The following is a 72,089-nucleotide window of genomic DNA, read 5'->3' as shown; positions in this document are numbered from 1 at the left end:
TTTTTAATGTGGTGGCATCCTTAGTTATAGCAGAGACACAACACTCATTGTGAATATTGATAGCTTAAACTGTAGTGTGGTTTGGCTTATACTTTGGAAGTCTGCAAAACTTATATGACTTTTGTATTCCTGCCCACTGGGATGACGCACATATGAGAGGAATTCATAATTTTTTAAAATTAATTGAACAAATTCAAACTAATTTGATGGTGGTAGACTTGGTTAAATTAAAAATAATGGTATATGAAATTACTTTAAACACAAAGGACTAAAATCTGTAGCTCAGACATTAAAAATCAATTTAAATGTATAACTGAGTCTATATTACATATATTTATATATTATGCATATCTCAAAACTCAAAACTAAAGAGAAGAACAAATCAAAGGTAATTAATCATATGCTGAAGCAGAAGGCCATTCTAAGAGGTCATTTGTAAATCTCTTGTTATCCATGGTTTTTGTTCATTTTTTGTGTGTTTTACATTCTGTTGAAGTATAGCACAGGCATCAAAGAGTATAAATTATGAATGCACACACCAATTAATTTTCATAAAGTGAGCACATCTGTTTAATCAGTTTCCATATGAAGAAATAGAACATTTAGTTCTATCTAGCTTCTTCAGGCTCCCTTTTTATTACTACTCCACTTTTCTCCTAAGATAACACCTGTCAGATTTCTGTTTTAGAAGGCATGGAAAGACGAAAAACAAGGCCTTAAGTCTCCAATTTGATTAGTTCAGATTGGGAAGTTGAAATATGTGACCCCACCTAAAGAAGTACTGCTGTTAGATGAAATAATAAGCTTAACAGCAACAAAATTCAATCCAAAAAGGAAAATTGTCTGTCTTGGTCTTTAATTGGGAAGAAGACTTCCCTAAATTTGATGTCATAAATAGCTATCATCAAGGTTCAAAACTTATTTCCATGTTACCTGAGCCTCCATAGCAAGCTATAACCAAGAAATTTTTCTCAAAAGTTTTCAGGTGGTTTCCATCCTAGGGGAGACTGTAATTTCCAAATATGTCCTCAACAGTATGTATCCATCTCATATCCCTTTCAAACAAAGCCCCCTCCCTTGAACCTGGGTAGACCTCTGTAACTTTGTGTAATAAAGCATGACAAATTATCCTATGTGATCTTTGAGGAGAGATCATAAAAGGCAGTATACTCTACCTATCTTTCTCTCTTAAGGCAAGTGTCTTTGGAACTCTGAACTGCAACGTAAAAAATGTGAGTACTCTGAACCTTTCTTGGTTGAAAGGATGCAAACATACAGAGAGAGTGACATGAGAAGGCCCAGTTGTTTCATTCTCTAGATATTTGAGTCTTCTCTTGTAGACACCATGCATGACAGTGAGGGAGCTAAACTTTCAGATATGTCCGACTATTGAGCTGCTCAGGCAGATGGTAAAAGTAATACCTTTTTAAAGAAACATGAGCTCAGAGAAGGTGTCATGGCATTCCCATGAATCCTCAGATTCGTAAAGCCCAACACATTCTATGCAGGACTAACTAGAGAAACTATATATTCAGAGTCAAGGAGAATAACTTCATGGCAGATAGAGAATAAAATAAGTATTGCCTACAAGAAATTAGACTGGCAATTGACTTGTATGCAGCAATAGAGAGAGCAGAATAAAGGAGAATAATGTACTTAAAGTACTAAATAAACATATCACACCTATAATATATACACAGTAAGTTGAGACTAGATATGATATTTAGTATATAATATCCAACTTTACAGGTTAAAACAAAAAAGATTCAGAGCAACTTTTACAGTACTTAATTCATATATTTAAAAGAAGAAAATGACTAAAAATAACAACCTTGGATTATAGTTTAGATATTGCAAATAAAATAGAATAAAATATGCAAAATTATAAGAAATAAAATGATAAAGAGAAGAGCAGGAATTAAAGAATTAGTCAACAAGTAAGTAGTGAGGATCAACAAATTGAAAGTAACATCTTTGAATACTTGTAAAAATCTAGCAAACTCTCACAAGCATCATCAGGAAAAATCTCTGGAAAAAGGCACACATAAAGTTACGCAGAATGACAAGAGAAGATAACTACAGACACAGTTGGGAAGATAATGTGTAATACAAACAAGTGCTACAAAAGTGTATATTTTAAGATTCAATTTAAACAAAGGTTAATAACTAGCAAAGTTATATAATGTATTTTTTTAATTAAAATGATGAAGATAAAAAAAGAAATGATAAACTGTAAATTTTAGGCAGTGAAGGAAAAAGATGAAGAGAAGAACATTAAAATCAGTTCCCATATGAAGAAATAGAACATTATTTCTATGTTCTATTGAAATATTTGACGAATTTATAAATATTCATAGTATATTTATATATTATATGTATTCATTCTGCCTTATATATAAAATATTTCATAATTAGATTTTTAAAAGATATTTTTCTTAGAAGGTGATAGTAATTGGGATAGCTAAGTGAATATATCTAACTTTATGAATGTAACAGTTTCTCATGAATTCAGAATACATTATACTTATCTTTGTAATTAGACATCCAGCTTAAAGGTAGATGAAAATGTAACTGATAATATAATTATGATTAGATATGTAGCATTGGCAAAAATAACTTGTATCTTGAATATTTTACCTATGACTATTTTATCATTAAACTTATCTTCTCTATGAAAAAGAATATTTAATTAAAACAAAAATGGTTTCTGGTTAAGAAATAAGTCATATTTTGTTGGAATGCTTATATAACAAATATTCCATAAACAGCATTTTAATAAAATAGAAAATAACCTTATTTTAAAAATACTATTATTTCTTCAATTAGTTTGCTTGGGCAATTTCCTACACACTTTCAGTGGGCAATTTTTATTGTTCTTGCCTTATCTTTATGATCCAGAAATTTAAAAGGAGTTATGACACATTAAATAAATTGTTCAGGCCTTGAAATATTCAAATAATGGAAAATATGCCTTGGCAAAATACAGGCATGTTAGTCTTTGATTCTTTTAATGGTTTAGACTACTTTATGACTTTCTCTCAATAAAAACCATAAAATTAAAATGACCATGCAAGGGTATGAAGCGCCTCTGACCCAACATCATGAAGCTAATGGTATCAAAATTGTTTCCTGAATCTGCTAAAATACCTGGAGGCAACTATTTTACAATACATGGATAGAGAGGAGGCCTGGGAAATCCATTGTTGGGGAAACCAACAATGTCACAGAAGTATGTACTCAATACTGTTAAAAGAATGAAAAAAAAGGAAGAAAAGGAGAGCATTAAGAGGAAAAATATTCAACACGGAACACATAATTGCAAGCAAAACACAATGTATCAACTTTCCAAAAATCTCTACACAACATTTTTATATGTCTTATCCAATTCTTCACTCTACAGGTAAATCATAGTATTAAGAAAATGAAAAAGTTTTCTTCTATAAAAGTAAATGAAGTAATTAAACATTTTTATTAAACTTACAAATACATTGCCTATAGAATTTAAAAACTGTGTAAGTATATTCTTATGCAGTGAATATAAATGTACTTTTGGGAATGATTTTGAGATTTTTTTCCCATGGCATATGTATTAAATACATACAATCTACTAATAGGTGGTAGTGATTAATTTCTTCTTTTCCTCCGTGATTTTGTGACTTCAGTCTAAGGTTGTTGAGAATGAAAGATTCTGCTAGATATTAGAGAAGTAAAGAATTTTCCCCATTTATGAAAAAATTTAACCAAATGAAATTCCTAGATAACTATCTTAACAAACAAAAAACTCTTCATGATAACCTCCATGCTATTTTTAGGAATGTAATTTCTTACACTAAAAATGCTAGTGATAATTCTTTTATTTCAAATACATTTTTCTAGTTAAGATTATGTGTGCGTCCTCACATTTACTTAGCACCAATTCTAAATTCTGTTTTATGTCTGCCTTGAAAGAGTCCCCAGAACTTTTCTCCTGATACCTGGAAAGGTAGAGGAATTAGTGTTAACTGTTTCTCAGTCTTTCTTGAATGAAATGAAGGAAATTGTATTTTTAGCTAATGTAGTTGTAACAATTTATTTATAGTAACATGAGGTTAAAGAAAAACACATACAGCCATTAATTTAAATAATCCTTAGAAGGCATATATATATATAATAATGATTTATGAGAGTATACTAACTGAGGACACACCCAAATTCTGTTGATATGTAAAATAAATAGCCTGGTCTACTATACTATGAATTCCTGCCAGGTCGCAGTGTGAGTTAGAGCTGTTTTGACTATTACAGCAAATAGTAACATCTGGAAATGTGAAGGTCAAAGGTCATTTTACTCATGAAACTGCACAAGCATGATTCATAATAACCCGTATCTAACCTTCACATGAATTGAAGACTGCTGCTGACATTGCTGTATAAATAAATTTTAAAAATCCATTATTTCATTCTGTTGTGATTTTATTTTGATAACTTGTGTTACTTAAACAACTAGTACAGAATTCAATAATTCTTAATGCTTCATTCTTCTGTTTAAATTGAAAAGTGTTTTTGCTGAAATTAATTCCATCGTAAGTATGTTATAAAAATATTTGGCAGACAAGGTTTGCTAAAGTAAAAACTTTTCCATATAATTTTAAAGTTTACATGTTATTTTCTAGAACTTCCTTATTATGTTAATAATTGTGTTATATTTACATGTGAAAGCATGCATTACTTTAAATAATATTTTAAACAGAACTCCTGAATTTTCTTCTTCCCTTTCATTATTTCCCTCATATCTCACGACATACTTTTTGTGGGACTGAATGTTTTTGTTCTCCACCAACTGAAATGTGTATGTTAAAACCTAGTCTTGCTGTATTTACAAATGGGGCCTCTAAGGAAGTAATTGAGTAAAATGATTCCACAGGGTTAGTGTCCTTATAAGAAGAAACACCATAGAGCTCTCAGTTTCCCCACCTGCAACAAGCAGGCAAGAAGAGTTCATGTTAGCACATAGCAAGATGGCCAAGAGAAGAGGCCTCACCAGAAACTGAAAATGCTGGCATCCTAATCTTGAACCTTTAAATTCCAGAACTGTGAGAAAATAAATTTTGATTTTTTAAGTCACCCAGTCTGTTCTTTTTTGTTTGTTTGTTTTTTTTGGTTTTTTATGGCAACTCAAGCTGACTAATAACAGCAGTTTACTTGGGTTTTTCAGAAGGTGATGTGTGCAAGACTGTCCTCCCCACACAGTATTTCATTGAGTTAAAGCATGGAGTTGGAGGGTATACTGTTCACAGATATTGGGTATACTGTTCACAGATATTGGGTATACTGTTCACAGATATTGGGTAATTTGCCACTAGGTAATTAGAATTACCTAGTGACTATCAGGAAGTCTTAACTTTTAGTGGACCAATTTCTAAATATTATCTGTAACTGACTAAAATGTCATCTCTTAGAAGAAGCCAAATACAAAATATTTTAAGAGTTCCATATATAGGAGTGTTTTTGTATGTAATTAGGGCAGAGAAAATTTATCTTCCCCTTCCCTGTTTTGTGGATAAAATTGTCCCATTTTTTATTCAATTCAGATTGCTGGATATAATTTTAAATGTCCTCTGACTGAAATTCTGCTGCATTGACCCACAATCATAATCAGTCTAAAAAAATTTAAAGCATAAGGTGTGAATTCATTTTAAAAAGCAGAACTTCAAGAGAGCAGATGTTCCACAAGTATGTAAATTAGACATTATTAAGAAATCAATGTTTTACTGCTCTCAGCTCAGTTCCTTCGCCAGTATTGATGACTCTTAAACCAATAGATAAGGTTACTTCTATTTAACTCCTTGCAAATTACTCAAATGGGTGAATCTCTGATTGAGTATAAAGGCTTTTAAAAATCATGGTGTTATTTCAATTGAGTTGTTTCTTATTAGAGAGAAGAAATTTTTAACATTCAATGATAATAATTTCAATATAGAGAGGTAAGTGATTTGTTGCTAGATTGGGTTGGGTGAAGATTGGTTGGTTGCAATAGTTAGTCATAATTTCTGAAGAGAGTGTTAGCCAAGCCGGTGAAATAAAGACAGCCATTGGTCCTGGTGACATGAGGATGTTGTTCTTAGGGGAAGAAGGGAAAATAAACCAAGAATATCATTAAATTTTAGTTTTTAGAAATTTTTAAATTATAGTTCCATCACAATTAATATTTTATCTCCTATATTTGAAAAGTATTTTAATGTGTCTTTGTATTGAACTTTATAGCTATGAAGGCTTATGCTTTATGATTAGTTGTAGATCTTGTTTAATAAGTACCAGGTGCTTGTCAGTTAACATTTGTCAGTTTCCTATCATTATCTGTGTGCAAATGTTTCTAGTTAAATAAAATAGGAGAATTTGGGACTATGAAAGGGTGAGCCTATACCTGGGTCATAGCTGGTTGCGTTTGATATGCTAACATTGAATGTCTGGTTTCTTTAAATAATATATTAAAGCCAAAGGATTGAGAAAAAAATGACAGGTTTTGACCTTAAGTGGAGGCATTTGCAGATGAATTTTATTTTGTAAAATACAAAAAGAAAATGCAAAAAGACTGGTTTGACACAAGAAAATAAAATTGTACTACAATTACATTTGGGTCAACATGTTTTTGGTAACAAATGTAACTTTCATATCACTTTGGCTTTGTGTGTAATATTGTATGGAAAGCATTTTTAAAAACTACACATGTTACCTAGAGTGCTAATATTCCTGATCAAATATCTAAGGAAGTATACAGACATCTAACCAGGCAAATAATAGTATACTGGCATTGGGGAAAAATAAATCGTTCTCGGTAATTTTTATTAATTAATTTGTCTTAGGATTTTGGAGCTTGCTGGATGTGTGTGTGTGTGTGTGTGTGTGTGAGAGAGAGAGAGAGAGAGAGAGAGTTATGACAGCAGATTTCCAAAATTCAACTGGTAAAGATTGGTGAGAATTTATTGCCATGAATAAGTGCTCAAGTTTAGAATAACTGCATGAAGAAGTTTTAGACTTTTCTCTGGTATCTAACTCAGTTTTAAAAAGAGGCTTACCATTTGTATCTTGGGTTTTGTTTTGTTTTTTTTTTTTCGTTTTTATAAATGACTTTCTGCTGTTGCTTTTTTCCTCACCTTTGACTGCCTTTAAATAATCACTGAATCTTACTTTCAATATAATACACATTATTTAAGAACTTGGTATATTAGAAAGGATATCATCATTATGTCAGACTTTCTAGAAGACACAATTCTGCTTACTCCCTATTCCTTTTTTTTTTTTTTTTTTTCAGTTCCTGGCCAATGATCCAGACACACAACTCAACTTGCTTGTTTGATACCTTTATCCAATCTATCTCTAAAGTGAGTAAAACCACACTTCCTTTGCTTTAAAACTTTTATTCACCTTATATAGTCAATTGCTACATCTTATGGTACACAAATACAATTTTAATATTATCCAAGGTGTCATAGAAATACCTCCCATTTCAATTATTTCAAAAAGTGATGATGCTTCTATGCAGAATACATTGGAGAAGAGCAAGAATGTAAACTGTTGCATCAATTGAAGTGAGATGAGTTGCTACAAGTAAAGATAGACAGGAGAGGGACTTTTAAAATAATTTTGGAATTAAAATAATAAACAGTTCTTTGAGTACGATTACAATTGGGGGAGAGAAATTAAAGGCTAATAATGTTATCTAAATTATTGGCGTAGAAAACTGGAAAAAATAAGATGTATTATGGTGAGGAAGACTGAGAGAAAATTTTAGGGCATATTGTCTTTCTTCCAACATAGTGGACAAGCATGGACTTTGATAAACATGATATCTTTGCAGTAATTCTAGGTGTTTTCATTTTAATCACTCACCACTTTGCTATAAGCAAATGTGATCATCCTCAGAAGTTTCCTGTGATTACTGAAACTACCTGATACTTTGGAAGGATGCAGCAAACGTGAGCTAACAGTGACTTCTATAGCTTAATGTGTCTATTACTCACTGATTTTGTAAGCATCGAATTCCCTGTATCAAATCTCTTCCTGTTTCAAATAGCTATAATGAGTTCTGTTTTATAGACACAACCTTGACTAATCCTTTATCTCAGTTATTTAAAATAAATGCATTAGTTTGAAAGGAAATATGTCAAAAAGTTTCAATAATATCACCTGCTGAAATAGAGTGGGGAGAAGTGATTCTTGACAAAATAATCTTGGCAAATATTTTTATTTTCACAAATTTATATATTTAGAAGCAGTTAAAATTTTATAATCAGAAAAAATATGTATACTCTGAATTCTATATAATTATAATTAATATTGATTAATTAATTAGTACCTTACCTATTGCATGCCATGCACTGTTCTAGGTAGTGGGTATACAACTTTGTTCAAAGCAGAGAACTTGTGTTCATTTAGCTCACAATTGTATGTCAAGGAATAGAATGATAGGAAACTGTAAGGGAATTGAGAATGGACACATTTTAGGAAGAGCCTAAATTAGCTGAAATACTGATTGTGTTGAGCCAAGAATGGCAAGTGCAAAGGTCATTAGGTGGAAATTGCTTTGGCTTATTCACGAAACCTCAAGAAGATGAAGGCAAATGGTTTGGTGTGAGCAAGTGGGAGAGGAGCCAGATCTAAAACTAAAGGTGCTATTCTAAATGCAGTGATAAACCACTGGAGTGCTTGCATAGTTGTGCGCATAGATGTAGAGCAACATAATTTAACTCACATGCTAAAAGCATTCTTTGGAGAATAGTGTGTGCAGGGTTAGGATGCAGGAGTGAAACCAATTGCCCTATCAGGACAACCCTACCGGGAGTTCAGCTTAAAGATGTTGAAGGCTTGAAACAAAGGCATTGTAGTCGAAATGATAGAAAAAAGTAGAGTTCAGTATATTTTGAAGATAGAACCAAAATTATTAGTCCTGAGGAAAAGAGAAGAGTAAATAATTGATAGGGACAGGAGGCAGGGAAATTCTGGACAGAAGAGGGTGGGTCCCTGGTGAGAGCCCCACCCTCAAGCCTGGAAGCACAGCCCAAGGTGAGAACTTACATCCTTGTTTTCCTGCTCAAATGTTGCCTTTTCCAAAACCACCCACTGCCTACCCTGCCCCCCATTTTGTGCCCCAGCTGGCAGAGAGAGGGAAGCAGCTGGACATCGGAGACTATGGTTAGACATCAGAGAGAAGCAACTTGACTTCAGAGGGACAGCTTGATGGTGTAGCTTTGAAAAGGAGTCCAGCCAAGGACAGCCAGATTTAAGGGGAAGATTACCTTCCCACTCTGTCCCCTTTTCAGCTCCCTTTCACGCTGAGCGTCACTTTCAACAGCAATAAAATCCCCTGCATTTACCATCTTCAATTCATTTGTGCAAACTCATTCCTCCTGGATGCCAGACAGGAAGTTGAGTGCCATGAGTACTGGTGCAAAAGGCTGTCACACTGACCCTGCAGTGAGCTGTTAACACTTAAGCCATCCATGAATGACAAAGCTAAAAGGGCACTGATAACACTCCTCCTGGGGCTTCAGGGGTCATGGACTACCACTGCCCCAGATGCTGTCACAGGGCCCACATGGAATTTTGCTCCTGCTGGTGCCCAAAAGTACTTGCCCCAGCTCCTGCACCCACTCACCTGCATGCCCCCTCCCATGAGGGGTGGAACACAGAGGGTTCAACTGAGTAGAGCTCACTGCTGCCAGTGCCGAAGTGACTGGTTAGGTCCAGCACCCCTGTACTCCAGTTCCCACTTGCAAAAGGGCCAGGGAAGTATCTTGCTTCATAATGGTGACTAGATTTTGCATCTGAGTAACAAGTTAAATAATTGAATGTTGCTATACTACAAGTCTAGTAAGGACCTACATATGTCAACTTGTTAAATTTTCAAAACACTGAAAAATATTCTACTTAACTTTTTTATAATTAGAAACTGAGATTTAGGTACATAAAATAAGTAGTATGAGGTCACATAATTACTAAGTTAGTAGAGAAGAAAGTAAGTTCTCCCAAAGTTGTTTTGCAATCATAATCAGAATGTAACATTTGGCTATATTTTATTGACCAAATAAAATATCTCTGCTACCTCATTTTCTGCCAAATTGCTTAAAAAACATCAAATGGCTTATAATCCTTTATTGATGAGTGATGTTATAGATTTACTAATATACTTGAAAATAAATATTAATTTATTAACCTATACCAAAACTTTCACATAATCAGCTAGGGAGAAACTTCTAGTAAACACACATTAACTTTGCCAGCTCAGGAATTTCCCAATTTAAAATATTATAGAAAACTTTTATCAAGGGAATATCATTGGTATATTATTGAAAAAAATACTCACAAAAATTTATATGCTTTAAGACTTGGAGATGCATAAATTTGTATATATTTATAATAGCTAATACTTATTGTGTGCTTACTGTTTATATACAATGTTTGTTAGCCACTGTTTCTAGGTGCTATAGGTGTATTAATTCATTTAGTACTCATAATAGTCCTAAGAGTTGCATTACTAATGTAGGTAATTATAATTATTTTAATTTTAAAAATCAGAAAACCAAGGACTACAGAGATTACAGCATTTGTCTAAAGTTGCAACTAACAAGTGTCGGAGTTAAATCTGAAAATTCTGCTGCGGCTTTAGGGTCCTTGCTCTTATGCACTGTAAAATACAGTGTACTTACCTCTTGTTTTTTTTTTGCTGGCCTTATCAAGCTAAAAAGTAGTTTCTATTGTCATGAAATATGTCATTTTGTCATAACAACTACAATAATGTTTTAGCAATTATAATAGAAAATTAATGTGTATCTTTAATTCTGACCTGGAATTTTTAAAGGTATACATGGAAACTCATGTTTTGACATAGTAACATTTGTTTGTATTCTTCAGGAGATGATCAGATCCATGTTAATGTGAAAATAAGGCTAAGTATGTGAGATACATAATACACCAATGGGGTACCTAATTTTTAAAAAACTAACAATACAGTAATTTTTAAGAGTTATTTTAGTGCATTCACTGATATATTTTTATTTTGTATTGTTTCCCTCTTTTAGTACCTTAATTAGGCTCTACAGTTTCTGAAGGAAGTGGTTTATTATATGTAGTCGTGAATAAACCTGAAGTTACCCCTGACATTTATCTTGTTTCATTCTTTTTTTTTAATTCCAAAAAATGTGTGGAAATTGTGAGGAGCTTATATTGCCTGACCTTAAGATTATACATCTCCTAGATTGCATTTTTCTTGAGTATTCATTCTCATTTCTAAGATGGTGTACATTCCTATCATTGAACTCATAAACATTGAAATGAAAATATTCAAAATGTCAAGGATACGAAAATAAATGAGCTGTGATCTCCCAAGTTGATGAGTGGATATTCCTATATATTTTTACATGTACACAACATAAGTTTAAATGTCACAGCACAAGATTATACAATACAATAATTACATATGTTTTCTATGTGAATTAATAAAATTGGGAAAAAGGAAAATAGGTATTTTTTGATTATCAGCATAGCTTATCTTCCTTAGATATTTTTCTATTTTGAATTTACATTTTAAGTACAGTATTTTTTATCCATTAAGTAAAAAAAAAAACAAATAAATGAATACAATGACTTTTTAATATTTAGTAGAAAATTATGAGCATTAACAAAAATTTTGAGTCCTAAATGAATACCAAGCACAATTTTAGGTTTTAACTTACTCAATTTTTATAACAAATCTGTTGAATGTGTTATTGTTATTTGCCTAGAGAGAATAAGTAACTTGTGCAGTGTGCAGAAATGACATAATAGAGACTGACTACTGTGTCTAGTGTCCTTAAAAACTCACCATTTCCAAATAGCAACTACTCTTCCTTTTCTCTGTTTTTCCCAGTAATCAAAATTAATAATTAGATCTACTAGATACTGAGTGCCAGTTATGTGTCAAGCTATGTATTATCACATCCAATCCAGTCCTCTCCACAAGCAGAAAAAAAAATTATTATACTTAATTTACAAATGTGAAAACTGAGTCTTAGATAATTACTGGGGGTAAACCTGCAAAAGTAAAAAAATACTGTTGGAGCTTGTTTCAAATCCAGAAAATCTGATCATGTCCATATTTAAAAAACTCTCTTCACCGCCTTCCCAATAGTTATCTACATGCTGACATTTTATACTAGTGTAATAATAATGGATCTTATATTTTTTATTTGTATATTTAGTTTAGTATTATAAATATTTTCTTATAGATCGAGATAGAGTATGTAGTCATTTTATGATTTAATTATGGTCCATGGAGTTGATATGCTATAATCTTCCTAATTATTTTTTGATTTAGATAATTGGATAGATGAGATAAACAAAGTTCTTTTGTATTTAAAAATAGTTCTTTATCCTATTTAACTTACCCCAAACATTTGAAAGAATAAGCCATCATTTTTTACCCTGGATTGCTTTTGCAGCTTATTCTCTGCGTCTGCTAGTTGGTTTCATCCTTTTTATTGGCTTCTGCTTCCACCTGTAATATGTGATTTTCAATTCTCTTTCCAAGCTCTGGCCTTTCTCTTAAATGCCAGACTAGAGGTTTCTAAATGCTACTTTGATATCTTCATTTCATTGTTTCACTGGCATCACAAATCAACATTTTCAAAGTAATTTTTACTATCTATACAAGTTTTTTGCTTGTAGGCATTACCTTGAGTAGAGCAATTTTTTCTCCTTCCAGTAAGTGAACATAATACTTAGGTCATCTCTGAGTTCTCCCTGATTTCATCTGTAATTACTTATAATAAATTGTGGTATTTCTTTCTCTTGAATATTTCTTTATTCCGTCTGCTTTGCTTCAAGCTGACTAGTAACACTTAAATTCGTAATCTTACTCTACGTATTTATTGCAATAGCTTCCTAACAAGTTTGTCTCCAGTCTTTCTCTCTTCTAAATGCTGCCAATTTTCTTTATAAAAGACACATGTGATGTCACATATTATCTTAAAAATGTCAAGAGACCCCATTTATTCTACAATCATATATTTTATGATATGAGAAAAGATAATTACTCTTCTCACTCGGAAAAAAGCAATTTAATACAGTCCTTTTGTCAGGAAAAGCAAACCCAAATGGGAGAGGCTTAGGTCTAGTTGTATCAGACCATTTTTTGCATTACTATTGTAAACCAAAGACAAATTTCTCAGACCCCTGACTGACTGAATGGACCCCTCCTCTCAACCAAGGACGTTCCAAAATAAACCTGAAAAACTAATTCAGTCCATGATGAGAAGAGAACTGGGACATGCCTCATTATATTCTCCTCCCTTTGGAATTCAGGTACAACTGACCGACATCAGCATTAAAACAGAGATCTTAAGACTGACAAAACAGACTCTTTGTAGCAATAAGATACCAAATTCCAATTTGACTCTAGTACAGCATTACATGACAGAAGACAGGCCTTGAAAGAAATGCAAGTATTTTAACCCAAAATATATTACTTTGACATATTTTGAAATGGCCCTGCAAAGCTGTCTCTTGTGAGGTAAATTTACTTTCTGTAGAGAAACTTCTTCCCTTACTAGGTATTTTCAGGAGTGTCTAGCACCTTTTAAGATCTGGTAAGAAGATAGTTACCATCCAGTGTCTCTGAAGACTGCCACCTGGAGGCTTCATCTGCCTAACAAGAACCTTGGCTTCCACAGTCTCCCTTATCTTAACCTCAAGCATTATTTCTTTCTACTGACTTCAACTCTTTAGGCAAAACTTACCTTTTTCAATCAATTGCCAGTCAGGAAATCTTTGAATCCACCTATGACAGGGAATCCAACCCCCTTTTCTAGCTGTCACACCTTTCCTGACCAAACCAATGTATACCTTACATGTATTGACTGATGTCTGCCTGTAACTTCTGTCCCCTTAAAATGTAAAAAATCAAACTGTGACCCAACCACCTTGGGCACATGTTCTGAGGACCTTCTGAGGCTGTGTGATGGGCATGTCTTTAACCTTGGTAAAATAAAATTCTAAATTGATAGAGACCTGTCTCGGATACTTTTTGGTTTACAATATAAGTGAATACCTGCAACCCGGTAATTTATAAAGAAAAGAGATTTAATTGGCTCAGGGTTTTGCAGGCTGTACAAGCATGGCATCAACATCTCCTTGGCTTCTGGTGAGGGCCACAGGAAACTTACAATCATGGTGGAAGGCAAAGTGGGGGCAGGCACATCACATGGTGAGAGCAGGAAAAAAGACACGAGGGTGGGGAGGTCCCAGACATTTAAACAACCAGATCTCATGTGAACTAGTTGAGCAAGTACTCACTTATCACCAAGGGAATGGTGCTAAACTATTCATTAGGGATCCATCCCCACGATTCTACCACCTTCCACTGGGCCCCTCCTCCAATGTTGGTGATTACATTTCAGTATGAGATTGGGGGTAACAAATATTCAAACCATATCACTGATATTATAGTAAATTGGTTATATTAATTTTTATTATATCCTTAGCATTTGGGTTAACAAGGTTTGGGGACTCTGGAACCTGAAAAAATAAAAGAATCAAGAAAGTATAGAGTTAACTTATTAGAAATAGGGGCCTGATTGAAGAAGTATAATGCTGAGAAAGTAAAAAACAGGGAGACATATCCCGCTATGGAGATGATCAGTGCTACCTTACCTGTGATTCTTTTTATAATTTCTCTGCTATAAATTTTTAGCAGATAACATATAATGTGTTTAATGATGCCAAGGATATTTCTAGATATGTATAGTAAAGTCTCAGGACTGTTTCATACTAATTTGTAATAGTATGAAAGTCATGGCAGAAGGGAAAGCAAACGTCCTTTTTCACATGGCAGCAAGGAGAAGGGATGAGCAAAGAGGGAAAAGTTCCTTATAAAACTATCAGATCTTGTGAATTCTCACTCACTATCATGACTATAAGTTTCCTGAGGCCTCCCCATCCATTCTGAACTGTGAGTCAATGAAACCTCTTTCCTTTATAAATTACCCAGTCTTGGGTATGTCTTTATTAACAGTATGAGAGAGAACAGACTGATATACTACTCTCTCAATTTATCAGAATAAGCTCCTGTCCTAACATATGAAAAGTTAACCTCACCATTAGCCCTAAAACTCTGGCTAAAAATAGACATTAAGGGAGAATATCTTGCTGGTGTGGAAAAAATATGGATTTTTAAGTGATGGAGTAAATTCGGCACCTATGTGTCATGGTAAACTTACTTAGTTGTTCCAATACAGTTCTCAAACTTTCTGGCCTCAAGACTCTCTCATACTATTAGAAATTATTGAGGTCCCAAAGAGCTTTTGCTCATATGGGGATGCATATTTTGATAGTTATATTAAAATTAAAACCGATGAATATTTAACATATTCATACACCATGTCCTTTTAAATAGCAATTATAACCTATTACAATTTAATATAGGTATCTTTTTATGAAACATAATCATGTGTTACAAATCCACAAATATTTAATGAGAAAAGTAGTATTTTATATTTTTGCAAATCACTTTAATGTCCAGTTTAATATATTGCCATATCTACTTTGGTATATATTCTGTTGAAAAATGTCTAGCTTGAACTATGTTAAATAAATTCAACTTCACAAAGATATACAGTTTTCACATAATCATGGAAAATCTCCTTTGTTACTAAATCTTGACTCAGTCTTTATATTTTCTTCATGGTTAGTTGCAATGCAGAAACTGAAACCATATCAAGGAACATTCTTACTCTATTACTTTAAATCCATTGGTCTATCTTGTCCTTTGAATTGATTCTATACCCATGTATTATTTTGGAAAATGTTGATTCATTGAATTATGTACATATTCTAAATGTTGCCATAATTCATGATATAGTTGAAAACTCATATTAATATCACTATTGATATCATCAGAATAAATTAAATATTGAGTGCATATCAAGCTCATGGTGGTAGCTACAAGATTTCCAAATGTCTAATTCTTCTTGACATCTCCAGCCAGTGTTTTTAGTTGTGGGTTCTGCACTTACTGTTCAGGGGATTCTATGCTCTCTTCCAAATAAGGCTTTATATTTAATTACTTCTACTCTTTTCAAAATTTTATATAATTTATTGGTAAATATTGATCTTCCAGAAACTAGTCATACTTCAATCAATTTTCAGTCCTCACAAAAGGAAAAAGTACTCATAGATTTCCTAGGCTGTAGTCTGCATCCTATCCTTTCCGTGTGGACTTAAATCTCATTCTGGTTTTTTAGCTATTATTTTAGTGTGCTATGTGAGGCAAAGAGATTGGACATGAGTGACTAAACAGTCATCTTTAATTGGAATTTCAGTGCTTTATGGTTTAAAAAGAGAATAATGTTTTCTTCATCACTCATGTTCATTATTCCCCATCCATTTATTTCCTTACAGACAAAGATAATTAGAATCTCCAATGAAACTTCAAGTAGTCATTAAATGAGCACTTCAACAAAGCTTTAGAACTAGAAGTACATAAGTACAAAATTCAAATGTATGTCATGTGTTAAAATATGACCAAATTTTGAGATATGTATATTCTCAAGTTACTGTAAGTAGTACTGTATGTAAAAAATGAAATGCCAGCCTCTATGTGACATATTGCCTATGAATAATCATCCTGGTTCATTCTCAAAAAGGTGTATAGCATGAGAATTAAACTTTTATTAAAGTTACAAAAATGTTTAAAACTTTTTTAAAATATATGATTTAAGTAGAATTGCTTAGACTGTTAACAGAATGGCATAAATGAGTTGCATAAATAAAGAACTAGAATATTTTATATCAAATAAAGATACTGATGTTACATATGATCCTAATAGCATATTGCAATGGCATATATTCATTCACTTTTTATACATCAAGTTTATCCTCACTTATATATTTGCCTATAATAGAAAGGATAGCTGACTCTTTTCTTATTGTCCTCTCTAGGACAATAAGAAAACTAACTCTACATGTTGGAGATCTAGAGAGGAATTTGTGAGTTTTAAAACCAATGATAAAAAATGAAGAGATTGGAAAAGGTTAGAGAAACTTGTAATTTGCATAGAGTAAAAATCTAATAAATGATGTTGAGAAGTGAGCTGTGTGTAAACAAATAACTATTTGTTAAATTTCTGTTGCTGAAAGGCCTCTAAGTGTAAAGAAAAACGTTCAATGCATAGTGAGTCAAGGCTGCTTCGCATTCACATTTCAGATAGAACCAATGAAAATCATGTAGAAAGGTGGTTAGATGAGATGTTGGAAATATTGACAGTGAGCAAATATTTAAATCTGTTGAAAAAATCATTGCTTTCAACCTTCAGTTCCATATAATCTAGAGTCTCAGAAATTACCTCCAGATCCTTCTGAATGTATGAAAGGGAATTTTGAACACAAATGTTTGTTTTATGAATCACCACAATATGAAATTCAGTTGAGAAATGAAACCTTCACCATGCAATTTTCATGTTGATCAGTTTGTCAATAGTTCAGAAGGAAAGTTTCATTCAGCTGAAAGTGGAACAAAGAAAAACTGGGTTGGGGATTTTTACTTTTAGTTACTCTCCTGTCATTGTACCTGTTCAGTTCTACTCAAGAACAGAGAAAAGTGGACTATTGTTTTTTGTCTGCATTGACTTATAAGGTCTGATCTCTTCTGAGATATGGTACTGATTAAGAAAGGTTTTGAACCATTTGGAATGCATTACTAAATGCTGTTACGGAATACCTTTTCTTAAGAGCTTTAGGACCATGGTTCAAAACAGCTTTTCTTTGTATATCAGACAGGGGAATTAACAAAATCAAAGGTCCTAAACCCTTTGAAGCTGTATACAGAAGTTTGTGGGAGGGGGCCCTAGTGCATTATTATGTAGAGAGTGTACACAGCTTTCATCGGATTCTTAAAGGGGTATGAAAACTTTACAAAAGGACAACGGACATTTGATGAAAACAGTCTGTCCAATCCTATGATTGTATAACTATGCTTATATATTCAAGTTTACCAAAAATAAATAAACTAGTAAACAGGAAGGAAAAGCTTGACTACATAAGACTTTAAGAAAAAATAAATATTTAGAAATAAAGACATGTTTCCTTAAAGCACTTAACATTGTGGCAGGCTTTTGTGATTTAGAAAGGAATGTTATTTACTTCATTTAGTGCAAAATAAACATATAGAAAAGCATATTTGTTATTAATTTCTTTTAACATTTTTCAAAGTGTTTCAAAAAGTTAATTTTCACTAGTAACTGATGGTGGCCTAATATTAGGATATTTTTGACAGAGAAAGGGGCACCAATAAAACTAAAGAGAGGGTTTGCTATCATTTTGTATTATTTTGAGAAACTATATGTTGTTGTGAAGAAACCATTTTATTTAACATAAGAAAGCAGGGTCATTTAAAGAACTTATTTACTTTATTTTATTTTTAAATATATTTATTGACTTTGGTTTTTCAAACATTTAATTAGCTAGTACTCATCAAATATCTTAAAGTTTGTTTGGTAAAAATTAATCCATATTTTGTAGTTATGTGCCAAAGATCATTAAATTAAAACTATTTGAAACAAATTTTCCGAAAAGAATAAAATCAATTTTTGATTCACAGATTCATTTAAACTTTAGGATGTAGTTTCCTTACTTGGCTTAGGAGTTAATTATCATGAACTCCTAATGTGATTTATTTTGCATTATTCATATTGACCCAAAGAGCAAAGTTTTATGAACCCACAAGAAATAAAACACTACTTACAAGTAGCTAAAATCCATACTTAAAAAGACTTTTGTAGCTGAAATCCATATTACAGACTTTTGCAAATGTCAATCACGTTTATAAGACTGGAGGAAAAAGGTGCCATTGCTTTCTTCTTATTTTTTTTCTACATTTATTGATTATATTTAAGTTAGTCTCTATCATATGCAACTCTGTTAGCTTTATTCACCTTTTAGTAGAACTTTTCAAATAATAGTTTCATGGTCTTTGAAAGATACTCTTACATCAACATATTGTGGGACTGAGACAAGAAAACTGAAGAGTAGTAACAACCAGGGCTATAAAGATTCTTTCCCACATAATTGATTAACATCATCCCTGAAATGCAAGCAGGTCCTTGAAATTCAATAATTGAGTGTCCTTGTACTTCTCCAGATCTGACATATTACATCTTTGTTATTGACTACCCTGAATTTCCTTTAATTAACTTACAGTAGTTGCAACATGTGGAAGGTTTCCATTTGGGTTTACTAGCTTCATTAGAATGTCTTTACTGTCTAAAGTATACTAGTGGAGTTTGATGAGATAGAGTCCTCTCCTCCAGTAAATCTAACATGTCCTTAGATACTGTTTCACTTGGGTCATTTACAAGAACCACCACTATACTGTAATATAAACTAATGATCACAAAAAACATCAAGAGAACTATTCACTGAATGACTACTTGCTAATAAATATTAAATAATGTCAATTGATTCAACAAAAATTCACTTCAGATTACTTTTATTTGTTGTATTTTGTGCAGCTTCAGGATACTTAACCACGACAATAATAATTACTATTACCCCACCAAGATGCCAAAGTAGGTGTTTCAAGAATACAAAAATAAGTAATATGATCCTCAGCCTCAAGTAGATTATCTGCTAAATAACCTAAAACTCTGCATTAATTATATAGAGACCAATAAAAGCCATAACTAATTTGCAAGGTGATAGAAGGACTCCAGATATGGAAAGACACTCTATCAACCAAAAATAATGAAAATTTGTTTTCATAGTGTTAAACAATGATATCCACATCTACCCATATGTTTTTGACCATATAGAGCACATTTTATGAGATGTGGTTTCTCCTGTTTCTCTGGATTTATTTTCGACTACTTTTCCCATATGTTATGTTACAATAGTAAGTCTTTTCTTTGAGACTCACATAGGCCAATTTAGCTCCGATGTCAGGGCCTTTGCAAATGCTGTAACCTCTGCTGGAAAGTGTTCCATCTCCACTTCCACAACCAGTTTTAACATGTCTGGCTTCTCTTCATCATCAATGCCTTGATTCAAATATTATCTCTTTAGTGTGACTGAGCTGATCATACCATTTAAATTATTCTCTTTATCTGTCCTGTGTCTGAGTTTCTCTCAATCATATTACTCTCTTATGTTATGAACCATTACCCTGTTATTTTCTCACATTACATTCCAATAACTAAAATTATAACATACTTGATCATAGGTATTTATTTGTCTGTTGGCTGTATCTTCCTTGATTAGAATTTAAACCTCATGATAGTACAACCGTGCATGTCTTCTTAACTGCTCTAACCTCAATGCTTAAAACATAGCATCGGCACGTCGTAGACATTCAACAATGTTAATAAATTTTACTTAGATATGGTTGGGGAGGTCACTGAACAGAAGAAAGTTTTATTTGACTCACTTTATATTTTAAATTAAACACAGATCTAGTTTTGCTCTTATTTAAATATTCTTGATGAATTTCATTCTTTTTCAATGCAAAATATCAGCCTCATTTCCCTCATGATTTAAACCCTGAGTGAGATTTTCACAAACAGAATTTACCAGTTGATATGGTTTGGCTGCGTTCCATTCAAATCTCACCTTGAATTGTAATAATCCCCACATGTCAAGGGCGGGGCCAGGTGGTGATAACTGATAAAAGAACAGTATGGGCTCCGTGGCTCACGCCTGTAATCCCAGCACTTTGGGAAGCCGAGGTGGGCGGATCACGAGGTCAGGAGATCAAGACCATCCTGGCTAACACGGTGAAACCCCGTCTCCACTAAAAATACAAAAAAAAAATTAGCCGGGCGAGGTGGCGGGCGCCTGTAGTCCCAGCTACTCGGGAGGCTGAGGCAGGAGAATGGCGTGAACCCTGGGGGGCGGAGCCTGCAGTGAGCCGAGATCGTGCCACTGCACTCCAGCCTGGGTGAAAGAGCGAGACTCCGTCTCAAAAAAAAAAAAAAAAAAAAAAAGAACAGTATGGGGGTGGTTTCTCCCATACTATTATTGTGGTAGTGAGTGAATAAGTCTCACAAGATCAGATGATTTTATACATGGGAATTCCCGTGCACAAGCTCTCTTGCCTGCCGTCATGTGAGACATGACTGTGCTCCTTATTTGCCTTCTGTCGAGATTGTGAGGCCTCCCCAGCTATGTGGAACTGTGAGTCAATTAAACCTCTTTCCTTCATAAATTATATCCATTCTCAGGTATGTCTTTATTAGCAGCATCTGAACGGACTAATACACCCATGCATTTAGATCTTAAAGATATTGAAAGAATTTCAAGGGCTAGAGAACCAGCAAAAAGTGGAGGAAGAAAACTCTATTCAGCGGGCCTGGCTTGTGGACAGGGAGGACAAAGTATTTGAGAAATATCAAGTGGTTGAATTAGACTGGATCACAAGGTTTGTGTATCAAAACAACAGGAGATAAAACTGAAAAGGAGAGAGAAGATGAGAAGAATTAAAGGGATTCTTTTAGGCTAGCACTTTAAATTTTACAAAGATCACATTTGAATTGAGGGATATAAAACGATAGAATTTAGGAAAGGGGCATTTCATGTACAAGAAGCTTGTGAGCATGGCACAGAAGTAGGAAAACCTATGCACTGCTCTTAATTCAGTTTGAGCTCAAACATCAAAGGCACACAACTTTCAAACCCAGTATAATATAATAGGTGTCCTCATTCTTCTCCAAGCCCACCATGGAAACTTAGAAATCTAAGTCCTATGATTGCAGTCATTTCTCTCCTCATGACCCTTGGTATTTATATTTGTATTTTCTTATGGGACTCTTATTTAATAGTACAGTTTATTTTGTTTAATTTTAAATACGATTTTCTGTTTAGAAACATAATGTTTCTATAGAAAAAGGCTTTTCCTTTGTAATACAGTCTCTGACGATGCCTAGGATTAACGCTTACATTCTGTGGTTAGACAAACAAAATCTTTTCCTCATCCTCACCCTGTGCTCCCCACCATGCTCAGCTGTGATCTCACCATGGTACTTTATCCATGGTTATAGAAGAATGTTCCTCACAATTTTATTCAGGAATAAAGTTTCTGGTAATGCATTTTTATATGTTTAATTTTTTGTTGTTTTTAAAGTTTATTCTGCAATTCATAGTCTAAAATCTTCTTTCCACATGCTTATTACATTAAATCTATGATTAAATCTCTGCTCAAGAGATTTCATCTCCCTTAGGATTTTTTTTTCTACCACTGGGAAATTCTACGATTCCCACTGGGGCAATCTGACCCTTATTGAGATCTAATCTTTGCTAGTATACCTTAGTGACCTTGACTCAAATATCTATTATTTATTGGTCTCCAAACTTCTATTTCACAGTTTATGGCCAGTATGTACTAGACTGACGTTGGCATCTTAAACTTATTTTTCACCTTGACCACATTAGGAATGATGTATTTTTAAAATACAACCAGCAGAACACGTTCATTTTAGTGACATATAACACTGAGACAAGGTTGTACTTCAAAAACAAAACAAAACAAAGCCCTAGTAGACAAGTTAAAAGTTGGTTAAAATCGGCTGGGCGCAGTGTCTCACGCCTGTAATCCCAGCACTTTGGGAGGCCGAGGCAGGTGGATCACGAGGTCAGGAGATCGAGACTATCCTGGCTAACACGATGAAACCCCACCTCTACTAAAAAATACAAAAATTTAGCCGGGTGTGGTGGCGGGCGCCTGTAGTCCCAGCTACTCGGAGAGTCTGAGGCAGAAGAATGGTGTGAAGCCGGGAGGCGGAGCTTGCATGGACCGAGATCGTGCCACTGCACTCCAGCCTGGGCGACAGAGCGAGACTCTGTCTCAAAAAAATTTTTAAAAAGCTGGTTAAAATTAATGGGCTTTGGGTTTTATAAATGCTTAGTGACTGTCTGAAATACACAGGGCAAACAACTTAGTAACAACAAGGTATTTATCTTATAAAATATCATCTATCATTTGCATAGATTTTTAAAAGTTTTATAGTTAATTGACAATAATTGTATATCAACTATAGTCATCATGCTATGCAATAGAACACCGGAATTTATTTTCCTACCTAACTGAAACTTTATACCTTGACTAACATCTCTTTTTCCTCATCTAACCCCTGCCTCCATCCTCTGGTAACAACCATTCTACTCCCTATGAGCTTAGTTTTTTTCCATCCCACATATAAATGAGATCATATAGTATTTGTCTCTTTGTGACTGGCTTATTTTACATAACATAATGTCCTCCAGGTTTATTCATGTTATTGCAAATGACAGAGTTTTCTGTCTTTTAAAGGCTAAATATTATTCCAGTGTCTACTTACAGAACATTTTAAAAATCCATTCATCTGTTGATAAAGATTTAGGTTTAAGTCTGGCAAGGATTCATTAGGAAGCTTATTATCATAGAGAATAAAAGCCATGAAAAGAACTCACATCTCCAAATTCTGGCATTGGACTTTCACACTAGTTAGAAGCTAATAAACATTAAGGAGGTTCCTAGGGCAATCTTAACTAAGTCTCAATCTTGCTGACTACCCACACACACAGAAATGATCCCAATGCTCTCCCCAGACTGCTTAGCTAGGCAGTGGAAAAGACCTTCTCCCTAAGCTTAAGCTATCACTCAGCAGCAGGAGACTCTCGCCCTTCTAGCTATGACCACAGGACACTTGTACGTGACAGACAACTCCAAGCTGGGCAACTTGACAAGCATGCTGAACAAAGAAAGGGGAAAGAGCAAGCAGGAACAAGTGTTTCTAGTTGTAGACCCTCCTGGGGTACTACTGACACAATCCTGAGGCATCAGAAAGTTTCCTACAGCCCACAAATAGTTTCCATTTCTTTTAAAAACAAGTCACACAACAATCCTGCCACAAAGCAACATGACACTTGGAATCACATGGCCACCTCAACTGGAAAATCAAGCATTATCCATGACTGTTAGATGCCACCCAGTCCAAGACCCAATTTCTGCAGTGCCCTAGAGAACCACGATTTTCCCCTGACACCCACACATCATATCTTCTCATATCTTGACCATTGAGAATAATGTTGAAATGAACATGAGAGTGCAGACAGCTCTCCAACACACTGATTACAGTTCCTCTAGATATATATCCAGAAAGAGGATTATGGGATCATATAGTAACTCTATTTTTAGTTTTTTGAGGAAATTTCATACTGTTTTCCAAAATGACTGTACTAATTTACAATACCATCAAAATGGTATAAGGGTTCCCCTTCCTCCACATCTCTCACCAAGAGTTATTAACTTTCTTTTTTTTATAATAGCCAGTGTAACAGGTGTGAGATGATATCTCAGGTGGTTTTAATTTACATTTCCCCAATATTAGTAATGAGCATTTTTATATATATTTATTGGTCATTATTATGTCTTCATTTGAGAAATGGCTATTCAAGTCCTTTGCCAATATTAAAATCGCTTTTTTTTCTTGTTATTGAGTAGTAGGAGTTCCTTGTATATTTTGGATCTTAGTTTCTTATCAGAAGTATTGTTTGCAAATATTTCCCCAATCTCTTTATTTCTTTTCTTCGCTATACTGAAGATTTTTAGTACGATGAAATCCCATTTGGCTATTTTTGCCTTTGTTGCCTGTACTTTAGGACCTTATTCAAGAAATTACTGCCCAGGTCAGTGTCATGGGGTCTTTTCCCGTTTGCTTTCAATAGTTTTATGATTTCAGGTCTTAAATGTAAGCCTTTAACGTATTTTGAGTTGATTCTTGCATAATAGATGAAATAGCATTCATTTGTATCTTCTGAATGTAAATATCCAGTTTTTCCAACACAATTTATTGAATAGACAGTCCTTTACTCATTGTGTGCTCTTGGCCCATGTGTCAAAAAATCAACTGACTGTAAATCTGCCGACTTATTTCTGGGCTCTTTATCCAGTTCCATTGGTCTATGTGTCTGTCTTTATGCCAATACCATACTGTTTTGAAAGTTAGCATAAGGAAAGAAATACAAAGATCAGAGCAGAAATAAATAAAATAGAGACTAGAAAAATGAAAGATCAATGAAATTAAGAATTTATTCTCTAAAAAAGCTAAACAAAATTGACAAACCCTTACCTAGACTAAAAAAAGAGAGATAAGACTCAAAACTAGAAATGAAAAAGGAGACATCACAATTGAAAACATAAAATACAAGGGACCATAACAGACTACTATGAAAAATTATACATCAACAAATTGGACAAAATAGAATTAATGAATAAATTTCTAAAAACATAAACTACTGAGACTGAATCATAAAGAAATTAGAAATTAGAACAAACCCATAACAAATAAAGAGATAGAATCAGTAATTAAAATTATCTTATCAAGGAAAAGCCCCAAACCAGATGGCTTCATGGCTGAATTCTACCAAACAATTAAAGAACTAATACCAATCCTGAAAATCTTTCAAAAAATTAAAAAATAGAGAATCTTTCTAAGCTTATTTTATGAGATCAGCACTATTCTGATACTAATGCTAGACAAAGACACCACAAATAAAAGTACAGGCCAATGTCACTGGTGAATGTGGATGCAAAAATTATCAACATAATACTAGCAGACTAAATTCAGAGGTACACCAAAAGAATAATTCACCTCAACCAAATGGGATACAAGGGTTGGTTCAACACATGCAAATCAATAAATGTAATTCACCATGTTAAGAAAATAAAGGCAAAACCCATATGATCATCTCAGTAGATGCAGAAAAGCATATGACAAAATTCAATATCCTTTCATGATAAAACCCCAACAAATTAAGGCTGAGTGCAGTGGCTCACACCTGTAATCCCAGCACTTTGGGAGGCTGAGGCAGGCAGATCACCTGAGGTTGAGAGTTCAAGGCCAGCTTGGCCAACATGGTGAAACCCCGTCTCTACTAAAAATAAAAAAATTAGCTAAGTGTGGTGGCACACCTGTAATCCCAGCTACTTGGGAAGTGGAGTGGGGAGAATTGCTTGAACCTGGGAGGCAGAGGTTGCAGTGAGCCAAGATGGTGCCACTGCACTCCAGCCTGGGCAACAGGGCAACTCCATCTCAAAATAAATAAATAAGTAAATAAATACCGAACAAATTAGGTATAGAAGGAATGTTTCTCAACACAGTAAGGGCCATGTATGAAAAGCCCACAGCTAACATCATACTCAATGGTGAAAAATTAAAGGCATTTCCTCCAAGGTCTACATGCCCACAAGTCAAGGATGCCCACTCACAAGAGTTCTGTTCAACATAGTCCTGGGAATACTAGCCCAGGCAATCAGGCAAATAAACAAGCAAATAAATAAATAACAGTTATCCAGATGTGAAAAAATAAGTGAAATTGTCTCTGTTTGCTGATGACAAAATCTTAAATGTAGACAATCCTAGAGATTCCACCAAAAATCTGTTAGAACTGATAAGCAAATTTAGTAAAGTTGCAGCATAATAAATCAATGTACAAAAATAAAAAATCAGTAGTGTTTCTATGAACTGCTATGTGAACTACAGTACTCTGTGAACTACTTGTAAAATAAATTAGGCTAACAATCTCATTTATAATAGCATAAAAATACTTGAGTAAATTTAATCAAGGTGAAATTTAGACCTGTGAAAGATCTGTGTACTAAAAACTATATAACACTGAGGAAAGAAAATAAAGATGACACAAGAAGTGGAAAAATATCCTGTGTTCATGGATCGCAAGAATTGATATTGTTAAAATGTCCATACTACCCAAAGTGATGTAAAGATTCAAGGCAATCTCTGTCAAAATTCTTCCAGAAGTAGAAAAAAAATCCAAAAGTTTGTATGAAGCCACTAAAGACCCAGAACAGCCAAAATAATCTTGACCAAAGAACAAAACTGGAGGTATCACATTACCAGATTTCAAAATGTACTATAATGCTATAGAGACCAAAACAGCATGACATTGGCATTTGCATATATTTTAAGCTTATCTATTTTAACAAACAAATATATAGTTGGTTACAATTTTAATTTATTATTATATATGTGTGTACAAAAACAAAGCAAAATAAGCTCCCTTCATTATCTTAAGTATCAAAATGATTTTAGAGACAATGCAATATTTATATATTGCAACATACATAAAGTTCTCTTATATATTGCCACATATATAAAGTTCAAAAATAAATTTTGGAGATTCATTTCTAACATGATAGAATGAGAAAGTCAATAAATGCACTACCCCAAAGGCAACCATAAAGTTGGACAGAACTGTAAAATCAATAATTTCAATACTCTGGAAATTGACCAGTAACACTGAACAAGCTAAGAAGTTTTAATTCATCAAGACTATTGAGCTACAGGTAAGAAAGAATAGATTGAAGTGCATGGTGTTCTTACCTGGAGCTTTGTCCACCCCCTCCCCCGCTCTGGTAGCATGCCAGGTTTAACTAGACACACAGACTATGAAAACCAGAAGTATTTCTGCCACTGCTAGAATGGTCTTACTTGACTTACTATTAATTCTACTTTTACAAATCTACCTAAGATAAATGAAAACATATGTCCTCTTAAAGGTTTGTATGTGAATGCTCAAAGAAGCATTATTTGTAAGAGCTAAAAAATTGAACAATTTCAAATACAGTAAGTCTTTCCTTAACATCATCAACAGGTTATTGGAAACGGTGACTTTAAGTGAAATTATGTATAACAAAACCAATTTTACCACAGGCTAATCAATATAAAGAAGAGTGTTAATTTCCTGTGGCATAGCTCTGGTCACAAAAGCATCATGGTACTTCTAAATATAGATCAAAACCCTTCTCATATTAAATATTGAAATAAATGTGAGCTATATTTACATTTAAGAAAGATCGATAAAAACCAGTAAGATAATTATTAACCCAGTTATTCCACTTCAGGGTCATGGGTGGCTAAAACCTAATTCAGCTTAAGGCACAAGGTGGGAACCAGCCTTGGACAGGATGCCATCCCATCATAGGGCATACTGACACACGACCCCATACTTACGCTGGGACCATTTTGATCCACTAATAAGCCTAACATGCATATCTTTGGCATGTGGGAGACAACTGGAGTCCCTGGAAAATACTTATGCAGCCATGGGGAGAATGTGCAAATTCCACACTGACACTGGTTTTATGCAGGAATTGATGTTTTTTTTTTTTTTTTTCCATCAGTGTAATAACAATACAACATCAAATAAAATGAATGACGTTATGAAAGAAGCTGCTGTATCCTTTGACTGATGAATAAATAAACAAAATGTAGCATACGCATATAATTGAATACTATTCACCAGTAAAAACTAATTAAAACAAATAAATACATATGCTACAACATGTACATATATCGAAAACCACATGCCAAGTGAAATAAGCCAGACACAACAGACTATAGTACGATTCAGTTGGGGCCTAGGTAGGAATTATTTGCAAATGGGGTGGGGGAAAATTTTGAGGGTGATGGAAAAAAGTTCTAAAATGAGATTATGCTAGTGGTTAACCCTATAGGTTATAGTTTATAACCCTATAAACTATAAAAATATAAAATATAAAAATATAAAATATAAAAATATAAAAATATAAAAAACTATAAAAATTGTTGACTTACATACTTGCCATGGATACCTTTTAGAATATGTACATTATATCTAAAAAGCTGTACAAAATAAATTAAAATCAGAAAATAATCACTGTGCCAACTTAAAAAGTAGAATAATTACTAAAGAATCTTTATTCTTTAGTATTTAAATACATGGAATTATTAGAGATATATTTAATAAAGAAGAAAAAACAATAAATCATTCAATCTTGCAAAACAAATTGATGTCACATTATTCCTCATGTGAACCCCGAATATCTGAGACAGGTTTCAGTTAATTTAGCAAGTTTATTTTGCCAAAGTTAAGGACACATGCCCTTGACACAGCCTCAGGAGGTCCTGAGAATGTGTGCCCAAGGTGGCTGGGGCACGGCTGGGTTTTCTACATTTTAGGGAGACATGAGACATCAATCGATATGTGTAATGTGTACATTGGTTATGTCAGGGAAGGCGGGACAACTCAAAGCAGAGAGGCGGCTTCTAGGTCACAGGTAGATAGAAGAAGATTGCATTTTTTTGAGTCTCTGATTAGCCTTTTTAAAGGAGGCAATCAGATATGCATTTATCTCAGTAAGCAGAGAGAAGACTGAATAGAATGGAAGACAGGTTTTCCCTAAGCAGTTCCCAGCTTGATTTTTCCCTTTAGCTTAGTGATTTTGGGGCCCCAAGATTTATTTTCCTTTCACATTCATAATGAAACGTAGGTTACTTAGTTGACCTTTATTTTATGTTTTAAACTGAAAAAAAAAAGGGTTTAATTAGCTAGATTCACTTAACTGCAATAATTTTAAATGATTTAACATATTATTAGAAAAAATTTAAATATTTGGAATTCTTGTTAGTCATAAAATTATAATTATATAATTTGAATATTTTTTCTCTTCACTCATTTTAATAAATATTGCTTAAAAAACAAGTATAGTTATCTCAAAGATTGTGATGCAAAATTTAAGTCTGCCAAATATATCAAAATTTATTTCTCTGGTGTTAATGATATTGAATGTGGTTTAAGGGAAATGCTTTTTGACCAAAGAGTCGGAGACTACAGAACATTCTGACTTTGAATGACCTCCCTAGAACTCTGATTTCTGGGTTATTTAGAATACTGGTTGGGAGAGATGTTAGTGGTTCACGTCAAATAAGTTTAGGAATAATAGATTAGAGAAAGTTAAGCAGATACAGTCACTATGTTATTTGGATTGCAAATCTCCAAAGAGGAGATACAGTATATAAAATTTATGTAATTTAATTGATAATAAAATACTGGCTATTGATAATAACTGAAGATATGAATGATCTCCTATAACTTTTGGTTTAAGACATACTGAATTTTGTTATTTTTCTAAATCAGAAAACATGTTTTGTACCCTCTTGCACCACTATAATAAAAAATTCAAACTCAGTTATTACTGAGGATCTTTTCTTTCCTCTTCACAGTATCTTGGTTTATATGACAGACTACAGGAGGGTATGGCCTTTACACATGGGGATCATTATTTTTATTATTGATCTTTCTACTAACTTCAGCTATGTGAAGGCAGGGTCCTGAGATGGTCCTATGCTTTAAGCAGATTTAGAAATACTCCCTTTAGTGGCTAACCACTCTGACACTAGACTAACCAATGTAAAATATCATCAGAGGTATTTTCCATTTAAGATTCAGGACCCCATAATTGCATACATCCCGTAAAGGCCTTGGGATAGTCTCTAGAAAATTTTTCACCTGGTCATATGTTTTTAAAATTTTTGCAATGTTTTTTAAAATGCAGTTGATAGACTCCTACCTCTATTTTCTCAATGTTTCTTCAATCATATATTCTCTTGTGTTCAATGTCTTTGAATAACAGAGCTAATTTGGGGCGTATGATTAAGTTGGATTGAGTAGCAATATTTGTGGTTCACTGTCACATCAGTATAAAGTTATTTAGAACTGATGTAGGAATACTACTAATACCCACCGTGCTGACTCATCCTGTATTATTGTGACATAGAAGTGTCACAAAATTTATGTCAAGTGCAGCTCATATTCTTTTCCTGATTGGAGAAAAGACTACCTCCAAAGTACCTCATATTGTTGACTAATTCAGTATTTTGCAGTATTGTATATTTTTTTTGAAATGTGGCTTCTTTGTTGAATATTTTGAACACAGAGTGACTAGTAACTCTGTTACCCATGCAGTTTGGGTTTTCCGTTATTGTGTAAGTGTAATAAAATGTTCACTATAAAGTTATTCAAGCCTCCTAAGGTAAGTGAAATATCTTATGAAAACTCTAAAATACATGTCGCAGAATTAGAAAAGAAAGTCATTCACAAATGAGATGCAAAATTTGTATTTATAAAGTTGATAAAGCTTGAATACCCTATTTTAGCGATAATTAGAATGGCATTTAAGACAATTCCAATACATAATGTTAGAATTTGCAGATACCTGGTTTGAATGTATAAACTAAAGAGATTTTGCATGGCAAAAGGAACAGTCAGGAGAGTAAACACCACCCACAGAGTGGGAGGAAATCTTCACAACCTATACATCTGACAAAGGACTATTATCCAGAATCTACAACAAACTCAAACAAATTAGCAAGCAAAAAAGCAAACAATTCCAACAAAAAGTGGGCTAAGGACATGAATAGACAACTCTCAAAAGAAAATACACAAATGGTCAACAAACACGAAAAAGTTCTCAACATCAATAATGATTAGGGAAATGCAAATCAAAACCGTAATGCAATACCACCTTACTCCTACAAGAATGGCCATAATCAAACAATCAAAAAATAATAGAAGTTGGCATGGATGCAGTGAACAGGGAACACTTCTACATTGCTGGTGGGCATATAAACCAGTGCAACCACTATGCAGAACAGTGTGGAGATTCCTTAAAAAACTAACAGTAGATCTATCATTTGATCCAGCAATCCCACTACTGGGTAACTACCCAGAGGAAAAGAAATCATTACATGCAAAAGATACTTGCAGATGCATGTTTATAGCAGCACAATTCACCATTGCAAATATATATAAGATAAATATATATATTCCATATATATATTCGATACATATATATTCCATATATATTTGATACATATATATTCCATATATATGGAATATATATATATATATATATATATATATATATATGTGTGTGTGTGTGTGTGTGATGGAAAACTACTCAGCCATAAAGAGTAATAAATTAATGGCATTTGCAGCAACTGGATGAGATTGGAAACTATTATTCTAAGAAGCAACTCAGAAATGGAAAACCAAACTTTGTATGTTCTCACTCATAAGTGGGAGTTAAGCTATGAAGGTGCAAAGGCATAAGAATGACACATGGACTTTGAGGACAAGGGAGAAAGGGTGAGAGGGGGGTGAGGGATAAAAGACTACAAATTGAGTGCAGTGTGCACTGCTTGGTTAATGGGTGCTCCAAAATCTCACAAATCACCAAAATAACGTTCTCATGTAACCAAACACCACCTGTTCCCCAATTACCTATAGAAATAATAAAATTAAATTAAAAAAGAGTTGTAATAGATGGTTAGCATGGAGGCTCCAATATTTCATATTCTTCTCTTTCCCTGTCCTTTGCAATGTGACGTGGACTGTCTGCCAGTCAGCCTTTTGAAATTAGACTAGACTTGTGAGTGCTTTTGCAAATAGAATGCCAGTGTGCAGGTTCTGACTCTAGGCCTCAAGAGGCTTTATGTCCTTCTAGAACTATATCATCTCTGCCATTGCCAAGAGAATAAATCTGGGTATGAGAAGGCTACTGGAAGGTGAGAAACCACATAGAGAGGATATATGTCATTCCCATTAGAAGGCATTCCAGACCAGCTAGCATTCATCTGATCAGCCTAACTGAAAGCAGATCTGTCCTGTATCTGAGTTTCTCAGTAGATTGAGCCCAGTAGAAATCAGCGGAACCCACTCCAGATCAGCACAACCAACCAGCTAAGTCAGATTATTGAGAAACATTAAATGATGGTTGTTCTAGATAAATTAAGTTTGAAGTGAGATTATTATGCATGGTATTGTGACAATGAGTGCTTGAGAAAGAGGGACACATTATTTGTTCTTATTTTTATTAATAAAATAAGAGAAAATACAGATAAGAATTAATAAAATATGGGAAATATAAGAAATGAGCAGTAAAAGTAGTAGAAATTATTCTGATAATGTAGATAACGTAGAGGGCTGCAGAGGGGCCACCCAAGAAGTTATGTTCACATCCTAGTTCCTCAAACCTATACTGTTACCTTATCTGAAGGAAAAAAAAAGAGGGGTCTTTGCAGATATAATTAAGGATGTTGAGATAAAGAAATTATCGTGGATGATCCAGCTGGCTCTACATCCAATAACAAGTGCTGTTATAAGACACACAAATGAGAAGACTGACACAAAGAAGAAGGCAATATGGGGACAAAGGAAGAAATTGAGGTGATGTAGAAATGAGCTCAGGAAGCTTGCAACTGCCAAAAACCAGAAGACGCATGAAATAATTTCTTCCCTAAAGTCATTGTAGGGAGTGTAGGGAAGAAATTAAGGTTTACCAAAACGTTAATTTTAGAATACTGACCTTTAGAACTGTGAGAGAGTAAATTTCTGCTGTTTAAAGCCAGCAAGTTTACAGTAAGTTTGTTACAGCAGCCTTAGGAAATTACTACATATACCAAGCAGTAATTTCTAACAAAAATATTTTAAACCATATGGTGATAATTAACTGAGTAACTGACTTCAAATTGAAGTCAAATATGAACTAATAGGTTGTTTAGTAATCCATTTAATATTAAAAAGTGAATCACAAAACACAGTAAAAATTTAAATTCTTTCTGATTTCACATGAAAATTGATACACAGATTCTTTTTATTTTTATTTTTATTTTTTTTTGAGACAGAGTCTCAGTCTGTTGCCTAGGCTGGAGTGCAATGGTGCAATGGTGTGATCTCAGCTCATTGCAACCTCTGCCTCCTGGGTTCAAGCGATTCTCCTGTCTCAACCTCCAGAGTAGCTGGGATTACAGGCATCCGCTACCACGCTCTGCTAACTTTTGTATTTTTATTAGAGACGGGGTTTCACCATATTGGCCAGGCTGGTCTTGAACTCCTGACCTCAGGTAATCCACCCGCCTTGGCCTCCCAAAGTTCTGGGATTACAGGCATGAGCAACCGCGCCCACCTCACAGATTCTTAAAATTTATAAGTTACTATGGCACATATATCGACAGTAAATAGGTTAATTAATATAATCAAGGTAAAAACTATGTTGAATTAGCCACTGCCCAAATTATCTTGAAATGCCTGAATATGTTACAACTTGATGGCAGTTTCCCACATGTGACAATATAGTTATATCCACAAATTCAATAAGCCACAGATTGAAAATACTTAAAAAATTAAAATGCAATAATTTAAAAAGTACAAATAAAACCACACAGTATAACAACTAATTACAGAAAACTTGCATGGTATTAGGTATTATAAGCAATCTAGAGTTAAAGTATATAGGAGAATATACATAGGTAATATGTAAATATAATGTTATTTTATATAAGAGACTTGAGCATCCACAGATTTGAGTGTCTATGGGCATCCTGGAACAAGTTCTCCATATATATCAAGGGGCAACTCTAACCTTAAAAATACACATATTACCAATAGAAATTTTGAAGATGCTGCAAACTTCTCTAAACTAGCAATGACAAAAAACAGATTTTGATTCATAACTCTAAAGAAAGACTCAATTTTCTTTCTCTTCTCACTATAGCAAATCATATTACAAAATAATTTTCATACAGGGAGAATATGTATATATCACAGAATATATAACCAAAAACAAAAACCAAAAATTTATTTTAGAGATCTAACAGGAAAGCTAATAAATAAAATGCATTTTATTTTTGAATATTTATGGTGATGATTGTCAGCTGTTTAAAAAATATAATTTTTTGAAATTTGTTTTTCATATTCTAAACAAACATGCACTTTAGTATCTAAGTTGGTATTCATAATTTTAACATTTTTTTCTTGAAGAGCTTTTTCCCTGTAATTTGTATAAGCTTTACGACCTACAAAAATCTTGATCTGCTGTTGGTCTTAATGACATTCTTAAATCTGTGGCGGTCTTTGTCTAGTCCATACTAGCATCCAAAAATAGTCAGCTTATCATTTATTGTGTCCCGGTCTCTGCCACTTGAGGAAGACCCTGAAGCTTCCTTCTCCCTTCCTAAGGTCAGAGCTTCTCTATTTCTCATGGTTCAGGATTATTGGCTAGTCTGGGACAGTCCTGTTTGGGACAGTCCAACTATTTACTTCTCTATTGTGGGAGTGTAAACTAGTTCAACCATTGTGGAAGACATCGTGGCTATTCCTCAAGGATCTAGAACCAGAAATATCATTTGACCCAGCAATCCCATTATTGGGTGTATACCCTAAGGATTATAAATAATTCTACTATAAAAACACATGCACACATACGTTTATTGCAGCACTATTTACAATAGCAAAGACTTGGAACCAACCCAAATGCCCATCAATGATAGACTGGTTAAAGAAAATGTGTCACATATACACCATGGAATACTATGCAGCCACAAAAAGAATGAATTCATGTCTTTTCCAGAGACATGGATGCAGCTGGAAGCCGTCATTCTTAGCAAACTAACACAGGAACAGAAAACCAAACACCACTCATAAGTGGAAGTTGAACAATGAGAATACATGGACACAGGGAGGGGAACATCACACAATGGTGCCTGTTGCGGGGTTAGGGGCAAGGTAAGGGAGAGCATTAGGACAAATACCTAATGCATGTGCGGCTTAAAACCTAGATGAAGGGTTGATGGGTGCAGCAAACAACCATGGCACATATATACCTGTGTAACAAACCTGCACATTCTACAAATGTATCCCAGAACTTAAAGTAAAATTTAAAAAAAAAAGGAAAAGAGAAACAAAACCCTCTTACCTTTCCACTGGATGCAAAAGAACCTATCCTTACTTATTCAAAGCTCTTCTTCTTTCAAAGTAAAAGACAAATTGACTTCTTCTATTGTATCTTATACTGCCAAAGAAAATTAAGACATGCCAAAATTTTTACTGAGAAATGATTTAAAACAAGGTATTATACAAATTTAATATTGGCCTAGATGGAATCTTAGAACTTTTCCCCTGACCACCTTCCCATCACCTCATCCCACTTCCTATCACCTTAATAACCTTTGATTTGAGTCCCCAGATGCAGGAAATTTAATTTCAGTAGTAATTTTGGAGTTGGTGAGATTTCACATCTCAAATTTACGTTTTTTTCCCCACATAAGAAACTAAAAAAAAAGGGCATCTTTTGCCTTGACAGCAATTAAAATGAACTGCCATTCTTGGAGTTCCTCAACATGCATTTACCTATAGGCCTTTGCCAGCTGTTACAAATTCTCCCTCATGGTTTATGCTTGACATTGCCACTGGCATGTATCTCTCTTTTCTTTGTCACCAAGACTCTGCCCCTCCTGTCACTTTCAGTCTTCCACTGTAGCCTTCATGTCACTACTGAGAGTATTCTCACAGAGGTGGCTGGGGCACCCTTTCACTTGGGAGACTGCTGCTCTCCTCTTATCTTACAGCTTCCAATGTCAAGCAATTCCTCTCATCTTCTGCTCAGGGAATATTTGAATGTTAACACAACATGCACTAGAAAATGTTCTTTTCTGTGTTCTTTTTAATCACTAGACCATTACTAGACCTTATATTTCTGTTCTCATCTCGGGTGAGTTTCCCTACCCTTCATCTATATGCATTATCTAAAAGGGCAGTGATGGTCTTGCCCCAATCCTAACATATATTTATATTTTGCCTCAAATAGTAACATTATATTTTTCCACGTATTTATGTTTTTTTTTCTTATAGGAAGTACATCTGCTCTTATGTACATAGAAGTCTTGATGGCCCACCCATGTGTGCTAGTGGAAATATAAGTTAGAGTCTGTATTGGGTCCAGAAAGGAAAGGTTGTACAGGGGGATAGCAACTATTCTTTCTTCTTCTTCTTGGTGTGTTTGTTTGTTTGTTTGTTTGTTTGTTTGTTTGTTTGTTTTGATGGAGTCTTGCTTTGTCGCCCAGGCTGGAGCGCAGTGGTGCAATCTCAGCTCACTGCAACCTCCGCCTCCCAGGTTCAAGCAATTCTCCTGCCTCAGCCTTCCAAGCAGCTAGGACTACAGGCACGTGCCACCACACCCAGATAATTTTTTGTATTTTTAGTAGAGACAGGGTTTCACCCTGTTTGTCAGGATTGTCTCAATCTCCTCACCTCGTGATCTGCCCGCCTTGGCCTCCCAAAGTGCTGGGATTACAGGCGTGAGTTGCCACGCCTGGCCTAGCAACTGTTCTTTCATGACTTTTTTTCTTCCACAGAAAGTTTAATTTTGTCTTATATATAATAAATGTATATATAAAATATATATGCATAATATATAATATTAAATTTTGGAATTGGGGTCTTGCTCTGTCTGTCACCCAAGCTGGAGTGCAATGACACGATTTCATCTCCCTGCAACCTCTGCCTCTCAGGTTCAATTGATTCTCCTACCTCAGCCTTCCAAGTAGCTGGGATTACAGGCATGTGCCACCATACCCAGCTAATTTTTTTTTGTATTTTTGGTAGGGGTGGGGTTTCACCATGTTGGCCAGGCTGGTCTCACACTCCTGATTTAAAGTGATCTGCCCGCCTCAGCCTCCCAAAGTTCTGGAATTACAGGCATGAGCCACCGTGCCTGGACGATATTAAATATTAACCAATTATATACATGCACATACATATACACATACATTACTGAGTAGAATATCCCAAAGACTGCCAATACATTTTTTCCATTTGGTCAAGAAGGCAGTTTCCAAAATCCCATAGAAATCTTTTAATGACTACATCAATATTATTTCTCCCCTCATTTAACCCTCCAACTAACCCTTATTAAAGTTTTACCACCTGCCTCCTATACAAGAGATTAATGATGTTTGGAAACATTCTATAGATGATTTTTCTAAGTCACTGTGAGACAAGTTGCATTAAAATTATATGAGACAGACAAAAATGATTGAAATAAATTATTCTTATAAAAAGAACATTTTAGAGATTAGTTTTAAAATGAATAATAAAGTTTCTTTTAGAGTTTTAAAGACTAAGGACATATTAATTGAAGAAATTTAGAGACACGTGGAACAGTTCAAAGACCACATAAATATTATGTAAAACATGGATGTCCAAACTTTTGGCTTCCCTAGACCACATTGGAAGAAGAAGAATTGTTTTGGGCCACACATAAAATACACTAACACTGATGAGCTAAAAAAGAAAAAGAAATCTCATGATGTTTTAAGAAAATTTACAAATTTGTGTTGGGTCACATTCAAAGCCATCCTGGGACTCCTGCAGTCCACAGGCCACAGGTTGGATAAGCTTGATGTAAAATTCTACTTCATAGAAATAACCACTGTTAATTTCCTCTTACGTGTATATTCACGTTTATATACACAGATATGCACAGAACTGGAATCACACTGAACATATTTATTTATATACTCACTATAACCATTCTTTCCATTTAATTTATTTTATACACTTTTAATATATTTAATGTATTGTGAACTTTTCCTTAGCTTAAAAATATTCTTCTAAGCCATTGCATTTAAATACAATGCTGTGGCTTGATTTTTTTTGCTAATAAAGCAAGATATTATCATGTGGATATAAATAATGGGAAAAGGCAAAGGCCATAGATAATTGAAATGTTATTTTGATGAGATATAGTTCTCTTTTTTTTCCCTTAAATAACTAATTGTTTGACTAATAAACCTATAGCTAGGGATTCTAACCCTGAGTCTTAAACTACCTAGGTTATATGGAATAAAAATTCATAAAAGCAAATTGATGGCCAATATATGCCAAATGCTTTTAGTAACTTATAAATTTTGAAGCATTCAAAACCTCCCACGTAAAGGGTCATTGTGTGTGGGTAAGGATCATTAAGGAAAAATTTATAGGTATTTATTTTGCACTATTTGCAGGACCAAAGGAATATTTTGAGTGAAGTACCAATGTATATGACAATAATGTCAGAATGATAAAGGATTTCAGAATGCACATTAAGAGCTATGACTATTAGGAATACTGCTAGTAGTCATATTTACAATAAATATTTGAGGAATTCCTCATGAAATGAGCAACAAATCTACATTAATAGAGAGAAACTTTTATTTGAAAGGATTAGTGCAAGGAGAGAAAGGGACTATTTACAATAGGGCGAATGCTCTAACTAAAAGGTCTTCCAAGCATCTCAAGAGTTAGGCAGAAAGGGGTTTTCTTCTACAGAGATGAGTAAACAATGCTGGAAAGAACAAGGTGTGGGGAATGGGGATGAAAGATAGGGTGGCATGATTGGAGGGCATGCCAAGGAATATTTTAACCTAAGGCCAGCCTGTTTTCAGGAGGTGTGCATGCTAGCTCAGACTGAGGGTGGTCCAAACCTCAGAAGCCTTCAGATCCAGAATTTTGAGAATCTGTCTTTGGCTTTCTAACAGGCATAATAATTAATGTTGTGTGTCAACTTGATTAGGTAACTGGGTGTCCAGATGTTTGGTTAAATATTATTTGTGAATGTGTCTGTGAGGGTGTTTCCAGATGAGAGGATGAGATTAGCATTTCATTCAGTAGACTTAGTAAATCAGATGGCTCTCCCCAGTGTGAGTGGGCAGTAGCCAATTTGTTGAGGGCTTGAATAGAAAAAAGGGAAAGGACAAGCAAATTCACTCTTCTGTCTGAGTGTTTGAGCTGGAAATTCAAATTCACTCTTCTGTCTGAGTGTTTGAGCTGGAAATTCAAATTCACTCTTCTGTCTCAGTGTTTGAACTGGAAATTCAAATTCACCCTTCTGTCTGAGTGTTTGAGGTGGAAATTCAAATTCACTCTTCTGTCTGAGTGTTTGAGCTGGAAATTCAAATTCACTCTTCTGAGTGTTTGAGCTGGAACCTTAATTCTTCTCTTATCCCTGGACTGAGATTTATACCATCAGGACTCCTGGTTTTTATGCCTTTGGACTCAGAATGGAATTGTACCACCAGCTTTCCTGGGGACTTCTGAGCCAATTCTTTATAATAAATTTCTTTGTGTATACACACACCCACAAAGAAATATAGACATATATACCTACACACAAACACCCACACAGAGAGAGAGAAAGAGAGAGAAAGAGAGAGAGAGGCAGGAATCACTTAACAAAAGGAATACATTTTACAAAATGCAACCTTAGCCAATTTCATTGTTGTGTGTACTTCATACAGTGTACTTTCACAAACCTAATTTGTATATCCTTTTACACACTTAGGCTATATAGTATAGCTACTTGCTTCTAAGCTACAAACCTGTACAGCATGTTACTCTACTGAATACCATAGGCAATTATAACACAATAATCAGTATTTGTATATGTAAACTTATCTAAACATGGAAAAGGTACTGTTGAAGTATTGTATAAAAGATTTAAAGAAATTATCCACATGTAGAGGTCATTAGCCACGAATTGAGCTTGCAGGACCCAAATTTGCTCTTGGTGATTAAGAGGTGAGTGAATGTGAAGGCCTAGGACATTACTGTACAGTATTGTAGACTTTATAAACATTGTACACTTAAGATACGTAGAAATTAATTTATAAAATTTTCTTTTTTTCTATAAATTAATCTTAGCTCACTATTTTACTTTATAAACTTTTAGATTTTAATTTTTTTGATTCTTCTGTAATAATACATAGCTTAAAACACAAACACATTGCACAACTGTACAAAAATATTTTTATCTCCTTATTCTATAAGCCTTTTGCTATTTTTGAAATGTTTTATTTTATTTTTTACTTTTTAAACTTCTTTTTGTTAAAAAGTAAGACACAAACACACACGTTAGCCTAAGCCTACAATGGGTCAGGATTATCAATATCATTCTCTTCCACCTCCACATCTTGTCCCACTGGAAAGTCATCAGGGGCAAAAACACATGCGCAGCTGTCAACAATGCCTTCTTCTGAAATGTCTCATGAACATCCTGCCTGAGGCTGTTTTATAGTTAACTTTTTTTTTATTAGTAGAAGGAGTACACTCTAAAATTGCAATAAAAGTATAGTGTAGTAAGTACCAGTATAAATACATTCACTAATATCATAAGTCATTTGTTATCAAGTATTATGTTACTGCACATATTTGTATGCATTATACTTTTATATGACTGGCAACATAGTAGGTGTGCTTACACCAGCATTATCACAAACACGAGTGATGTGTTACAATATAATGTTAGGTTGACTACGACCCTACCAGGTGATAGAAATTTTTTATTTCAATAAAAAATTACAATCCTATGGGGTTATATTACATTACAATCCTATGGGACCATCATTATATACGCAGTGCATTGTTGACCAAAATGTTGTATCACATGACTGTATACATATATATCCTATTGTATATATCAGTGTTGCTGTTTCCTTTGCTATCAAAACCAGGCTAAGGATGATGTTTCCCTTCATTCACAGTCACTGAACTGATAGGGGATTTCTACATTTGGGGTCTCACTGGTTCTATCACAGTGACACCTCACTCTCATTTTTCCTGTTAGCTCAATTCATTATAGAATATCCAGTCTGCCACTCATGTTCTCTATAAAACTTAAGGTATATTTCTCATTATGCATTTGAGTTCTTGTACTTATTTCATATCCATACATCTTAACTCTGATAATAAATGGAGACATGGCCTCACTCTTAAATGCTTTGTTGCCAGGTTTTTTTTTTTTTATGTCTGTGTTTCTTTTCTTGTTTACAGTCTATTTGGAATTTTTTTTTCCATCCATCCACAGACTTCCTTCTCCAGTAGCACTTCATTTTTCACACAAATTCAGTCTTGATTTACAGTTTACTAATTGTGATACAGTCTACAAATACTCATTATATCTACATTCACAGAATTTGAAAAAAATTGGCTATATTTATGGTTTCATCAGACTAAACTAGCTAACATGTTCCTTTCTATTTTCTCTATCAAAATCTTTCATTATTTTTTCATAATTATTTATGACTAGCTCTATCAAATTAAGAGATAGAAGAAAAATGAAAAATGTTTAACCTCTACAGAAAAAGTCTGTTCTCCAGTTGTAACTAGGGCTCTAGATAAATGCAAACATCCTTACTATTCTACAAACATGTTGGATAACATATTGAAAGACATTGGGAAATCCGTTAAATTTTTAAAAGCAGAGCAGCTTTCCCAGGGATAGCTCCACAGGCTTAGCTTGTCTGAAAAACAACATAATTGAAACTAAGCTGTAAAGTCTAGTTTAGGGGAGGATTAAGCTGAATACTTGAAAAAAGCTTATATGATGCCCACTGCTATCCACTCACTTCATTGAGGGTATATTTCTTCTGCTGACCTTCCTGGTCAATTGCAATGTCCTTCAACTTGTGTGGGGGACATTTAAAAAGTTACCTATATCAATACTGACAGCCCATTCCTGCTAATAGTACTCCTTTCTCTAAACCTGAATTTCTGAATATGAGAAAATAATAATTGGGAAAAATTGACAAAAAAGAAAGGAACAAGTAATCATAGGAAATGCTTTTTATTGAAGCAGAAATAACTTAGGAAACAGACTAGTACTTTAGAAAATAGTCTAAGTAGTGCCCTCAGTGAGATAATAGACAATATTAGATAATTAGATAATAGGCAAAAAAAAATGTTTTAATAAATCAAGAATATTCAGCTATGAGGGAAGAAAATCTGTATCTTTAAAATTAACCAAAAAGTCATGGTCATTTAAAAAGACACCAATCGGCTGGGCATGATGGCTCACACCTGTAATCCCAGCACTTTGAGAGGCCGAGGGAGGTGGATCAGTTGAGGTCAGGAGTTCAAGACCAGCCTGTCCAACATGGTGAAACCCCATCTCAAATACAAATATAAAAATTAACCAGGCATGGTGGTGGGCCCCTGTAATCCCAGCTACTTAGGAGGCTAAGGCAGGAGAATCATTTGAACCCAAAAGGTGGACGTTGTGGTGAGTCAAGATGGTGCCATTGCACGCTCCAGCCTGGCCCACAAGAGCGAAACTCTGTCTCAAAAAAAAAAAAAAGGAAAGAAAAAGAAAAAAAAGAAAAGAAAAAGAAAAAGAAACCTGGGAAAACTGGGACTCAGTATGTGATCTGCCCAGGACTGCATAACGATGATAATCTGAATTTTGTGCTAGTACATATATTCAGAAATAAAATTTGATGCTATTTTCAATATGTTGTACTGTGTTCTACTTTACTCTGTTATGCTATCGTACTATACTGTAAGATACTCTTATACTATACTGGAACATCCTATCCTAAAATATTTTGTTTTTTTCCTATATCACTTTCAACTCTACTATGCAGTACAAAACATGCCACACAATACTACTTCATACCAAAGCACCTAGATGCAATATGATTAAAAGCAAATATACTTCAATTTAGAATATTTGTGTTATTAGCTATTTTCTCTTTGATGGCAAATAGTATAATTCATAAAGTATGTACACACACACACACACACACACACACATACACATAAATATTGCCGAATATCTGTCAGCAACACTACCTAGGTTATTCAATAATAGTTTTTAATGAAATTGTGCTGAGCACTTTTATTATGGTTTTGTATTTCCAACATGAATTTATTATTATATATTAGAACAAAAAAAGATATAGACAGGTAGTCTGAAGGAAATCAGTCCAAGAAAAAAATTATTCTATATTAAGAAGTTTTACTGGCTTGATGAACTAAAACTATTAATGTTTCTCAATAGCAATTATAAACATTGCTCTTTTCATGTGACAGCATTCCTCACTGTAAAGTTATCCATTTACTTGTTTATTAATGATTGTGAAATCACTATTTATATGCTACAATGCTGCATATAAGCATCTAATCATTACTAATTATTTTACATTCAGGTTAAATAGCACAGTTTTTATGCCTAAATTAATGTACTCTGGAGTTTATCACTGAACTACTGAAATACTTAACCTGCAAACACTACATAAATATTTTCTTACATGTAAATATTCTGCAGAAGAAATAGACATAAGCTAAATTGTGCTTTAGGCTCAGGAAAATTAGAAATGTGCATGGAATTTCATAGTTCTGCTCTTACAGTTCCTTTTTGTAAAAAGAGAATCTATCTGGGTGACCTGGCTGTCAAGTGCTGTGAGACTGATCACCTCACTAGATAATTTACTAGCTTCTTATCAGCACAATCTATTACAGCTCCAGCCAAAATATTTGATTTTGGCAGAGGCAATGGATGCAAAGCCTGGCACTTGTTAGTCTATTAGAGCTACAATTTTTTCATTTGAGACAAATGTGCTTAGTTTCGTAACTCTAGTCTAGCCTATGGAAATAATTGAAGGATCGAAGCGTAACTGTTCACAGGCATTTCTAACATAGATTTGGAGCTAAAAGATCATTCCTAAAGATATTTGTTTATAACTGTCATGAACCATTCATTATTTATAATAAAAACACTAGTATTCTTTTGAAGCAGAGTCCCTCCTGTTTTATAGCATCACTTTTGGCACTGGACCAACAAATGCAGTTTGAATAAAAATAAACTTCTTCCAAAAGTGAAAATGAATTATCAAAAGCAGTTTTTTTAAGTGATCTAGCAATCATTATCATATCACAATCCTCACAATAAGCCTTATGCTGTGTTTTTAGTATTATTCTGACCTATGCAATGAGAGATGAGTGCAACTATTCTTTAAAAATAAGATTTGATATCCTCCAGTGTCAAAATGGATTGTAGCAACACAAGACATAATTCTTTTGGCAGAGCATCCTGTTTAGTTTCTTTAATGGCATGTTCTTTTACTTGGGTCTGGCATAAATATGATGGATAGAATTTAGAAAGGCTAAATTATTTACAATTGATATATGATTGGTTGCATTAAGGTTTCAATCATGTGAATGTGTATAAAGTGCAAAGCATTGAGCTGAGCTTAGAGTAAAGGAAATCAAGGATATCCCGCAATCACAAATAATAGTTTAGCTATATTGAAGCTAAGATATCTGTAATTTTGATTTAATTTGGAAAAAAAATTTTAAGAGAATATGAGTGATTATCTAATTTAATGTGTGCTAACATAAGCTAAAGTAAGATTTCTAGACAGGTAATTTTTTTTTTCTTTTTTCTAACTTGCATGCTATTGTATGCAAAGGACCTAGCACTTTCATTTGTAAGATTCTCCATCGAAACAAGGTTTAAAAATGTTATAGGCCTGGTGCGGTGGCTCACACCTGTAATCCCAGCACTTTGGGAGGCTGAGGCGGGTGGATCACGAGGTCAGGAGTTCAAGACCAGCTGGCCAAGATGGTGAAACCTCGTCTCTACTAAACATACAAAAATTAGCCCAGCACGGTGGTGGGCACCTGTAGTCCCAGCTACTTGGGAGGCTGAGTCAGAGAATTGCTTGAACCTGGGAGGCAGGAGGCAGAGTTTGCAGTGAGCTGAGATCACACAACTACACTTCCAGTCTGGGCTACAGAGCAAGACTCTGTCTCAAAAAACAAAAACAAAAAAGTTATATATTTGATTTTCTTATATAATCAGTTTGTCTAGCTTTCTCATTTCCTTGAGTCAATTCTAGTCTCTCTAGAGGAGAAATAAGGACAGCAAAGAAAAACCTTTGAGCCTTTCTTTCTTTAGCTTGTAAGTAGGTGTTTATTGATGGTACACCATGTTTACAGCAGATTTTTACTGGCTTTACTCTTAATTAGAGTACTGCATGTTTGGATCTTAACATAAATTGAGAACAATTCTTCCCAGTATACACAGTCAGTCATTTGTTTCCTATATAAGAGAATGTCTTACAGGCAAATTGAGCTCAAGAAAAAATATGTAGGTATGTGTGTGTGTGTATATATATATATATATATACACACATATATATACACATATATATACACACATATATATACACACACATATATATACACACATATATACACATATATATATACACATATATATACACATATATATACACATATATACACATATATATACACATATATATACACATATATATATACACACATATATATATATACACACACACAATTACAGAAATGATTAAGTCTTAAAATTTGACTTCATGGAAGAAAACTTATATGAATACAATACACAGAATGGAATATCATAGCAATAATACAAAGAAATGCCAAATAGAACAGTATTTAAAAAGACTTTCAGATAAATATTTCAAATATATACCTTACCTGTGCCTACAAAATAGAGACTAACCTTAGGATGTGATTCAAGGTTAATATCTCTTTCACTTCTTACAGTAGGTCTATATTTCTAAAACTTTTTTTAATAAAATTCAAATTTCTTTACAAATTATTGAAGGCCAATTAACAACTGTCTCATCTCTAGTCATTTTCCTTGGAATACAATGCAATCTTGCCACATTGGACTATTTATTACTTCCTGGTGATGGCCCTGGCTTTCCTTGCATCATTTCATGGCCAATATTCTTTCCTTTAAGAAGAGCACTTTTTATTCAACCTCTCCCGTCAAAATACAACGTACTTATCAGCATTCAGTTCAAATGCCATGTCCTCTATAGTTTTTCAGTTCTTCCTATTAGAAATAACTTCTTCTTTTAGAGGTCCAGTATCGCTTGTTAAAATATATTTTTCATATTATACTAGTAAAACCAGTCATGGCCTGCTTTAGAGAGGCATGAATATCTGAACAAACTCAAGGACCTGTTTGGCAAAAGCTATGTATAACAGGACTGGATAGAATTCCCAAAATGACCACACCACCTAAACAGTATTCTGCTGGGAGAATGCTCAACATGCTGTAGGGATACTGCTGTGGCTTCTCAATATAGAGTGCAATTTTAAAAAATCACTTTAGCCTGGCAGGCTGTTGCTTTTTAAAATTATTTTATGTCTTTTAGTTCAGTGACAATATGTACTTACTATTTGTCTCAGAATTCTCTAGTCACCTGTGAAAGTGTTTGTGTCCAGAAAGATATGTTTGTTGCATGCATGTTTTACAGCTCAGACCTCACTAATATTCTCACAACTCTGTATTCTCTTCATGGAATCCTCAGAAAGTTGAAAGCTAAGTACTGTAGATCTTTTGGTGATTTGTGGATGATGAAAACAACAACCACAAAAGAGCGATAATCAGAATTTCCTTTAGTCCAACTGCTGAGAGAATTACAGGCTTTTAATGGAAAAAAATTACTGCGCAACCAAGAAACTCCCTGAACAATCATGAACTTGAATTCTTAGCACTCTAAAAAGAACTACACTTTCATTATTAAAGACTATTGAAATGAAATAACAGAAAAACCAAATAAACGAACAAATATAACCTTCATAAATTATAAGATAATAAACGTACTAATCAACATTTGGTTTGCTATATTTCTTTTGGTGTTAAGTTGAAGCTGCATATATTCATTCCAATCTCCGAAAATGCAAATGTTGATTCTTATGGCCTTAACTTGACTTGATAAGATGTTGAGAAAAGAGTTACACAGGAATAAATATGTAATATTGTGTATGCTATTAAATTCTATGTTTGAAGTACATGTCTTAGTTCTGTATTTTAGTTATCCATAGCATTCCTCCTGCATCATTTGCAGACTGTATAATGCAGTGAATAAACCAAGGGCAGTTTGCTATATGTTTGCAAAGCAAGTATATCATTTAGCAAATAATATATGCCTAAAGATAAAACCCTGTGCAAAGAATAAAGACATAATGAGATAACAGTATAATTTCATTGACTCACGCATTTAAATAAATTAATTATCTTAATGTGCATGCAAATGGGGTGATTATAATAAATTAATCTTTGATAATGTATAAAACCCACAAAATATACCTCAAAAATACCATGCATTTAAAAATGCAGAATTATACTTGATAACTCTTATTGTATAGACTTTAGAATCAGCCTCCACACAAAATTAGAATTTACTTGCTCTAAGGATTGACTTTAATTCAAAATTATGCAAATTTCATCCAAAGAGATTGATTGCTTATATTCCTCAGGCTGCAGAAGGAACTAAAAAACTCTTATTTATTTAGTTAATGAATTTTATCCTGATTAGTTCGCCTATTCATCCAATTCTTATTTCTAGTCCCGATATTCATTTTATAACTGGAACTAAGTAGGGTAATTTTGCTGTAATAAATAACATAAGTCTCTTTTATATGTAATTTATTAAAACTATAATTTAGTAGGAATTAGAAGCTTACTGTGTTAAGTCTCCTTTTTTTCTTTCTAATGCTAGTTAGAGCAATTTGAAAAATAATGCTAATAAATTTGAATAAAAATAGGCTTAAAATATGAAATTTAACCCACATCAACAAACTCTGTTTAGAGGAATTAAATCCAGATAACCCTAGTGGTAATGGCGCAAATTTTTAGACTGATTACATCATGAATAAATGAATAAGCTATCACCACCCAAAGGCAGTTTAGTAATGAATATGATTTCACATATTTGAATTAAAATACCTTATTTATGTTTTTACATTCAACTAGCTGATGAAAGTGGATTTATTTCCTAGCCTTAATGTAGTGAGTTCTAGTTCATATTTCTAATATTCTCAATTAGTCCACAAAGAATCCATTTACACATCTTGGATGAAATCCTGTAAGTAGATATAACCATAAAATCATTATTAAGTGATGATGCTCTTGAAAAAAATAGATAAAATAACTGAGTTTCCAATAAATAGAGAATGGACAAAATAGTTTACAGATAAATTACTCGAAGGCTAAAAGTGACTAAAACTCACACTAAAGGCCATTTTTCACTTACTTATTTTTTTTTTTATGTGCTGAGCTTATTGTGAAAACTACAATGAGGCAGGCTGTATTCAAATATGGAATTAATGGCTTAAAGGGAAATAGTTAATGAAAATATGAAGAAAGAGAAATAAGCTGTGCCTAAATATTTCCACTCTGATTTAGAAGAGACTTATAGACTCAAACATCTAGGTGAAGTAGCATTCTAAATTCACTCTCTCTACTGACTCAGTGCATTATCCCTCTACCTACTATAATCTGTCCTTCCCTCCATTACTGCATTAACTCTGTCTCTTCTGGAGTTATCAACTATTTCCTTCTTGATAAAGTAAAGAGCATTTTTCGGTATTTGCATATTTGATTTTCATTAAGTTTCCCTTCTCTTCCAGAGTAAGCACCTCTTGCTTTTCAAAATATACTGCTTTTTATTTTTTTTTCTCCCTTTTTTTAGCAATACACCACATTGGCCAAAGATAGCATGCTTTCCCATGTTCTGGAAGCTAGTACATAAATTTTAAAAAGGGTATAGAAGGGTAAAACTAATATAGCTCTCTCTATATGTGCTGCTTAACTTGTTAAACAATATATAAACTATAAATAAAGCCAGTAAATATTTACACTTATTGGCCAATTACATTGTGTATCTACTTTGCAGTGAGATTGGTTGAGCTCAAGCATTGTAGGCACGTTTAACTCAGATATATGGATATAGATATAGAGATGATATACATCTAATTATATATATATGTGTGTGTATATATACACACACATATATATATATGAACTGAGCCAACTAAAGAATGTTGAGTTATTTATGCACAGTTGTAGAGGATGTCTGCACTTGTGCCCAGGTAAGAGAAACTAAATGTCGTCTTTCTGCTAAGTAGCTTAAGAAATAAACTATTATGTGAGGTATTTAGTTGCATCATGATAGTTGGGAAAAATAAAATTGTGCTTGCTGGGCACCAGTAGTGACTGTTTAATCACATGCAATGCAATGAAGGTGGAAACTCTAAATTCGTGAAGACATTTTTTGAAGATATAATCTCACAAATTTATTTTAGGGCATTAGAAAACTCTCCTGCCTGACTTGCAAAAAATATGTTCATGCCTCAGGTTCCTTTGTGTCCACATCAAAGCAATTGAAGAGGGAAGTAAAAGTCCTTTGAATTTTCAAGGCATGGGTGACTTTTACTCTCATGATAGTAAGGAGGTTTTTCTGCAGAAAGATAATGGTTTTAACATTTGAGCCCTGTTCTTGGGTTTGAGAGGTTAAAAAGCAAAATGGCTGAATGCATGGGGGTGATCCCTAGGACTCAAATGGGCCATAAAAACCTGTGAGGTTGTTGTGGTACAGTGCTGTTGAGGTGGGGTGAAATTGAGGAGACTTACAAGCCAATGACTATGTGGATAACCTAAAGAACTATGCAATAGAAGCTCCTGCATGGAACCTAGTGAGGAACACATGGGAATAGTCATCCAGAGAGTCGGTACTGAAAGATCAACAGTGTGTACCATTGGCTCCCCCTATCAGACTTATGATACATTTCTTCACTCTCAGATATATATATACACACATACATACACATACATACACATATACATATATATATATACATACACATATACATATATATATACCCCTACATATTTACAGGATTAAATAAATTTATTTCATCTATTTAAATAATAAGCTATCATTGATATCAATATAATATGTCACCCCATTCAGAAGTAGGTTTTGTGCTGCTATAACAGAATAAGTGGTACTGGGTAATTTACAAACAAAAAAAATTTATTCTCTCACAGTTTTGGAAGCTGGGAAGTCCAAGATCAAGGTGCCAGCCTCTGGTATGGGCCTTATTACAGCATCCACACATAGCAGAAGGCAGAAGAGCAAGAGACAGATGAATTCTATATACTCACATAGCAGATTAGAAAAGAGTGAACCCAATCCCACAAGCCCTTTTAATAGCCGTATTTATCCATTCATGAGGGTGGAGCTCTCATGACTTAAACTCATATCAAAAGGCCCCATACCCCGCTCAACTCTTGCATTGAGGATTAAGTTTCTAATACATACATTTCGGAGGGTACACATTCAAACCACAGCAGTGTGCTAACATTTAATAAATAATTCTTGCTCATGGGATGAATATCTATATTTATATTGATACCAAAAACTATATATTTACCTTAATCTACCTTATTCTGTGAAATAATTAATATTCTAATTGAAGATCTACCATTTTCCTGTTGAACAAGAATGGTACTTTGAAATTGCATTGAATTCTCATATATAATTGGTAAAAAATAAATTTAAAAACTCACGACCTCTTACATATCTCTATTTATAGTTTTTCTATCACTGGTAGGACCACTGAATCTTTAGATGAAAGTATATTAGAAAACTGTACATTGTTTTAAACAATATGAGCTGTTATGCTGTGTTTTTTATCTTAATAAAGAATCATTGCTATATAGAAATGTACAAATAACACTGTTTTTAAATATTATTCATTCTTTTATTCTAATTTTATTTGTTTTAATAGAAATTATAATTCCATAATTTGTGTCACGTTTATCTTTAGGAGGAGAGTAGAATAACAAGTTTCTACCGATAGAAATAAAAGATCAACATTAAATGATAAGTATATTCTGGATATTAACCGAATGACTAATCAACTCTCAGAAGTAACTCCTCTATGTAAGGGGTCATTAAATGAGAAAACCATTATTTTTCTGAGAATAGGAATTTTCCACAAAAAATATTCATTATTTTGAATAAAATATTTTTAGTTTCAGATGTAAAAACACAAAAAAGCTTCTAAAAGAACATACTGTGTTTCTTGATAAGCTCAATATAGAGAAATGTAGACTAATGTAATAAAAGAGGACATATAAATAGTGCCTTTTAACCTATGCTCCTTTATCTTCCCACTGTAAAAGTAAAAGCATCAATGTAAATATACATAGAAGAAAGTACACTTAATAATCATATTTTTGAGCTTCTTTCTATAATTAGGAAGCACCATGATAAAAAGTTAATGACGAATCCATATGTGGTGGTGTGCACCTGTAGTCAGTTAATCAGGAGGCTGAGATAGGAGAATTGTTTGACACCAGGAGTGTGAGACCAGCCTGGGCAACATAGCAAGACCCCATCTCTAAAAAAGTTAATCGAAAAAAAATTAAAAAATTAAGGAATAAATGGAATTAAGTTAAAAATGATTTCGAAAGATGACTAATTTGAGGGATTGAGGTGGGTCAAATTTTGTTAATTAAAATTAAGAGTCAACTTCTCTTTGTAGCTCCACCATGTTAAAGCTTGTAAGTTGTCATTCTAGTCCTTATGACATGAAAACAAAACTAACTAAACTGAAAATCAGTATCTCCTTTAGAGTCATAAAAGAACTGAGGTCTTAGGACAAACTGGAACTCTAAAACCTGGACAGATAGACACATAGAGAAAAATCACAACTGAGACCAGCTTACCTAGAGCATATGCCACTGGAGCCATAAACTTGTAAGAATACTAAAATGGTAATTTGCTGAAGACTGAGTGCAGATTATCTTGAAAAAGTGAGAAACTCCTGGAGGGCTAGTCTTAGAAAGGTCTCCGTATTTTCATGATTTTTACCTCTAGGAACGCTATCCTGTTCTCAAATCAGAGATATGAGACAGCATCACTCATGTTATGAGCAGAGGACATAAAGCAACAAAGTTGAGTTATACCTAGAGCATTCTGTATAACAAAGACCTGCTCTCCAAAGGATACTAGTTTACCAGGGCCTAATATACTTGGGGAAAAGGCAATTAGCTAATTTCAGCCTCTTCTAGCCTCCCTGGATTGACTAAGGAGAAAAAAATAGAAGACTATGGAACACATGTGAAATCACAACCCAGAAACTCAGGCTGACTAAAAGACTGAAATTTAATCATAAGATTATAGAGTTCTTCCCTCCCTGACACTTTCCTACCACGTCAATAAGGCTACAGTATAGTAACAGTGGATTGCAACTGAAAAAGCTGCAAGGCACCTACCTTGTTTCAGAAACAGTTTATAGAGAAACTAAAGACAAGAGAAAGGAAAAAACAACAATGAAGATACTACAGGAAATGGAAGCCACTGGTACCTACAGCTATAGTTGCATTAAACACAGCTCAGATCCTATGAAGATTAGTGTAAATTTTCAGAGTAATGGCTTATTAACTTCAATGTCTGTTACCTGACTTAAACAAGAAATTAATTACAAAACATGATACGAGGCTAGAAAAAACACAATCTGAAAAGAAAGAAAAGCATTAGAAGTAGACTCAGATATGACATAGATTTTGAAATTATCAGGTAGATAATTTAAATAACTATGGTTAATAAGTTGAGGGATAGAGAATTTAAATAACTTTGGTTAATAAGTTGAGGGCTCAAGAGGGAAAAAGTTGGCAACTCGAGCTAGAAACTCAAAGAAAGAATTAAAAAGTGATAGAAATGGAAAAAAAAAGAAAAACACAACACCGTAACAGAAATAAAGAACAAATGTGGGCTTTTCAGTAGCCTGAACCCCACTAGAGAATGTAACAGTGAGCTTGAAGATATGTCAATAGACATATTTTTTCAGTGTAATAATATGCAAAGAGAAATGTGCATATAAAACATGGAAAGTAAAAAATAAATTTTCATAATGGACCACAGTATCTAAGAACTATGAGATAATTACAAAAGGTGTTACATATACATAATAGGATTACTGGGGTGGAAAAAAGGAAGAAGCAGAAGGAGTATTTGAAGTAAAAACAGCCAATAATTTTCCAAAATTAATGACAGATACTAAACCATAGACCTAAAAAAACTTATAGAACACTAAGGATAAATACCAAAAAACCTACATGTAGGCATATCGTATTCAAATTGTACAAAAAAAGACAAAAAGAAAATTTTTCAAGAGACCAGAAGAAAAAAAAAAGATACCTCTCTGATAGAAAAATAAGGAGAAAAATTATATTAGACTTCTTTTCAGAAACCATGTAAACAAAAAGACAGTAAAGTTAACTATTTAAAGAATTTAAAGAGGAAATCCACCAAGCTAAATTTTAAATTCAGTAAAAGTATCCTCCCAAAGTGAAAGGGATATATAGACTTTCTCAGACAAGTAAAAATGGAAGGAGTTTATCACTAGTAGACCTGCTCTGTAATAAATATTAAAATAAAATATTCAGAAAACAAAAAAGTATATATTTCAGAAACTGATATCCACATAAAGACATGAAGAATGTTGGAGAAAGAATAAATAAAAATCTTAAAATATTTTCTTTTTTCTTGTTCTCAATTTATCTAACAGATAACTGTTTAAAGTAATAATAACAATCTATTGGGTAATTATAGTATATGGAAAAGTGAAATGAATAACAACAATGTTATAAGGGATGACAGGAAACGATGAGAATACTCTGCATAAAGTACTTCTACTACTCATGAGAGAGTATAGTGTTATCTAGAAGTGGACCAAAATTGTCAGTATACATCAAAAATTCTAAGGCAGTAACTGAAATATATACATATGTGTGTGTGTGCGTGTGTATATATATGTGTATATATACATATACATATATATGTACGTATACATGTATACATATATATATACATGTGTATATATATACACATATACACACACACACATATATGTACATTAAAGTATAATTGATAACCTGAGAAAATAAGGAAAATTCATGCAACCAGAAAGAGGGTAAGAAGGATACAAAAAAGCTCAACAAAATTGGAAACCATGTAAAAATATAGAAAGCAAGCTAACTACATCAATAACTACTTTAAATGTGAAGATCAAAATCCCAAAAATATAATTCTGGGAAAAAATTAAAGTTATTTAAATATATTAATTTACATTTTTAAGAAGGAATTTATTTGAGAAACATAAAAATACAAAAGAACACTCCACAGGCCACTTTACACAATAAAATAGTCAATACCACACATAATTTTTGCAATCATAAACATTCAGGTGTACTAAGGGCAGTCATGGGTATAACAGGCTCGATGAACGGTATCATAAATAATAGGTCAAGAAGAGAAATGTATAAGCACATATCACCATAGTTGGCAGTGGTGTGCACTTAATTTTGTAATGCTGACAACTTTAAATAATGAAAAAACTTTTTAAAGGTGAAATAAAAGAAAAAGAAAAACTAAGAAGAAAATTTGACATACGAATAAATGTATCATAGGGATATATTTATGGGCAATTGCACAGAGATAGTTCATAAAAGCTGCCTGACATTTATGAATTTATGATCATTATATTTTGAAGTCTCATTTCATGATGAAGAGCTGTTTTTTTTCTTTCAGGACATGATCTTTAGAGAATAGGTTCACAATGATTTTCTACATTGTGCTGCTTTTTCTGAAATTATTCTATGATCTGATATACACCTGACATGAATGTTCTGTATTAAATTTTCCCATTTTCTGTGCCATGCTTCTATGTTGATTCCAGTGCATGGAAATCCATTCTGCATGTACTCATACACAAAACCACAAATTTGGCAGAAACAATACTGGTGATCAAAAGGCAAGATTGTTGTATAAGTGTCTTCTTTCCCTACCATGCACATAATTATTTTCAAACTAGTCAGTAATGTCATTAACTTCTGTAGGCAAATGTGGCTTAAATTCATTAATCCTGAAATGTCAACAGCTGGCATGTAACACTGGAGGCACCTCAATATTAGCAACTGTCTGACTCAGAAGGTATCTGAGCTTGTCAAATTATTTTTATTTCCTGAGAAGGGGAATTTTTTGAACCATGACACACTATGTGTGAAGGGTCAGAAGCTGTACATGGTTGAATAAGTTGACAGAGGAGATTTGTATTCTTTTGCCTGTATTTTCATTTCTATGATCTTCAAAACACACTGCTTTTATTTGAAGAGTGGCTGTGGTCTACAAATTGTGTAAGTATATGCTGTCCATTTGAAAGTTTAGTTATTGCTTAGTAATCACATTAAAGCATTTTTTTATTTTTACAGCTCCAATAAGAATTATCTTTTAAACTTTATATTTCTCCATTAAGTAACCCTGTACTTAGACTTCCTGTGAGGGAAAAATTTCACAGATTTCTTCCATTGTGTTGCAAGAAATACAATAAGAAGGAATGATATTTAGGTTTTCCAATACCAAATTTCCAATACTAAAAAAGGTTTTAGTGAAGGTTCTCCAGAGAGACAGAACCAATAGACATATATACACACATACACACACACACACATATACATATATAGGCATATATATAATAGACATATATATGGATATAGATAATAGACATATATATAGACATATATATCTATATGTCTATATATAGATATATATGTCTATATATATGACTATATATATCTATATATGTCTATATATGTCTTTATATATCTATATATGTCTAAATATATATGGATTTAGTAAGGGGATTGGTTCACATAATTCTGGTGGCTGAGAAGTTACATGATAGACTATCTGTAAACTGGCTTCCCTGGGATACCAGTAGAGTGGCTCAGGCAAGAAGCTTCAAAATCCAGGAGGCTACTGGTTTAAGTCCTGAAGTCCAAAGGCTAGCAAGCCTGCAGTTCTGATGTCCAAGGCAGCAGAAGAAAGGTCTTTTCCAAGTCCCAGAGGGAGAGCCTTCTATATTTGTTCTCTCTGGGTCCCCAGCTGATTAAATTGGATGATGCCCACCAACGTGGAGGGCAAAACTCCTCCACCTGATACACCAGATTTACACACAATTTTCTTCTGGAAACACCTCACAGACACACCCAGAATAATGATTTACCAGATTTCTGGGTATTCTTTAATCCAGCCAAGTTGATGCCTAAAATTAAATCCACAAGCCCACCCATTGTCAACTTGGCACCCATATGCATCTCCTTAAACCACACTTAATTTCCAAAGGAAGACAAAAGCACAGTGATAATTCTGCCTGACATGATACAACTATCCTATGATTGTGATTTTGGGGATTTTGGACATTAAGGAGTTTCAGACATTAAGGATTTAGACTTCAGAGATTTTGATCATTTGGGATTATGGCATTCAGGTTTGTGTCTTTCAGAACTGGGATCCAAACCTGTGATTCTCCTTCCCAAAGCACCCCTGTCTAATAATGAGATAAACATCAGGCAAATTTCAACACAGAGGCTCCTACAACATACAAGATTCGTACTTCTAAAAACTAAGTTCATCAAAAACAAGAAAACTGAGAAACTCACTGTCAAGAGGAGCCTAATAAGACAAATAAATATAATGTGTTATCTTGGTTGAAATCCTAGAACAGAAAGATGGCATTAAGTAAAAGCTAAGGAAATCTGAATGAAATATAGACTTCAGTTTAATAATAGTGAATCAAAGTTGGCTTATTAATCGTAACAAATGTAGCATACTAATGTAAGATGTTTATAGTAGGAAAACGTGGCTGTGAGTGGTATATGAGAAATTTTGTATTAATAGTAACTGTTCAATTTTTCTATACATCTAAAACTGTTCTAAAACCAAGTCTGTTAATAAAAGTTTAAAAGTCAATAATAAAATTACAGTAAGTGTTTTTATTTTGTTACTGTATTAGGGTTCATTTACAGATAATTTCTCATGACTCAGCAGAATTTATCTGAGAATAAACTAACGATCTTCACACAAAAACTTTGAACCAGATATTTTAAGCTGAACAGAGAACAAGATAAAGTTGGCTCTCTTTTAAATATTTAGCATTTGAAGAGATTCAAAGGACGACATCTTTTTACAGCAAATAGATTTAAATATTTAAATTGTTATCAAGTGAAGTTGTAAAATCTCTTCTGCAGGTGTACATAAATAAGATTTTTTTTCGGATGTAATCTAATCAGGAGACAAAGTGATGGATGAGGTGCCTTAGATTTGCTTCTTCTGATAAATTCAATATTACAGTAGTAAGTTGCCATCCTGAAGAAAATAATTGAACATTGGAAAATGATGAATAGTAGGAAGACATGACATAGATGAAATAGAGGCTTACACTGTACTTTAAACTATCAGCATGATGAAAAGCCTGCATTTTGGTACTGGACAGGTATTTATGTCCATTTCACAATGTCAAAAACCCATTCATTCAATGATACCTTTGTTCAACATTGTCCATAATTAATACACTTTCCTAGTTGGTAGATGTTAATACATTTTTAATAAAATTCTTTTTTGTAAAAGGGAATATTTGAAATTTTAGAATAAAAATAATGATGGTTTCCTGCCATTTTTTTTTCCAAAAACCATCTCCAGGGTTATAACTTATTCAGAAATTTTGTTGTGATTAGTTAAATACAAGAACAAAGGAAAGACAAATCTATATTTTGGCATGCCTCATTTACAAATTAATACTTTCTCAATGGTGATGAGCTATTACTATATACTTAATGAAACTGCTAATTTTTTTTTCAAAATGGCATATGATTTATTTAGTCATTAAAAGAGTACAGCTGGCTGGGCACAGTGGCTCACACCTGTAATCCCAGCACTTTGGGAGACCGAGGCGGGCAGATCACGAGGTCAAGAGATCAAGACCATCCTGGCTAACACGGTGAAACCCTGTCTCTACTAAAGATACAAAAAATTAGCCAGGTGTGGTGGCAGGCACCTGTAGTCCCAGCTACTCCAGAGGCTGAGGCAGGAGGATGGCGTGAATCTGGGAGGCGGAGGTTGCAGTGAGCAGAGATCGTGCCACTGCACTCCAGCCTAGGTGACAGAGTGAGACTCTGTCAAAAAAAAGAGTACAGCTACATTTTTAAATTTAGTTAGTGAATCATCATCATAAGTTTCATGGTAATGCCTAAATTCAGTAGGCTTACAGTTTTAAAATGTCTATGTGTCTTTAAAAATATTTCAATAGCTTGAGGGATACAAATAATTTCTGGTTATATGGATGAATTGTATAGTGGTGAAATCTGGACTTCTACTGTACACATCACCTGAATATTGTGCATTATACCGAATAGGTAAATTTTTATCCCTCACCCTCCCACCTTACCAGCTTCTGAGTTTGTAGTGTTCATTATACTGCCTTTGCATACCCATAGCTTAGATCTCACTTATAAGTGAGAGCATGTGGTAATTGGTTTTTCCTTCCTAAATTACTTCACTTAGGATAATGGCCTCCAGTTCCACAAAAGACATTCTTCCATTCCTCTTTATGGCTTAATAGTATTCCATGGTATATGTGCTACATTTTCTTTATACACTCATCAGTTGATGGGCACTTACGTTGATACTGTATTTTTTCAATTGTGAATTGTGTTTCAATAAACATATATATGAAGGTTTCATTTTGCTATAACAACTTATTTTGCTTTGGGCTAGATATCCAGGAGTGGGATTCCTGGACTGAATGATAGATCTACTTTTAGTTCTTTGAGGAATCTGCATTCTGTTTTTCATAGAGATTGTACTAATTTACATTCCCACCAACTATGTGTAAGCATTCTCTTTCGCCATATCCACTCCAGCATATATCGTTTGACTTTTAAATAATGGCCATTCAGGCTGGAGTAAGGTGGTATTTCATTGTAGTTTTAATTTGCATTTTCCTAATGATTACTGAGATTTTGCATTTTTTCATGTGCTTGTTGGCCACTTGTATATCCTCTTTTTAGAAATTTCTGTTCATGTCGTTTGCCCACGTTTTAATGGGATTATTTGTTTTTTTCTTGATGATTTGTTGAGTTCCTTGTAGATTCTAGCTGTTATCCCTTTGTTGATGTATAAGTCACAACTATTTTCTCTTATTCTGTAGGTCATTTATTTACTCTGTTACTTATTTCTTTTGATGTGGAGAAGCTTTTTCCTTAAAAAAATATGGGTACATAGTATGTGTATATATTTATGAGTTATATGAGATATTTTGATACAGGCATATAGTGTGTAATAATCACACCAGGGTAAATGAAGTACCCATCACCTCAACCACTTTTCTTTATGTGACAAACAATCCAATTATACTTTTGTAATTATTTAAAAATGTAAAATAAATTATTGTTCACTGTAGTTACGCTGCTGTCCTATCAAATACTAGATCTTATTCATTCTATTTAAATATATTTTTGTGCCCACTAATCATCATCATTTCCACTTCCCACTACCCTTCTCAGCCTTTGGTAACCATGATTCCACTGTTTATTTCATGAGTTAAATTGTTTTAATTTTTTTAGCTCCCACAAATAAGTGATAATGTGTGGTTTGTCTTTCTGTGTGTGGCTTATTTCACTTAATATAATTGACTCCCAGTTCCATCCAGGTTAGTGCAAATGACACAAACTCATTTTTTATAGTTGAATAGTAATCAGTTGTGTATATGTGCTAAATTCTCTTTATCCATTCATCTGTTCATGGACACTTAGCTTGCTTTCAAATGTTGGCTATTGTGAAATTAGAGTGCAGCTATCTGTTTGATATACAGATTGTGGAATAATATGGTAGTTCTATTTTTAGTTTTTTTGAGGAACCTCTAAACTGTTCTTCATAGTGGTTGTACTAATATACATTCCCTTTTCTCTACATCATTGCCAGCATTTGCTATTGGTTGTCTTTCAGATGAAAGCCATTTTAACTGGGGTAAAATTATATTTCATTGTAGTTTTGATTAGCATTTATGTGATGATCAGTGATGTTAAGCACCTTTTCATATACTTGTCTGCCATTTGTTTGTCTTTTTTAGGAGAAATGTCTATTCAGATCTTTTGCCCATTTTCAATCAGACTATTAGATTTTTTTTCCCTATTGAGTTGCTTGAGCATCCCTTGTAAGACGAATTGTTTGCAAATATTTTCTCCCATTATATGGGTTTTCTCTTCACTTTTTTGGTTGTTTCCTTCTCTGTGAAGAAAGGATTTAACTTGTTGTTACCCCATTGTTTATTTTTGCTTTGGTTGCTTGCACTTGTGGGGTATTATTCAAAACATCTTTGCCATTCCAACGTCCTGGAGTTTCCCCAAAGTTTTCCATTAGCAGTTTCACAGTTTGAGGTCTTAGATTTAAATATTAAACCCAATTTGATTTAGTTTTTGTATATGGTGAGAGATAGGGGTCTAATTTTATTCTTTTGCATATGGATAAGTCCAATTTTCCCAGCACTATTTATTGAAGAGACAGTACTTTTTCCAATATACATTTCTGGCAGCTTTGTTGAAAATGAGTTCACTGTAGTTGTATGGATTGGTTTCTGGGTTCTCTATTCTGTTCCATTGATCTATGTGACTATTTTTATGCCAGTACCATGCTATTTTTGTAACTATAACTCTATAGTGTAATTTGAAGTTGGGTAATGTGATTCCTCCAGTTTTGTTTTGACTATTCTGGGTCTTTTGGGTTTCAATGTAAATTTTAATATTACTTTTTTCTATTTCTTTGAAGAATGTCATTGGTATTTTGATAGAGATTTCACTGAATCTGTAGATTGCTTTTGATACTGTAGACATTTTAACATTATTGGATTCTTTCAATCCATGAACATGGATTATCTTTCAAATTTTGCGTCCTCTTTAATTTCTTGCATTAGTGTTTTATAGTTTTCATTGTTGAGATCTTTTACTTCTTTGGTTAAGTTTGTCCCTAGGTATTTTATTTGTAGCTATTATAAATAGGATTACTTGATTTCTTTTTCAGATTGTTCAGTGTTGGCATATTGAAATGTTACTGACTTTTGTGTGTTAATTTTGTATCCTGCAAATTTACTTAATTCGTTTATCAGTTCTAATAGTTTTTTTGTGGTGTCAAGATTTTTCCAAATATGAGATTATTTCATCTGCAAACAAGAATAACTTGACTTCTTCGGCCGGGCGCGGTGGCTCAAGCCTGTAATCCCAGTACTTTGGGAGGCCGAGGCGGGCGGATCATGAGGTCAGGGGATCGAGACCATCCTGGCTAATCCGGTGAAATCTCGTCTCTACTAAAAATACAAAAAAATTAGCCCGGCGAGGTGGTGAGCACCTGTAGTCCCAGCTACTGGGGAGGCTGAGGCAGGAGAATGGCATGAACCCGGGAGGCAGAGCTATCTTGCAGTGAGCCGAGATCGCGCCACTGCACTCCAGCCTGGGTGGCAGAGCGAGACTCCGTCTCAAAAAAAAAAAAGAATAACTTGACTCCTTCCTTTCTAACTTGGAGACCCTTTATTTCTCTTTCTTGTCTAGCTAGGACTTTGAGAACTTTGTTGAATAACAGTGGGGAAAGTGGGCATCCTTTTGTTGTTCCAGATCTTAGAGGAAATACTTTCAGATATTTCCCATTTATTATGATACTATCTATGGGTCTGTTAGATGTGGATTTTATTGTTTTAAGGAGTTTCCTTCTATTCCCAGGTTTTTGAGAATTTTTATCATAAATGGTGTTGAATTTTATCAAATGTCTTTTCAGCATTGATTAAAATGATCATATGTATTTGCCCTTCCTTTTGTTGCCATGATGTATCATGTTAATTAATTTGTGTATGTTGAACCATCCTTGAATCCCTGGGGTAAATCCCTCTTGGTCATCATGAAGAATCCTTTTAAATGATTTTGCTTTTTCTAGTATTTTATTGAGGCTTTTGCATCAATATTAATCAGATATATTGGCCTGTAGTTTTCTTTTGTCTTCTTTTTTATTTTTTGATTTATTTTTCTGGTTCAGTATCAGGGTAATACTGGCCTTATAGAATGAGTTTAGAAGTAGTCTCTCCTCTATTTTTGGAAATGTTTGAGTAGGATTGGTATTAGTTCATTAAATATTTGGTAAAATTCAGCAGTGAAGCCATCTGGCCCTTGGGTTTTCATTGCCGGGAGAATTTTGTTATTTCTTTGATCTCATTAGTTGTAACAGCTCTGTTCAGGTTTTAGATTTCTTCATAGCTAAATCTTGCTAGGTTGTATGAAGAAATTTATCCATTTCTTCTGTGTTTTCTAATTTACTGGCATGTAGTTGCTCATATTAGTCTCTAACAATCCATTGAATTTCTACAGTATTTGTTGTAATGTCTGCTTTTTCATCTGTGATTTTATTTATTTGGATCTTCTCTTTTTTTTCTCAGTTTGGCTAAAGGTTTGTTAATTTTGTTTGTCTTTTCAAAACAACTTTTTGTTTCATTGATGTTTTGTATTTTTCATTTTAATTTCATTTATTTCGGCACTGATATTTATTATTTATTTTCTCCTACTAATTTGGGATTATATTTGCTCTTCCTTTACTAGTTCTTTAAGATGCATCATTAGGTTCTGTAAGTTTTTCCACTTTTTTGACATACTGCTTATTGCTATTAACATTCTTTTTATTACTGCTCTTGCTGTATGCCATATTTTTTGGTATGTTGTGTGATATGGTTTGGCTCCGTGTCCTCATCTTAATCCCATCTCGAATTCTAATCTCTACATGTCATGGGAGGGGCCTGGTGGAAGGTGATTGAATCATGGGGATGAACATCTCCCTTGCTGTTCTTGTGATGGTGAGTTCTCAGGAGATCTGGGTGTTTGAAAGTGTGTGGCACTTCCCACTTTGCTCTCTCTCTCTCCTGCTCCACCATGGTAAGACATGCTGGCTTCCTCGTCACCTTTCACCATGATTGTATGTTTCCTGAGGCCTCCTAGTCATGCTTCCTGTTAAGCCTGTGGAACTGTGAGTTAATTAAACCTGTTTTCTTCATTAATTACCCAGTCTCAGGTAGTTCTTTATAGCAGTGTGAGAATGGACTAACACATAGTGTTTCCATTTTCATAAACAATTTAATGTTCTTATTTTTTTTTATGGACTTACTGATCATTCAGAAGCATATTTTTAAATTTCTATGTGTTTCTGTAGTTTCCAAAATTCCTCTTGTTATTGATGTCTAATTTTATTCCATTGTGGTCAGATAACATATTTGATATAATTTTAATTATTTGAAATTTTTAAGACTTATCTTGTGGCCTAATACATGGTCTGTCTTTGAGAATGATTTATGTGCTAAGGTGAAGAATGTGTATTCTGCAGCCATTGAGTGATATGTCCTAAAAATATCTATTGGGTTCATTTGGTCTACAGTGCAGATTAAGTTTCTGTGTTAATTTTCCGTCTGGATGACCTATCCAATGTTTAAAGTGGGGTGTTGTAGTCTTCAGTTATTATTGTATTGGGATGTAGCTCCCTTTAACTTTATTAATATTTGCTTGAGATAACTGGGTGCTCCAGTTGTGGGTGCATATATATTTACAATTGTTATGTGACCCCTTTATTATTATAGAGTTACCTTATATTTTATTCTTATAGTTATTGTCTTAGAATCTATTTTGTCTGATATAATTATGACTATTCTTCATGTTTTTGGTTTCTCTTTGCATGGAGTATTTTTCCCATTCCTTTATTTTTGGTCTATGGTGTTTTTATAGGTGAAGTGTGTTTCTAGTAGGCAGTAGATCATTGGATCTTATTTTCTTATTTTTTCCTTTTTTTTTAAACCCCTGATTGTTTAAACCCCTGATTGTATATTTTTTCTTGTTTTTTTTTTTTTTTCTTTTTTTTTTTTTTTTTTTTTTTAGATGGAGTTTCGCTCTTACTGCCCAGGCTGGGGTGGAGTGGAGTAGCACATCTCGGCTCTACCTCCCGGGTTCACGCCATTCTTCTGCCTCAGCCTCCTGAGTAGCTGGGATTACAGGCCCCCACCACCATACACAACTAATTTTTTGTATTTTTAGTAGAGATGGGGTTTCGCCATGTTGGCCAGGATGGTCTCAAACTCCTGACCTTGTGATCTGCCCACCTTGGCCTTCCAAAGTGCTGGGATTACAGGCGTGAGCCACTGTGCCAGGCCCCCAATTGTATATTTTCAAATAGCCTATCTTTAAGCTTGCTAATTATTTCTTCTGCTCTATAAATTCTACTGTTTAGCAACTCTAATACAATTGTCAGTATGTCAGTTGCATTTTTCAGGTCCAGAATTTCTTCTTCTTTTTAATTATTTCAATCTCTGTTAAATTTATCTGATAGAATACTAAATTTCTTCTCTATGTTATCTTCAATTTTATAAAGTTTCCTAGAAACAGTTACTGTTAATTCTCTGTCTGAAAAGTCACATGTCTCCGTCTCTCCTAGACTGGTCACTGGTGCCTTATTTATTTTGTTTGCTGAGGTCATGTTTTCTGGATGGCATTGATGCCTGTGAATTTTTATCAATGTCTGAACATCGAAGATTTAGGTATTTTTTGTAGTACTCACAGTTTGCAGTTGTTTGTATCTGTCCTTCTTGGGAAGGCTTTTCCATGTATTCACAGAGATTTGGGTGTCGTGATCTAAGTCTTTGGTCACTGCAGCCACGTCTGTTTTAGGAGGCACTGCAAAACCAGTTATGCCGTGGATCCTCCTGGCTTGTAGAGGAACTACCTTGCTGGTCTGGAATAAGATATTGGAAAATTGCCTGGATTACCAGGCAGAGACTCTTCTTGTCTTCCCTTATTTTCTCTCAAATTAATGGAGTGTCTCTCTCTCTGCACTGAGCTTCATGGAGCTAGAGAACTGCATCTTTGTAGACAATACTACTGGAACTGTACTTGGTCAGTCCTAAATTCAGCACAGCACTGGGTCTCCCTAAAGGCTCACGATGACCACTGCCTGGCTACTGCTAATGTTCACTCAAGCCCCAAGCCCTCTACAATCAGCAGGTGGCATATTCAGCCAGTCTTTCATCCTTTCCTTCAGGGCAGTGAGTTTCCTCTGGTCCTGGGCTGGTTCAAAGATGCCACCCAGGAGCAAGGGCCTGGAGCCAGAAACCCTTGGAATCTACTTGGTCCTTTATTCTACTACAGCTGAGCTGGCATCCATGCTATATGACAAAGTTCTTTCCATTTTCCCTTCCCCTTTTCTTAAGCAGTAGAGTCTCTCCCCATGGCCACCACCAGCTCCGACCTATGACAAGTACTGTCTGGCTACTGCTTATGTCCACTCAATGCTCAAGTTCCTTTAGTTAGCTTTTGGTGAATGCTGCCAGGCTTGAGTCTCTCCCTTATGGGCAATGGGCTTCCTTCTGGTCCAGAGTGTATTCAGAAATGCTGTCCAGTAGCCAAGGCCTGAAATTGGCAACTCCTAAAACCCCCTACCCCACTTTGGCTAAGACAGTGTCCAAGCTGCAAGACAATATCCTCTTTATACTTTTCTCTCATTTCTTCAAGCATAATTGGTCTCTTCCTGTAGCTACCACGCTGGTGATGTGCTGAGTCACACCTTAAGACAGCATAGCTCTGAGTCTCATCCAGGACCCGTGGCAAGTACTGCCTGGTTACCACTACTGATTATTCAGGGACCCTAGGGCTCTTTATTCAGTAGGTGATAAATTCTATCAGGACTAGTTCCCTCCCTTCAAAGCAGCTGGTTCTCTTCTGACCCAGGGTGTATTTAGAAATATTGTCCAGGAGCTAGGTCCTGGAATAGGGGCCTCCGAACTCTGCCTGGTGCCCTATTCCACTGTGGTATTCTGGTATCCACATTTCAAGTCAAAGTTATCTTTACTCTCTTCTCTTGTCTCCTCACTCAGAGGGAAGAAGTCCCTCCAGGAGCCATGAGCTGTGCTGCTTAGCATTGAGGAAAGGTTGATACGGGCAACCCTGTGTGTTCCACCTAGTATCTCACTAGTTTATATGCACCCCAAGCCCACTGGCTCTGAGTCCAGCACAACAAAAGGACTCGCCCAGCAACTGCAATCTTTGTGGCCCAGACTACTTTTCAAGTTTATTTATAAACCCAGAGCACGTTAGCCTAGAGTGGCAGGACTTGCCAGAACTCAGGTTCCAACCTCTGGACGAACAATGAACAATTCCCTTCTAGCTAGAGCTTGTCTAAATGCTCCCTCTGTGAGCACTGGCTGAATTCTTCCCTGTATCACTTTCTGAAGTGTTTGGCAGCACAATGCAAAGTCCCCAATCACTGTGCTCTTTCTCACCCACGTGCACAGATTCTCTCTCCATGCTACTAGGCCATTGCTAGGGGATATAGAAAACTAGTAGTGTACATGGTTCAAGAGTACTTTTCCTACCATCTTCAGTGCCTCTTCCCTCAACAGGATGTTAAAACCTGGTAGTGTGGGCCAGGGGTTGTGACTCATGCCTGTAATCCCAGCACTTTGGGAGGCCAAGGTGGGCAGATCACGAGGCCAAAAGACCGAGACCATCCCGGCCAACATGGTGAAACCCCATCTCTATTAAAAACACAAAAATTAGCTGGGCATGGTGGCATGCGCCTGTAGTACCAGCTACTTGGGAGGCTGAAGCAGGAGAATTGCTTGAACCTGGGAGATGGAGGTTGCAGTGAGCCAAGATCACGCCACTGTACTACAGCCTGGTGACAGAATGAGACTCCGTCTAAAAAAAAAAAAAAAAAAAAAAAAAGAAAAAAGAAAAACAAAACAAAACAAAAGTAAAAACAAAACCTGGTAACGTGTTCACTCACCTGCATTTTGGTTCTTATGAAGATGTTTTTTGTTTGGATAGTTGTTCTATTTGGTGTTCTTGTAAGTATTATAACCACTAGAGGCTTCTCTTCAGCCTTTCTCTGCAGAAAATTTTTAGTTTAATTAGGTCCCATTTATTTATCTTTGTTTTAGTTGCATTTGCTTTTAGGGTCTTAGTCATAAATTATTTGCCTAGGCCAATGTCCTGGAGAGGTTTTCTTCTGAAATTTTTATAATTTCAAGTCTTAGATTTAAGTCTTTTATTTATCTTGTTAATCTTTGTATATGGTGAAAGATAACGCTCCCTTTTCATTCTTCTATTTGTGACTATCCAATTTTCCCAGTACCATTTAGTGAATAGGGTTTCCTTTCCCCAGTGTAGGTTTCCATCTGCTTTGTTGAGAATTGGTTGCTTGTAAGTATTTGGCTTTATTTCTGGATTCTCTGTTATGTTTCATAGGTCTATGTGTCTACTTTTGTACCAATACCAGGCTGTTTTGGTTTCTATAACTCTGCAGTATCATTTGAAGTCAGGAAATGTGGTGCCTCCAGGTTTGTTTTTTTTTTGCTTTGGATTGCTTTGGCTCTTCAGGTTCTTTTTAAATTTCCATATAAATTTTAAGATTTTGTTTTCTAATTCATTAAAAATGGCATTGGTATATTTATAGCACTTGTGAATCTGTTGATTGCTTTACAGCACAGGGTCATTTTCACAATATTGATTATTCTAATCCATGAGCATTGGGTGTTTTTTTCTTTTTTTGTGTGATTTCTTTTATCAGTGTTTTGTACTTCTCTTTGTGGAGATTTTTTATCTCCTTAATTAAGTATATTCCTTGTTTTCTTTTTTTTTGTAGCCCTTTTAAAAAGACTTGAGAACAGCTATTTTTTTTTTTTCATGTGACAACGTTCAATACCTAATGCTGGTGAAGACGGAGAAAAATTGGATCTCTCATACAATCTGGTTGGAATGTAAAATGTTACAGCAACTGTTGAAAATAATCTGTTAATTTCTTTAAAAAGAAACAAACTAGGCCAGGTATAGTGGCTCATACTGATAATTCCAACACTTTGGGAGGCTGAGTCAGGAGGATCACTTGAGGCCAGGAGTTCAAGATCAGCCTGGGCAACATTGTGAGACACCACCACTACAAAACTTTAAAAAAATAATTAACCAGGCATGGTGACACGTGCCTGCAGTACTAGTTACTTGAGAGGCTGAGGTGGAAGGATTGCTTGAGCACATGAGTTGGAGGGTACAGTGAGCTATAAGCATGTCACTTCACTCCAACCTGGACAACAGAGAAAGACCCTGTCTTTAATCAAACAAACAAGCAAACGAACAAAAAACAGCTAAACCTATATTCAACATGTGATCCAGAAACTGCATTTCTGCCCATTATTCCAAAGAAATAGAAACTTATTTCCACAGAAAAAAATCTATACATGAATGTGCATAGTAGCATATATCTCAAACCTGAAAACAACTAAAATACCCCTCCATAGGTGAGTGATTAAACAAATTATAGTACTTCCATATCATGTAATACTACTCAGCAATAAAAACAAATGAACTATTGATAAACAGAACTACTTAGATGAGTCTCAAGGGCATTATGTTGAGAAGAAAAATGCCAATATAAAAACATCGCACACTGTATTATTTCATTCTTAATTACATTCTTGAAATTACAAAATTATAGAGATGAAAGACAAATTAGTAATTGCTATGCATTGAGGATGTTGGGAGGAAGGTTAATGAGGGTGACTATAAAAAGCAATTTTAGGAAGATCTTGCTGGTGATTAACTGGTTCTTCACCTTGATTGAATGGTGACTATACAATTTACACATATTAAATGACATGAACCTATACGCACAGTTTGTACCAATGACAAATTCCTTATCTTGATATTGTACTATAATTGCAAAATGGAAGTTTCTGTCATAGGAGACACTGAGTGAAGTGTATCCTGAGGCTTTCTGCACTGTCTTTGTGAATCTATGACTATTTCAAAATAAAAAACTAAAACACAAACACCCATAGAAATGTATGCACACAAATTATAATCTTGTTGAACATGAGTATAGATTTAGGGTAAATAAAGCCATTAATGGGATGGAGTGAAGTTACATCAAAATACCTAAGTCTCTTTTTATGTATATTCTCCTTTTTCAAATGATATATATACCTTAATGTAGAATTTGTTGGAAAATGAGTTTATGTATGTGAGCACAAGCTTGAAGCTGGGGATCAAAGGCAATGCTGAAACCTGTGATGTCCCACAGATGGTGGATTACATAAAGGTAACATCTTGGAAGGGGATTTATGTATATGTGTATGTGAACACAACACAGATTTGTCTACTCCCCACCAGCTGCCACGGGGAGTAGTACTTTATTAAGGTATGAACCAGCTGGGCAGATGTCTGGCACCAGTCTAAAAGCAAGATAAGCCATCACTAGAATATATTTAAAATATGAAGCTAGTAATTTAGTTTCTCATAGTCACTTATTAGCATAACTGGCACAAAGTAATTTTTTTTGCTCCAATTAAAGTAGCAACTCAAAAATTGGTGAGGAGTACTATATTTCTAAGTATTTTGGGAATCAGTTGCTTCATGTTGTGTATTATAATGGAAAGCTATATCACTAACTTAAAAATAAGCCTGATTGTGATATGATCTTGGCAGGAACAAGCAGCTGAAATTGTGCAATAAGTTTTAAAATGCATGGCATAATACTATTTATGGCGAATGGGTAATTTATTTTAAAAAATCTAAATTTTATATAAATTAGTATTCTTCTAAAAATATTGACACATTGAGAAACCTAAAATTGAAAACAGAAGGGACTACCCAAGAGTAGAAAATATTTTGTCAAATTGAAAATCTGAAAAATATGTTTTAGGCATATTTCATTCCTATATATCCCAGACCGCAAGTAGGTATGCATCTAAATGGTTTTCTATTATTTTATATTAAAAAATAATCAGCAGTCCAATACTAATTTGAAATATTACATTTTTCTTTTTTGCTGGTTTTATATACATAGTATATAAAAGAGGGCGCAAGACAAGGATGCCCTCTCTCACCAATCCTATTCAACAGAGTATTGGAAGTTCTGGCCAGGGAAATCAGGCAAGAGAAAGAAAGAAAGTCCATCAGACTAATAGCAGATCTCTCAGCAGAAACCCTACAGGCCAGAAGAGAGGGGGGCCAATATTCAACATTCTTAAAGAAAATAATTTTCAATCCATAATTTCATATCCAGCCAAACTAAGCACCATAAGCAACAGAGAAATAAAATCCTTTCCAGACAAGCAAATGCTGAGGGATTTTGTTACAACCAGGCCTGCCTGGCAAGAGCTCCTAAAAGTAGCACTAAATATGGAATGGAAAAACCAGTACCAGCCACTGCAAAAACACACAAAAACATAAAGACCAATGACACTATGTAGAAACTGCATCAATTAGTGTGCAAAATAACCAAATAGCATCATGACGACAGGATCAAACACACACATAACAATACTAACCTTAAATTTAAATGGGCTAAATGCCCAAATTAGAAAACACAGACGGAAAAATTGGATAAGGAGTTAAAACCCATCAGTGTGCAATATCCAAAAGACTCATCTTATGTGCGAAGACACACATAATCTCAAAATAAAGGGATGGAGGAATATTTACCAAGCAAATGGAAAGTAAAAAAAAAAGCAGGGGTTGCAATCCCAGTCTCTGATCAAACAGTCTTTAAACCAACAAAGATCAAAAATCAAAGAAGGGCATTACATAATGGTAAAAGGAACAATTCAACAAGAAGAGCTAACTATTCTAAATATATATGTACCCAATACAGGAGGAACCAGTTTCAGAAAACAAGTTCTTAGAGACTTACAAAGAGACTTAGGCTCCCACACAATAATAGTGGGAGACTTTAACACCCCAGTGTCAGTATTAGACAGGCCAATGGGACAGACAATTAACAAGAATATTCAGTCCTTGAACTTAGCTCTGGATCAAGTGGACCTAGTAGACGTCTATAGAAATGTCTACCCCAAATAAACAGAATATACCTTCTTCTCAGTGCCACATAACACTTATTCTAAAATTCGACACATAACTGGAAATAAAACACTACTCAGCCAATGCAAAATAACTGAAATCATACCAAACAATCTCTCAAACCACAGTGCAATCAAATTAGAACTCAGGATTAAGACTCACTCAAAACCACACAATTTCATGGAAATTGAACAACTTGCTCCTGAATGACTCTTGGGTAAATAATGAAATTAAGGCAGAAATCAAGAAGTTATTTTAAACCAAAGAAAACAAAGAAACAAAGTACCAAATTCTCTCGGACTCAGCTAAAGCAGTGTTAAGAGGGACATTTATAACACTAAATGCCACATCAGAAACTAGAAAGATCTCAAATAGAGACCCTAACGTCACAATTAAAAGAGCTAGAGAGGCAAGAGCAAACTAATCCAAAAGCTAGTAGAAGACAAGAAATAACTAATATAAGAAGAGAATTGAAGGAGACAGAGACACAAAAAACCCTTCAAAAATCAATAAATCTAGGAGCTGTGGTTTTGAAAAAATTAACAAAATAGATAGACTGCTATATAGACTAATAAAGAAGAAGAAGAGAGAAAAATCAAATAGACACAATAAAAATTGATAAAGGGGATATCACCACTGACCCCACAGAAATACAAACTACCGTCAGAGAATACTATAAACACTCTACATGAATAAACTAGAAAATCTAGAACAAATGGATAAATTCCTGGACACATACACCTACCAAGACTAAACCAGGAAGAAGTTTAATCCTGAATAGACCAATAACAAGTTCTGAAATTGAGGCAGTAATTAATTGCCTACCAACCAAAAAAGCCCAGGACCAGAGAGATTCACAACTGAATTCTACCAGAAATACAAAGAAGAGCTGGAACCATTCCTTCTGAAACTATTCCAAACAATTGAAATGGAGAGACTCCATACTAATTCATTTTATGAAGTCAGCATCATCCTGATACCAAAAACAGGAAAAGACACACCAAAAAAACAAAACTTCATGCCAATATTCCTGATGAACATCAATGTGAAAATCTTCAATATA

This window comes from Nomascus leucogenys, chromosome 10, assembly GCF_006542625.1.
Source record: "Nomascus leucogenys isolate Asia chromosome 10, Asia_NLE_v1, whole genome shotgun sequence".
NCBI classification, from domain to species: Eukaryota; Metazoa; Chordata; class Mammalia; order Primates; family Hylobatidae; genus Nomascus; species Nomascus leucogenys.
The sequence above is the reverse complement of the archived record's forward strand: the minus strand, read 5'-3'. Positions refer to the sequence as shown.